This window comes from Grampus griseus (assembly GCF_964374135.1).
Source record: "Grampus griseus genome assembly, chromosome: 18".
Lineage (NCBI taxonomy): Eukaryota > Metazoa > Chordata > Mammalia > Artiodactyla > Delphinidae > Grampus > Grampus griseus.
In genome coordinates this window covers 61,408,968-61,481,056 of record NC_139012.1, presented here as the reverse complement: position 1 = coordinate 61,481,056, position 72,089 = coordinate 61,408,968, and the positions used below count along the sequence as shown (strand labels likewise).

The following is a 72,089-nucleotide window of genomic DNA, read 5'->3' as shown; positions in this document are numbered from 1 at the left end:
AATATTATAGCTTATATTTATAGAGGGCTTACTTTGTACCAAGCACTTCAAAGTTCATTGTTCATTTCATCTTTGCAACATTCTTCTAATGCTAAGTGACAAACAACCACAAAATCCCCGTAGCACTCATCAATAAGCATTTATTTAGCCAGTGTGTGTCTGTGAGTAGGAGAGAGAGGTCAGCTAAGGCACAGCTGAGGAAGTTAGGCTCTGCCTCACCTGTCTCTCATCCTCCTCTTGGGACCAGCAGGTGAAACAGACCTCTTTTACCAGATAACAACACTTATTGCAAAGATGTACCTAAACTAAGATAGTGTGATATTGGCTTAGGGACAGATAAATAAAGCAAGGGAATTTTTCCCAAAAAAGGGTTGGTAAGGGCATGAAGAAATGGAAACTTTGTTATTGTGATTGGCACTGTAAATCAATACAGCCATTTTAGAGAATGATTTGGCAATATCTAGTAAAGTTAAAGGTGTCTATAACCTATGACCCACCAATTCCAATTATTCTTACAATTCGGTAGTTAGAGTGAAAGAGCTAGTCCTACACGTATCAATATTTTAAAATCTCAAAAATAATATTATTGAGCGAAGAAAGCAATTTACAGAATGATCAGTGTCATAGTATATCATTTTTATACTGCCAAAATAGTTCAAAACAGCACTAAGCCTTGATTATGGGTTCATACATATGTAGTCAATGTTTAAGAATACTGAAGATGATAAACATAAAAATTCAAGATAGTGAAGAGAGAGAGGAATGAGATTGTGGAGCCCCTGCCCCCAAGGAATCTTCAACCATATCTGTAATTTACTTCTTAAGAAAAATGATTTGGGAACAATATAGCAAAATGTTAACATGTGACAAAGCCGGGTGACAGAGGACAGACGTTTGTTATATTAGTCCCTCTACTTTCCCGTAAGCGTAAAATAGTCACAGTGTATTTTTGAGATCTTTGGCAAGACAGGACCGGGAAATATGCATTTTATTCTGCCCTCATAGCAGGCACGCCAGAAACTTGCTCTAAACTCAGGAGATGGAGCTTTCAGGAGAGGTGATTTCAGAAGGTATTTCTCGCGAGACAGCAAGCTCGCTGCGGTGCTTTTGTCCCCAGGGAGAGCACTAAATTGACACTCTGAGCAGTGAGTTGACACTGCATCTCTATAGTTTAAAAATGCACACAACTAAATCTGCAAGGGATTTAGGACAGTGGGTGAGGGCTCCAGCCCTGTAGTGCCACACGCCTAAAGGAAGACAAATGGCCTGAAGTTAATTGTGAGAAAAACCAACTTGGTGACAGCTGGGTTCCTCCCTGGAGGAACCCCCAGCTCTCATTGAGAACCAGAGGGCGCATCAAGATGGGGGCCAGAGGGACTGCCCCCCACTCCTTGCTACAAATGAGGGTCTTCTGTCAAGTACCCACAGGCTCCTGAAGAAGCCCCGTGGGGGACATTGCAAATGTCCCTTTAACAGCTTCAGCGATCTCCAGGGCGTCCCAGACTTGCGTTCCGTCTTGGAACGTAGCTGAGACTGGGGGCCAAGAACTGGGATTGCATAGAGCCCGCTCCTGCCCTTAAATATGGGCCAGCTGTATGGTTTAAGGCAGGCGTCCCCACTCCCGGGGCTACAGACCCCTACCGTCCGGGGCCTGTTAGGAGCTGGGCCACACAGCAGGAGGTGAGCAGCGGGCGAGCAAGTGAAGCTTCATCTGCCGCTCCCCATCGCTCGCATTACCGCCTGCACCATCCCCTCCCCACCTTACCTGAAAAATTGTCTTCCACGAAACTGGTCCCTGGTGCTGAAAAGGCTGGGGACCGCTGGAAACTTTAAGGTATTCCACTCTCCATCCTGAGAACAAACAGGATATTTAAGATTTCATTCATTCAGTAAAATTTGGAATGGTGAGCATCTCTTTTGTGCCAGGCACTGGGCTAGACTGCACAGCCAAGGATGAGCAAGTTGGGCCCTCAGGGAGCTCATCGTCCAGTGCGGGAGGCAAACAAACGGGTAAAATGCAGTAAGAGAAATGATCCGGTGGTAGCTGTGACAGAGTCCCCTGGGAGCAGAGCGTAAGAGCGCATGGAACACGGATGGTGGCCATTGGGGTTCCGCAGAGGAAGCACCGTCTGAGATGATGACAAGTGGCTGGCAGGGCATGAGCAAAACATGGGCACGTGAGAGAGCAAGGTGAGCTGGGACCCTGCTGCCCTTGAAAGAAGAAAGATAGACAAGAGGGATTCCCAAAGCTGACAAGAGGGATTCCCAAAGCTTTCGTGGCAAGCAGTACTGTACTCTAACAACCACGAGCTGAAGCCTGTTTGGGCTGGAGAGTTCTAACTGTGGAGGCTTCCATCTTGGAACAGTGAATGCCTTGGTTTGTACTCAGTCGTGGAGGGCCAGCGGCCAACACCTGTTTGATGGAATTGTTTATCCTTTAGTCCCTCTCCCTTCAGTGTAACCTCAGGAGACGCCTTAGCTCCCGGAATGTCCAGCCAGGCAGTTTGTTCACCAAGCGGTCTGGATGTGCCTGGGAGGAGAAGAGGCAGGAGAGAACCTTCCAGAGCATTCAGGAGTCCTGCTGGCCACCTCAGACTTCCTGTGCGCTGTGGAGTTAGAATGCTGAGATCTGAATGCTGTCTCTGGCTTCTAGCTGTGTGCCTGGAGACAAATTATTTAACCTCTCTGAGCCTTAGTTCTCTTTTTGTCAAGTGGGACTATTAATAATTGGGTGGCTGTAAGGACTAAACGAAATAAAGCAGAGAAAAAGGCAGAGAGCACTGTGCATATTAAATACTTAATAAATGTTCATTATCATTATTGTTGTTAATATTGGGTCCATGCTTCTGATACCTTTTTTAAAAATTCCATGCCTTTTCAATGCTTTTTCACTCTGTCTTCTGCATACAGCCACTAGACAGAACCCATCCAGCTTTGCTTCCTGTGTTGGTATTATGAAAAAAGTAGGCATATTGGATATTCTTTCTCAAACCAGGTCTGCTCCCCTGGAGATCCTGATGCCAGTCTCCCACCTTCACCCCCACCACTGGTTGAGAAACCCCGATGGGGTCACTGTAGGCTTTTAAGCAGGGGAGACACACAACTAGATGAGGCTGCTTGCAGTATCACTTAATTATCTTGGGATCAGTATTGTAACATGTGTCTGAAATAGTTTATATGCTCTTGTGTCTTCATTGGTCAACTGCCTGAATTTTTTATTTCTGGGGAGATTACACTCAAGATTCCCGTGTCTGTTGTACTACTTTGGGTCCAGGGACGTTATATTTTACACGCTGTTGAAAGAAGCCCTTGTCGTTTTCTGGGCTAACACTCCCTGGATGAGTCAGATATTTGCTTCCAAGCACCGCGGCCTCTGCAAGCCCTCTAAGGGTCAGGCTGCTCTTCTCTCCGAGGGTCCCCGGCTCGGCTGCCACCTAATGGTGAGTTTTGGGAGTAAAAAATGGCTCTTGAGAAACACTTCAAGTGCGCCCTTGGAAATAGACCCTCTGTGGCTGTGAGTCATTCCGGATGACGGCTCAAAAGATATTTACTCATCTTTTAAAAGATGACTAACCGGCTTCTGGCCGACTGGAGGCTGTCTTTGAAAAACAATCCGATTTTGTTTTCTTCAAATATGAATTTCAGGATTTTCTAAACAATTAATGATTTTTCTCTTCAAAATCCACCCTGGCAGAGAAAGGACTAGGCCAGCATTGGGGGAGGGGAGGGTGTATTGCTAATGTTTGTCAAGCCTTTAGAAAGTGCTGAGTTCTGTTGTAAGCACTAAGAACATCTCACTTAATCCTTATTTCAATCCTGAGGTAAGTACTGTAATAAAAACAAAGCTAATAATTATTACTGTCATTGTTGTGGTTGTTATTTTATAAATGAGGGAGTTAAGCTTTAGGGAGGTCTAACATCACTTAGCTAGTAAGTGGCAGGACTGGGATACTAACACAGGCCCATCAGGCACCAGTAGCTGCGTTCTTGACCATTCTACTCCTTAATGATGTCTTCACTTCTCTGCACCTGCCGGCTTCCAACATCAGCTCATCCTGCAAATATTTGTCAAGGCCCTAAATGTGCATTCTATTGAATATTGGTTATCAGCTATGATCCAGACACAGACTGTTCCCTCATGGAGAAAAGAGAAAATGTGATATAGATTGATAAATGCTGTAGTGAGGTAAGTACAGGGTGCTGGGAGCCAATATATATGAGTAGCTTGTGGTATAACCTGGGGGCAATCAGGATAGACTTCCTGGAGGAAGTGACCAAGTTAATTCCTATTGGATGAATGGGAATTAGGCAGGCACAAAGAAGGAGGGAATTAGAGAAGGACGTTTCAGACAAAATAAGCAGAAAACATGAGTGACCAGAGGTCCCATGTGCTGAGCACTGGGGAAACACTCTTATAATTAGAGAGTTTCAGGGAGGGACCAAGGAGTTGGCTCATTTGGGGGCTGACTTTTGTTTTCTGTGTCTGGCAGGATGCTGGCAGCCTCATTCTGAAAGGAACACCGCTTTGCAGAGGAAAAGCTCTGAGAGAGAGGTAAGAAGAAAGCCTTTTCTTCCCCCTTGTGGACTGAAATGGATGTGTAAATGCTGTCCTGGCCCTCACCAGAAGCTCTGAGAAGCCTGATAAAGATGCTCTGTGATAAAGCTCCAGGGTCAGCCACCGTGAACCTGGTGGACTGGCCCACTTTGTGTGGTCAAGATCCCATGTTACACCCTGGTGCAACCTCAAAGCCAAAGTTGGGGAGGATGAATCTTGTTTTCCTATTAAACATAACTGCAGAGAAGAAGGAAACCACTGTGATGGAATGGACGGAAGAGAGGGCTCCCTGTTGTTGCTGCTAGTATCTGCCACGGATGCTGAGAAAGAACTACAGGCCCTTCTCTAAAAGGTGAGACCTTGGGAAGACCACCTTTCCCGCTGTTTCTCCATGGTACTGCTCCCCACCCCACGTGGTCTTGAGCACAACTCTGTTAGTTGGATGCTTATTGGGCAAAGCCACATTGCCAAATTACGAGTAAACCATAAAGAAGGTAATTTACAGGTATGCAGTGTATTTTAGTCAACCAGATTTGGCTTCACACAATGATTGGGCTGTTGCCTGGTCAATTTGTCTCTCTTCTGTTTACTACCTGCCTAGTTGGGTCACTTCACCTTGGTGACACTTTGGACCTTCTTGTTAGACATTCCAGACTTAACCCTTTGATTCAGGTTTAAATGGTTGTTCAATGGCCTCCTGAATCCCAGCCTCCTGTTTTTTCCGTATTTTGCTGTGTCTCTTAACCAAATCTCCCCTCCCAGGCCCTTTCTCTTCTCATGAAGAATTTCTCTCTCAGTGATTGCATTTCCTTTAAGTCTCTGTAGCAGCAATGGGAACCATCCGGTCTTAATGGCAGTGACGGGGCCATAGTTGTAAGTCCAAAACAGGGGAATCTGCTATGGCAACTTGCTCTGAAATGGGAGGACTTGGCACCAATTTTTCTATTTGTGAATCATATTTAGCATCCTGTTAAACCACTTTCATAGTGCAGTGGTTAGGAACATTGAATAATCTTGGACAGTTTACTTAACCTCTTCATGCCTTACTTTCTTCATCTGTAAACTGTGCTGTGAACAGTGCCTGGCCCAGAGTAAGCACTACTGAGCCTTTTTTTTTGCGGGGTGGGAGTGGGGCCCACGCCTCACAGCATGTGGGATCTTAGTTCCCTGACCAGGGATCGAACCCATGCCCCCTGCAGTGGAAGCACGGAGACCACTGAGCCTTTGCCACTGGTCCCTTTTCTGATTACTTCCTGTGGTCCCTCCAACTCTGATCAAATCATCATTTAATTCCCCTGTGTCGTATTTAGACAACATTTGCCTACAGAAACGAGTAGCTGAGGAGTTCACAATGTTCATTCTGGAGTGACATTCCTCACAGTGACTCCCCCCAGCTCAAGAAAGCCCATATCACAGAAGGAAAGACTCTGTTCACACCAGCTCCCAGCTCACTCCTCCTACCCCTCAAAATCATGCTCTAGCTTCCTCCAGGGCCCCCTTCCAAATGCCCAGCTGTGGACTGTTCTACTCACTGTGCCCGTTTTCTCTTCTAGTATTAGTTCTGAACTCTCTCAAGTAATCTTGAGTAGCAGGTGTCACTAATTTCTATTAGATAGCTTTATATTAAAATTTGTAACATGCTCGTGGAGACCAATGTTCTATTGTGTGCTATTTTACACTTTTTGGTCTTGGAGTCTGCTCCATTCCTCTGTGGGTTTCTGTGTGGAGTTTGGATAGATGTCTACCTTGGTGTTTTCAATATATTCCATAAGCCTGAAGAAAAACCTGACAAGACACTGCACACTCATCATTTCCTTCTCTTCAGGAATTGCTCTGTGCAATAATAAAATGCTATTCCTTTTAGTGATTTGTTTGTGACAAAAGAGCCAAAAATTATATCCTGCTGGAGAAAGATCGTACTTGCCTTTAAAAACAAAATTCTATTTCTTTCAGATATAATATAATTTGATTTGTCATTTTCTTCATGGATTTACATTTTCTTTGTTTTTCTGAATTCTATCATGTTTTATCATGGAGGAGATGAGACTTCAAGGCAAAAACTCTCAATACTTGAGGTCAGTTTTACTTTTATCTTTGCAAAGGTGTAAGGGAAAAAATGACCTTTCCTGGTGCTAGCTCCTCTGCCCTGTGGTAGAGACCACAATAGACTTAACTGGAAGCTGTGTCTTAGTGGCTTTGCAGTTGGGAAATGTTAAGGGTGAGTTTACTGCCACCACTGTTGGCAATAAGAAGAAATACTGAGCTATTAAGAAGAGTACATTAGCACAGTGGATGTGACATCTGAGCAAGTTGCCATAGTGTACTTTCTAGGACTGAGTCCCCTGGTCATTGAGCAATTTCAAATTCATATACACTACCTTACCATAGTTGGATGGGAAACTGGGAATCTCATATAGGGCTTCCTCAGTAAAAAGGCTCATGTGTCTCCTGCTTGTGAGATCCCAGGCCTCCATGTCTCACTCTGAGCTGGTAGTGGCCCTGGGTACTCCTTGATAACACTATGAAGTAGGGTAGAGGCCATCTGGGGTACCTCTGCACATTCCTCTCAGGGACGCTTTGCCCCATTCTGGGCTTGCTTCTCCTGCGGTATCTCTAACTGCCTGGAGCCCTTTGCTGTTGGGTCTTGCCCTTGGCAGCTCTTACTTCTTTCCCTTCTTTCTTGCTGCTGTGGAGAGAAAAGATAAATACATAACATTTGCTTTTGACACCTAATTCCATTTCAAAACCCTGTGTCTCTGTACTTATCATCTGTATCAATGATTTTAAAATTACTTTATTGGATTTTTTCCAATAAAATTAAACATCTATATGGCTTGTATGCTGAAAACTACAAAATACTGATGAAAGAAATGAAGGAAGATCTAAATAAATGGAGAGACATACCATGTTCATGGATTGGAAGACTTGGTATAATTAAAATGTCAGTTCTCCTCACGCTGATTTATAGGTTTAATGCAATTCCTATCAAAATCCCAGCAAGATTTTTCTTGTAGATATAGGCAAGTTGATTTTAAAATTGATATGGAAAGACAAAAGAATTAGAATAGCTAAAACAGTTTTGAAAAAGAATAAAGTGACTATATACTCAACTTCAGCTATCTCTTCCACACAAATGCCACCCAAATCATGTTTGCAGCCTGGAATTCATTCTCAGTCACTTTCTCAAATCTCCAGTGTCTTGCTGGCCATTTCACCTCTCACTTGGGGTGTCTCACCAGACCTCAAATCTAACTTGTTTAAGCTAACAATACAAACAAGCTCCAGATTTTCCACCTTCACCGTATGATGTCATTGCTTCTCCTGCTGTTTCTTTAAGCACACTATCTGCTTGCTCTCCAACTTGTATTTATTTGTTGCTTATTCTTCTTTCCCTCTGGGGTCATCCTAGTTTGGGTTCTTATGATTTCATATCAGCTCTTTGTAATAGTCCCCAAACTACTCTCCCACCTTGTATCTCTTCTTTTCCTCCTTAATGACAACCCCCTCCAAACACCACCATCAATATAACTCTTAAAACACCACTTTCACTATGCCATTTGCCTGCTCAAAAATTTTCAGTGACTTCACTATCAAAAGGAATAAGCCCAAACTCCTCAACTTAGAACACATAACTTGTATAGACGTGTAATAATAAGTTGAACGATGCTATCCATTTGATTATGCATCACAGAAATCCAGCAATAATTTGTCCTTTTCTTTACTTTTCTTTTTTCTTTCTTTTTTTTTTTTTTGCGGCACGCAGGCTTCTCACTGTTGTGGCGTCTCCCGTTGCGGAGCACAGGCTCCGGACGCACAGGCTCAGCGGCCATGGCTCACGGGCACAGCCGCTCCGCGCGGCATGTGGGATCTTCCCGGACCGGGGCACGAACCCGTGTCCCCTGCATTGGCAGGTGGACTCTCAACCACTGCGCCACCACAGAAGCCCTGTCCTTTTCTTTTGAAGCACTTTCTAGCACCACCCTCAGGCCTGTCTGGGAATAAGTGCTGCTATACATGTTGACTCACAAAAATAAAACATGACACTGCAAGCTGGGCCACCAGACACCCAGGTGGAGCCCTGAGGACATAGTCGGCTCTGAAGGCAGTGCGTCCCTGAGCAGGAGATCTGAAATGGCCAGCATGGGCGTGAAAGCATTCGCAGACCTGGGCTTCCTCTGAGGCAACCGGAAGCCAAATCTGAAAAAGCCCTTGGAAAGCTTCCCCAGACAAGGAAGGTCAGGAATAGGCTGCACGGAATGGGAAGTGCCTCTGAAGCTGTATGCGGGTAGATGCTGGGGGCCACCGCTTCTGCTCTAGTCCCCCAGCTCCACCTTCCGGATCCTCATGGAGGCGAAAGGAAAAGCACTGTCTCTCTTCTACCCTCTCCCATCCACTAAAGCAACGCTCTTAGTGTTCATCTGTTTGCCACATATTCTTGAGCTGCGTTCTACTAGCGGATCCTCTTCCCTCCAGAGAATTTGCCAGTCTGGCTTGGCATCCCGAGCAGTTTTACGAGAAGTATGCATAGCCTTTTAGGATGCAAACAAGTGCAGGAGGGAAAAACACAGATTGCTTTATGGAGTGATTGGCCAAGTGGATATAGTTAGCAGCTATCAAGCCCTTGAAATATGAAAATTAATTAAATTCGGCTTTATGAATGAGAATAATCACTTCAACAGGCTAATGTGATAAATAACCCCTTACATAAGGAAAACAGACATTTCAGTGCTGTGGGTGCCATATTTTGAGAATTGCTGAAATGCAAAAAAATCCAAGTTTTGAAGTGAGTGGCACTGATGATAATGAAGTGAGCCCTGAAGTTCCCACCAGCAGTGGGAGTACTCTGATCCCCAGAGGTATGTACTTCTCCCAGTATTCATTTCCTCTTGCTGCTGAAACAAATTACCATGAACCTAGTGGCTTCAAGAGATACACATCTTGTTGTCTTTCAGGTCTGTAGATCAGAAGTCGGATATGGGTCTCATTGGGCTAAAATCAAGGTGTTGACAGGGCGGTGTTCCTTTTGGAGATTCGAGGAGAGAATCCATTCCCTTGCCTTTTCCAGCTTCTAGAAGCCACCTACATTCCGTGGCGAATGGCCCCCTCCTCCATCTTCAGAGCCAGCATCGGAATAGCTTCAAATCTCTCTCTTCCTCTGACCCTTGCTTTCAGTTTAGCACACATGCATTTCTCTTACATACATTTGTCAAAACCCATAGAACATGCAGCACCAAGAGTGAACCCTCAGGTAAACTATGGACTTGGGATGGTAATGATGTGTTGATGTAGATTCATCGATTGTAACAAGTGTACCATCTGGTGGGAGGTGTTGATGGTGGGAAGGCTGTGGATATCTGGGGAAAGGGAGTATATAGGATATTTCTGTACTTTCTGCTCAGTATTGCTCTGAACCCCACAACAGCCAAAACAAAAATAAAATCTTGGGCATTCCCTGGTCGTCCAGTGTTTAGGACTCCGAGCTTCCACTGCAGGCCTCAATCCCTGCTCGGGGAACTAAGATCTCACAAGCCATGCGGCACGGCTAAAAATATGCATATATATATAATTATATATATATAATTTATATATATATATACATATATATAATTTTTTAAAAAGTCTTTTAAGGGAAGAATGAGCTGTGTAATGTTTGTGAAAAGGTTAGGAACTACTGCATTAAACCTACCTTATTTCAACCTTACATCCTGAGAGCTGCACACATTCCTGCCCCTGATGGGAGGAAACCAGGGTGTGGTGACATTTCATGCAGCTCAGTGTCACCTTCAGCGTCAGCGTAGAGCAGAAGTGGGCAACCAGAAACCAGCACTGTTTAGCCCTGTGCCAATTACTTCTGCACTGTGCCACTTCAAGCTCACAGTAACCCTACAAGAGAAATATTAACATTTCCATTTTTAAAGTGAGAAAAGTGGGGCTCAGAAAGGTTAAGTAATTTGCCAAGCTACAGGTTGAAGGGCCTGGATTCAAAGCTAGGTTTGTGTGGGCTCAAAGCTCATGCCAGGCTTCCTCCTCAAGTCACAAGAGAGGAAAAGGTGGTTCTTTGCGTGTGTTCTGAGCTCTGGATGTGGAAAACAGGCAGAAAAATGGACCTGCAAACCAGGAGTGGTCCCAAGGGCTGGTTCACCGGTGAAGGTAGCTTCTCATATTCATATAAAAGCCTGGTTGCCACTGGAGGAATTCCCAACCCTTGGAAGATGCCACTGGTCCCCGTGGGCTCTCACAGGAAAGAGGAACCTGGTCTAAGGCCACCAGACCTGACCAAGCCATGCTGGAGCGGAGAGGGGCCGGCAGAGGGCGCTGTGCAGACATGGTGGGCTCACGTCTTACCATAGAACTCTGCCTGGCGAAGGCCGAGCAAGTGCTGAGGGCCAGGGATGGAGAGGTCATTTTGAGCTAAATTTGTTTCTTTCCCTTGAGACAAAGTAACACAGCATACTTTTCAGAAAGCTTTGGAGAGTGAATTTTGCCTCTTGCAAAATCACTAATTGTTGTGGGTTTCTTTCTCTTACATAAGACTTCCTTTTGCCGCAATGGATGTCGAGGAGACACTGTAGAAAAGCGGGTAGAATAAAGTGGGCATGCCCCATCCCAGATCTGCCTCTTGTTAGAGGTGTGGGTTTTCTCTGAAACTCGTTTGTGTTTTTGAATGCTGGAGATCGAAGGCTTTATCTTACAGGTTTGTTCTGAAGACTAAAGAAAAGACACAGTAAAGGTAAGTACACAGTCTCACTCAGCTTGCAATCATTTTGGTCTTATGATCTATTTACAGTCTTAAAAATTATTGAAGACTCAAAGAGCTTTTTTTTTTTTTTGGCCATGCAGCTTGCAGGGATCTTAGTTCCCTGACCAGGGGCTGAAACCAGGCCCACAGCAATGAAAGTGCCGAGTTCTAACGACTGGACCGCCAGGGAATTCCCTCAAAGAGCTTTTGTTTAAGTGGGTTCTATCATATTTACTACATTAAAAACTAAGATTTACTTTTCAATTAAATTTCTCATTAAAATATCTATTTCGTTAGGAAAAAAATATTAATTAGCAAGAAAAGTTGTAAAGCAACTATACTGCAATTTAAAAAAGAGTAACCAAAAATATGTATCAATTAGCCCATCACAGGCTAACTTAAAAACATGTTTTTATGAAAAATAACTGTATTGTCAAAATAAAAAGTATTTAGTTAGAAGAGTGACAGTGCATTTTTGCAAACCTCTTTAATGTCTGACATTCGCGCATATGTTCTACATGCAAACTGTTGTGATATCACACATCAGTAGCCTCTAGAAAACTCTATTGTACACCATGGAAGAATGGGAGTGAAAAATGCAAATAACATCCTTGCGTTCTATGGAAATAGTTTTGATCCAGGCATTCAATAAGTGAGAGTGATTACACTGTTCCCCAAGAGAGTTCATACCAATTTTGGGTGGCTACTCCAGCCTGTAACATAGGACGCTCTGTGTGCACAGGAGGTAAGCTGGTCCTTGGAGAAACCCGTGAGGGTTATGAGAGGTTTTACTCAGCATGCAAAGAGTCTGATGAGGAATCAAGTCATTGACGAGATGACTCAGACCTTGCACAGTTAGAACAAGTCTGAGCTCATGGTGTTTCCAGTGAGTGCCGAGTTGATACCTATTTTGAACATACAAAATCCAGAAGTCATAAAAAAGAATGAAATTCTGCCGTTTGCAGCAATGTGTTTGGACCTAGAGAATATTAAATTTAGTGAAATAAGTCAGAAAAAGACAAATACTAAAAACAGAACTACCATATGATTCAGCAATTCTACTCCTGGGTATATATCTGGGAAAAAATGAGAACACTAATTTCAAAAGATACACCTCAGGGCTTCCCTGGTGGCGCAGTGGTTGAGAGTCTGCCTGCCGATGCAGGGGACACGGGTTCGTGCCCCGGTCCGGGAGGATCCCACATGCTGCGGGGCGGCTGGGCCCGTGAGCCATGGCCACTGAGCCTGCGCGTCCGGAGCCTGTGCTCCGCAACGGGAGAGGCCACAACAGTGAGAGGCCCGCGTACCACACACACACACACAAAATACACCTCAATGTTCATAGCAGCACTATTTACAATAGCCAAGACATGGAAGCAACACAAGTGCCCATCAACAGATGATTGGATTAAGAAGATGTGTGTGTGTGTGTGTGTGTGTGTGTGTGTACATATATATACACACACAATGAAATATTACTCAGCCATTAAAAAAGAATGAAATACTACCATTTGCAGCAATGTGGATGGATCTACAGAATATTATACTTAGTGAAATAAGTCAGACAGTGTTTACTATATGATATCACTTACATGTGGAATCTAAAAAATATTACAAAAGAATATATATATGCAAAACAGAAACAGACTCAGATATAGAAAACTAACTAGTGGTTACCAAAGGAGAGAGGAAGAGTGGAAGGGAAAAATTAGGGGTATGGAATTAAGAGATACAAAACTACTACATATAAAGTAGATAAGCAACAAGGATACATTGTACAGCACAAGGAATTATAGCCATTATCGTGTCATGGTTTTGAATGGAGCATAATCCGTAAAAATACTGAATCGCTAGGCTGTATACCTGAAATTAATATAGTATTGTGAACCAACTCCACTTCAACTAAAAACAAAAGTCATGGAAGCCACTCAGAGAGCAACTGGTTAACCAAACATTTTATTTCAAATGAACATAAAATCTGCCTTTCAATGACTTCTAAAATGTCTCATTTCCTTCCTGCTTGGGATGATGAGATGCATTTACTGCGCTTCTGTCTCCTCCCCAGCAGGCATCTGAGCCTGATGAGTCCTGCGTTAATGAGCCTCTGCCTCCTGCTGAGACTTGTGTGACTTCCTTGGGCCCTAACTGCCCTGCATCTGCCCAGGCGGGCATGAAGTCCCCCAGGCTGCCTTCAGCAGAGGGAGAACCAGAGCCAGTGCTTCAGCGGCTGTGCGGGTCGCGGTGTCCCTGGGTCTCTGTCAAAGTCTCGGTTACCTCAGTCACCAGATTCCTCTTCCTTCCCTCCTCCCCGTCCCCTGTTCCTCCTCACTCCTGTCCATCCCATTACAAAGCTCCCTCGCCTTGATCCTTTGGACTCTCTTAGTCCTCTCTGCAACCCTCATTTCTCCCCCTAGGTTCCTCTGTCAGCCTGAATCCTCTTCACTGACTCACGGCTCTCTCCCTGTCCTGTCCCACCTCTCCATTTGGGCCCTTCTTCCTCCCTCTTCTCTCTTCCGTGCCTTTGAGTAGAACTCCCTTCACGTGCCAGGGCCATGCTGGGCTCTTGTACATAATTAAGATGCAGTTGGGAATTCCCTGGCAGTCCAGTGGTTAGGACTTGTTGCTTTCACTGCTGTGGGCCTGGGCTCAACCCCTGGTCGGGGAATGAAGATCCCACAAGCCCTGCAGAGCAGCCAAAAAAACCCCCAAAACATGCAGTCTACAAAGTAAGTAGCATTTGTACCCATTTTCCGGACCAGAAAACTAAGGCACAAAGGAATTAAGTAACTTGCCCCTGAGACCAGCCTGTGACCCTTCCTCTCCAGACTCTCCATCTCATCACTGTTGCCTCTTTAAGTAGCTTCTTCATTTGGACACTGTCCATCTTCACTGTCTTTCCCATGTGCTACCTTTGATAGGTCTCACCACACACACCCCTACCACGTGCCCTCTAAGTGCATCTTCCAAAAGACTGCAAATTGATGGAGTCCCTGTGATGTGCCAGGAACTGCTCTAGGGCCTGGGAGAGAGCAGTGAGCAGGGTTCTCTCACGGAGCTTCCAGTCTCTTCCTTTTTTGCACTGACATTCAGACTCGTTCGGGCCCTTTTGCTTCATCGGCTGGCTTCTGCCTTTGTTCCAGAAACACTTTTATCTTGGGCAGATATGGACTGGACAATGCTTTGCTTTGTGTTGTGTCTTTAGCAAACCTCTTCCAGCCTCTCCTCTCTCCAGGTTACTCTGCTGGCCATTCCCGGGTTTGTCCCCAGCGTTTAAGGTGTCAGCTGGCTCTGAGCCCTCAGCTTTTCCATATCCGCACCCCACCCCCATCCGGCCCTACCCCGTACCGCTTCATGAGAAAGCCGCCATTTCAGGGAAGCTGGCCTTTCTGGAACCTCACACACACTCCCGGCAGCCCATCCCCCACTGCTTGCTGAAAGCAGGAAGCTGGCGCAGCTGTAGAAGCTGAAGGGCGATGGCAGGTCAGGGCCTGCCTGGGATGCTAGAGCTTAGTGAGGCCAAGGGCAAGCCAGAGGCCCCTGAGAGCTAGACCTAAGTGAGGAAGAGCCAGGTTAGAGAAGAGGAAACAGGTTAAGTGCTTCATTCATTCATTCATTCATTCATTCAGAATATGTATTCAGTACCTTTTTTGTTTCAGGCATTATTCTAGGCCTGGGCTACAGCTATGAACAGAACCAACGAATCTGCCCTTGTGAAGTTTGCAATATATTGGGAAAGACAAACCATAAACAAATAAATATATACAAGTGTCAGATGGTGATAAATATTATAAGGAGAAATAAAGCAGCGTCTGGGGACAGAGCTGATGGAAGTGGGGAAAGGGTGCTCTTTTAGATAGTGTCGTCAGAGAAGAGCTCTTCTAGGAGGGGTGGCATTTAAGTGAAGTAATAAAATGAGGTAAGAGAATGGTCCAAGTGAATGCCAGATAGAGAGTACTGCGGGCAGAGGAAATAGCTGTTGCAAAACCCCTGAGGTGGGAGTGTGCTTGTTGGCTTTGAGTGGAAGGAAGCAGGAGGACAGCATTGCTGGAGGGAATAAGAGAGAAGGGGGGTCAGGGGTGAGGGTGGGGAGGGGCAGGGGAGCCTGAGCCCCAGTCACTAGGGCGCTAGGTCCCAGATACAGTGCTGTTTATACTGCACCATGCTGCCTCTTTAAGGAGTTATCATGAGAGGGAGTCTGGTTTTGAAGATCAGCAAAAATGATGCTTTGGGCTCTCTTGACATTTTCTTTCCTTCAGTTCATTTGCAAACCAACCAACAATCAGAGTGAAGGTTATACACGAGATCAAGAATACAAAGAACAAAGCTTCCTAATACCTCCCTTATTCTTTGCAGAGGCGTACCCCAAGTTCTGAGTTCACGTAGCCCATGTGGAGAGTGGAATCTGCCAGCAAGAGGAGCCCAGAACCCTTGGGCTGAGGAGGGTCATGTTGCCTTCGGGGGCTCTGCCTCTAATTTATTGGTACATTCTCCTATAGACTGAACTGTGTCAGCCCCCAAATTCATATGTTCAAGCCCTAACCACAATGTGACTATATTTGGAGATAGGACCTTAAGGAGGTAATTAAGATCATAAGGGTGGGGCCCTAAAGTGATATGACTGGTGTCCTTATAAGAAGAGGAAGAGATACAAGAGGCTCTCTCCCTCTCTGTGCAAACAGAGAAAAGGCCATGTGAGGACATAGTGAGAAGGTAGTGGTCTACAAGTCAGAAGGTGAGGCCTCACCAGAGTGAAAGGTGAAATAAGATGGGGTCGCTCATGTCAAGGGGTTTTCAATGGAGCTGGGGGGACATATAGGAGGTGGGCCTTATGCAGGCCCTCACTCCGGTGGAACTGTGAACTTTTGAACTGGGCCAAGTAGCAAATATTCGGAGAACTCTGCAAGAACACCTGCAACTTGCTCCAGCAATGGGCTTCTGCCTAGTGACAGCCTTAGCAACCAAAGCATGTGTAGCCAAGGCAAGCTTTCGGCTGTCGACACCAATCAAAATTCTTTGTAAACAGCTTACGCAAGCATTTCCTTTTGTCTTTAAAACCTCCCGACTTTCACTCCCTAAAGGGACACTATTTTGGTTGCTACTCAAATCTGTGTACCCTGAATTGCAGTTCTTCGATCCTGAATAAACACTTTGATTGATTGCCTACTGAGAACTTAAAGTTGACACCGGGAACCAACCCGGATGGCACCTTGATCTTGGGTTTCTAGCCTCCGAAACTGTAAGAAAATGTCTGTAGTTTAAGCCACCCAGTCTGTGGAATTTTGTTATAGCAGCCTGAGCTCACTAAAACACATTCCAATGAGTTACTTCTGTATTCTGTTTATTATGCATCACGGGACCTCTGGCAGGCCTGGCGATGGCCTACCTCACCATCAAATCAGAAAGGAAGGCTCCCTCTGACTTCTAGGAAGGGCAGTTTTGCTCGCAGGAGGGGTGAGCAAGAGGTAATTTGGAATCCGAGATGCACTTGTTTATGCCTCTATTTCTTCACCTATAAAGTGGGGAAGATAATACCAGTGCTTTGGGGGAAGTTCTAAATATAAAATTCAGTTGAATAAACAGCTGTTGACATCATTTATGCATAAGGCGTTGTACTGGGAAGGATGTAAGGGTAAATATGTATGCTTCCCTTATGGGAAAATTTTTTCAATCATAAGGTTTATGTGTTTAATAACTGTGAAAGTATTTTGCGACATTTTTAAATGAGGGTTTTTTTCATAATGTTAACAATCTTGTTACTTGTTTAATGTAAACCTACTGATTTTGTAATCATTATAATAGTCTAAGTACTGTCTCTTAAGGTGTTAAAACATTTACAAGACTAATAGATTTGTGAATTGAATTTAACATTTGGAAGTATTGGATTAGGTTTGCAATGTTTAAATATTTGGGACAATTCACTCTTAAATTTATATATTTTGATTTACTAGTTATGTAAGTAGTCTGAGAGTATTTAGAGGATTGTTGATTATTTAATGTTCAAAGAAATGCTAATCATTTAATAAAAGTGTGTGTAAGATTACTACATTATGCATCACCCCTAGGTAACAAAAAGTTGGGGAGAAGTGGAGGGTATTAAGAATGCAGCGTAAGGACTTGCCTGGTGGTCCATTGTTAAGACTCTGTGCTTCTACTGCAGGGGGCACGGGTTCGATCCCTGGTGGGGGAACTAAGGTCCCACATGCCGAGCTGCGCAGCCAGAAAAAAAAAAAAAAAAGAACGCATGGGGGGGTGTAGAGGGACTCTAGAGCAGCTGCCTGATGTTTGAGAGATAATGACAGAGAGGAAAGTGGAGGAAAACTGCTATATGCTAAGAAAACAAATCCTCTTGGGCATTTTCTGGAAGGGTTATAATAAAGATTCTAAGTGCTTAATTACTCTTCGGTTGCCAGGCTGTGTTTCTTTAAATACGACCCCATGCTATGATTGGACCAAAAAAAATACCTGGCTTTACACAAGTCACAGGAGTAAATGTGCAAGGTTAATGCACAGAATGATTTAAATGAAGCAGCTTTCTCTGCAGTATCATCCAAATGGACCCAAAGACTTTCCTTCAGAAAACTACAAATGGACTAAACTTAAAATGCCTGCAAAATGACTGTGTCCAAGTTGGTGTATAGATAGAGGATGATGTTATTTAGATCAGAGTATCTCAGAAAACCCACAAGGCTGGAACTTACATCCAATGCTTGAAATGTTTCCCTTTTGACCTACAAATGACCTCACAGACAGATGCGCGTACGCACACACACACACACACACACACACACACACACACACTGAGCCGGGATTCTGTTTTGGTTCTCTCTTTCATGACTATTTCGCACGACTGTAATAGTTCAAATTTTCTGACCCTGTGGTGTGGTGGAATTCAGGACACACCATCTCAAAATATGGCACCTTGGCGTATTGAATATTTGGGGCTGAGGGAATTTGAAAGAACAGCAGAAGCAGGAAGGTCACTCTGACCCTTCCCACCACCCCTCTTCCCAGAAAACAGGTCATAAAACCTTCATGTGAGGCATGCCCTCCCTATACCCAGAGGAAGAGAGTATCCTTGTCTCAGAAGACCAAGGGACTCCAAGCAGAATCTGAACAGGCCTTGCCAGGTTTTCCCCAGTTTACTCCACTCACCTTATATTCCTTAAGCTGTCATATTTCTACCTGACTGCCCACTCTTCATCAAGCCTAGCATAAAAACACTCAGGTCTAACTCTTTCTTCCAGGTCTTCATTTCCTTATTAAGGCTCCTGTGTCATGTAAAATTTATATTCAATAAATGTGTATGTTCCTTTCTTGTTCATCTGTTCCAGTGCGTGTTTTTCCAACGCCACCAAGCAGTTAACTCAGTTCTGACACTATCTACCTGGAGAGAGCATCAGATTTCACAGGTTAAGTGTCCAGTCCCGTCGACTGCCCACCCGCTCCTTCACGTTAGATGCCAATTGCAACTCCAGGTTGTTACCTGTGCTTCTGACCAACTGGCTATACATTGGAAGGTCCCCTGACCTCCTCCTTGGGTGTGGTTAATTTGCTAGAGTGGCTCACAGGACGGAGAAAAACATTTACTTACGTTTACCAGTTTATTATAAAGGATATTAGGGAATCCCCTGGCGCTCCAGTGGTTAGGATTCGGTGCTCTCACTTCTGGGGCCCGGGTTTGGTCACGAACTAAGATCCCACAAGCCATGAGGAGCAGACAAAAAAGAAAAAGTAATGAACAGATTTTTGATCATTAAAAAAAATATAGTAAAGGCTATGATGAACAGCCAGATGAAGAGGTACATAAGGGGTCCGGAAGGGTCCCAAGGGCAGAGCTTCTGTCCCCTTGGAACTGTGTGCACTACCATCCCAGCATGTGGCTGCTTCATCAACCCAGAATCTCATGAACTCTTGAAGCTCAAGGGTTTTACAGAGCTTCATCTGTAGCCCCCGCCTCCCCTTCCCAGAGTTCAGTGGATGGTGCTGAAAGTTCCAACCCTCTAATCACTTGGTCTTTCTAATGACCCACCCCACCCTGAGGCTATCGAGGGGTCCCACCCTAAGGCACCTCATTAGATAAACTCGGTGTTCTTGAAGGGGAAATCTTCTGAGAAACGAGAGAGACACTCTTATCACTCAGGAAACGCCAACGGTTTTAGGAGCTCTAAGATAGGATCCGGGGACAAAGCCCGAACAGATTTCTTATTTGACTACATCTATATTTGTCAGTTTCATTTTCAGACACTGCCAGGGACCCTAAAAAAAAAGCATCTCCTTCCTCTCCTACAGGTTCTCCCTACAAAATAAGCAAGATTTATTGAGTGCCTACTCTGTACCCAGTACTTTCCTGGCTGCCGTTACATACTTTACCCTGTATTATCTTCACAACACTGTGAGATAGATTTCACTACCTTCATCTTTACAGATTAGAAAATCAGAGCTTCTGGAGATTGCCTTCCTTGCCTGAGAATTCAGAGCCAGAGTTCAGATGCTGGTCTCCCAGACTGTGAGTCCACGACCTCCCCACTGCACTCAACTGCTTTCTAGAAACTTAGCCTCGAGTCTTGTATGTGACCTGTAACCTAGTCCTCACTGTTCCGTGGCTTTCTCTTTTTTGCAGCCTTGTGGCAACATGGAAACAAACCAACACAAAATAAACCCCATAACCTCTGGTTTAAGGTCGTGCATTTCAAGATTCCCTAGAGAACAGATGGTCAGGACTGAATTCAACCATGTTTGGATTACTCTTGATTTCTAGCACACAGCTTTGAGAGTCTAACCTTTCTTGTTTGAGGTGATGGCTTTATTCCTGTATTTCTGGAAGTGACTATGTGACCGAGTCCGAGCTCGCTCTGCTTGCCGCATGACAGACCAACGAATCAGAGACGAGGTGTTCTGGCAAGGAACGTGAGTTTATTCAGAAAGCCGGCAGATCGAGAAGATGGCAGACTAGTGTCTCTGAAAAACCATCTTATTGGGGTTTGGATGCCAGTTTCTTTTAGAGGGGGAGGAGATGAGGAAGTTAAGTAAAAAGGCCATAAGTTTTGCAAATGTCCCCTGGAATGGCCAGCCTCGGGGAGGGGATGTGTTTATTTCCTCTTTCTTGCAGCCATCCGTAGGCGGACAGGATCAGAGTATCTCAGAAAACCCACAAGGCTGGACTTTGTACAAAGGGACTTTGGTTTAACATTCAGGCAGAGGGGCAGGGTGCCCTGAGACAGGCCATTATGTATGATTATAATAACAAAAGCAACGAAGGTTAAAGTCAAAGAAACAGATGATCGTGGAACCTGATTTAGCTCTTCCCTGTTGCAACTATATTTAGGAAAGAAGTTGTTTATAGATGTCAGCATTTGAGAGGCAGTTAAGGAGACCCAGAGTGCCTTTGAGTCATAATAAATTAGGCTTCTGTGACATCAGTTCTTATGTAAAGAAGACTGAAGTCATTTGTTCCGGGAGCCCTTGGGGGGCATGTGGAGGTATTCCAGGAGGCTTGCTTCTCCCTCATCACATGAGCGAATGCCAGCATCTGAACTCCCTCTGTCCAGTGCTGCATTCTGCTCAGCATAACCATTGCAATCTTTCAAGTAAGGACACAAGTACACCCTATTTTCAGAACAGTCAAAATAGCAAAATTCAAATACAAAGAATGGACAAATAAGGGACCAACTCATCCCCAAATACTTATTTGCTTTAAGTAAACATTCACTGCATGATTTCATTTGCAGGGCAGACCCCCCAAAGGCATTTAACTCGTAAGGTGATTAATATGAACTCTATTTATGCAAAAATCTAGTAGCATAGAATAGCTGGCATTTCTGTGGGGTTTCATCGATTTCAAAAGGATTTGACGTATGTTTTCATATTTTATTTTGTCCTCAGGACCGCTTTGCAAGATGGGGTGAGTATTGTCATTCCCGTGTTACAGATGAGAAAACTAAGGCAAAGACAGCTAAGTCCTTGGCCAGAGGTCACATAGCTGGAAAGTATCTGAGCTGAGGCAAGATCCCAGCTCATGTGACTCTTTGTTAAAACACTCCCCTTTATAAGCATACTTCTTTTTTAGATTTATTTTTTCCTTTGAAGCAGGACTCAGATACTTAGGAGTTATTTTGGAGTATATTCAAATTTGAAATGGAGGACTGTTTGTAAAAAATGACTTTTCTTCCAAAGAGGGTAGCTGGGTATCTGTATGATTCTGAAAAGAGGATCTAAAAATATACCTCATCAGGATCACCAGTGAAGCTTTAAAAAAAACACAGATGATCACGCTGGACTACAAATATACTCAGTAAGACTTTCCAGGTGTGGGTTTATTTGTTTTTCTTTAAAGCTAAAGAGTCGACTCAGCCAAAGCTAAAAAGCACAAGTTCAAATGTGGCCAGAGTGAGGCAATCTGAGGACTGCTAGTGAGGATCATAGATTTTCAGAGTGAATGGCTCCTATGCTCAAAGATTTATCCCATTTCCTTGCAGGCAAACCTAATAAAATTAATTTGTACTTAACTCCTCTAGCAGAGAAGAGAGAATGAATCATTTGTAATTGAAGGTAATCAAGAATAAGTTCTGTTTAGCTTTAGAACATGTTTCTATATTTATGTTGAAGATCTAGCCTATAAGCTCTTTCTAGAGTAACGTTCTTCATACAAGGATGATTCTACTCATTATATTACTCTGCTCAGAAGTCTTCCATGGTCTCCCACTGCCGCCCCCCTGAATACCTGTAAGTCCACCAGTCCACATCAGAGTGCTTACAATTTTCAAAAAGCACTAGATTTTGCTTGGGTCTTTATCCATGTCCCTCAACTTGAAATTCCCTTTACTTTTCTCTTCCACAGTGTCTGCCTGCTAAATTCTGTCCATGGTTTGACTGGGTTCAGCTAGGAAGTTCTCACTTGGGGAGTTTCCTGGGGTGGGAGCTAGAGGGAAGCTGGGGCTGGAGTCGTCTGAAACCCTAGCTGTCCACCCAGGAGGGCTCACTCACATGGCTGGCTGTTGATGCTGGCTGTCGGCTAGGAACTTGGCTGTTAACCAAAACACCTTCACGTTATCTCTCCAGGTAGCTTGGTCTTCTCATAGAACAGCAGTCACATTCTAAGAGGGAGCATCTCAAGAGCAAAGGTCCAAAACTCTCAGGCAGAAGCCTCAAGGCCTGTTGTAATTGAAAGTCCCAGAATGTCCCTTCTGCTGTATCCTGTTGTCCAAACAGGTTATTAAGCCCAGCCCAGATTCAAGAGGAGGGGAATTACATTCTTTTTTTTTTTTTTTTTTTTTTTGCGGTACGCAGGCCTCTCACTGTTGTGGCCTCTCCCTCCCGTCGCGGAGCACAGGCTCCGGACACGCAGACTCAGCGGCCATGGCTCACGGGCCCAGCCGCCCCGCAGCATGTGGGATCCTCCCGGACTGGGGCACGAACCCGTGTCCCCTGCATCGGCAGGCGGACTCCCAACCACTGCGCCACCAGGGAAGTCCTGTTTTTCTTTTTGCTGTCCTGATTGGGTGATTTATATTATTCTATCTTCTAGCTGACCTATACATTCCTTCTTCTGTATCACCTAGTCTGCTCTTAATTCCTTCTAGTGTGTTTTTCATTTCAATTATTGTATTCTTCAGTTCTGACTGGTTCTGTTTTATATTTCCTGTTTCCTTGTTAAAATTCTCACTGGTTTCATCTATTCTCTTCCCTAATTCAGTTAGCATTCTTATTACTAACGCTTTGAACCCTTTATCTGGTAAATTGTTTATTTCTGTTTCATTAGTTGTTTTCTTCAGGGGTTTTCACTTGCTCTTTCAATTGAAACAAATTCCTCTCTCTTTTCATTTTGCTTAACTTTCTCTGTCTCTATGAAATTAGATGGAACAGTTACCTATTGTGGTCTTAAGGGGGTGTCCTTGTGTTGGAGCATCCCTGTACATACTGCATGTACCAGTGGCTTTGGTGGGAGAGCTGGATCTGAACACAAGTCCCATCTTTCCTCAGGTTATGCTGGCAGCTATCATCTTGGAAGGAGGTGGAGCTGGAGATGGAGCGGGGGAGAGCCGGAGCCAGGTGTGAGCAGGGGCTTCTTCTCTGCTCAGTGGCTGTCACTGCCCTATTGGGGGTGGGGGTGGGTCCCAAGTTGCTGGAGCAGAAGACCTGAGGGTCGGATCCAAGCGGGCTCTCTTCCCTGTAAGGGTGTGCTCTCCCCCTTCCCAGCACCAGCACCCCGCCCCAGCGGGAAGCAGTGCTGGAGCAAGAGGAGTGGTGTGAGCATTCAGAATGGCTTGCAGCGTAGGCTGTGGCATCTGGCTGGGGTCAGAAACCCAGACTGCTTCTGATGGGCTGTCTGTGTAAGCCCCAGTAGTAGCTGCCTCCCCACACTGCTCAGATACCGCTTGGGGTCTCAGCCTCCTTTGTCCCTCACAGCTGAGCTCTCCCTTGGCCTTTGCCACCCTTACCCTGGTGTGGAGCTGTACTGCAGGTCAGGTGGGATCAGTGTGGGTGCTTTGCATGGGTCAGGGCATGGACTGTGGAGGTCCAGACCCAGACAGAGATCAGGACTGCTTCTGACATGCTGCCTGTACATGCACCAGTAATGATTGCCCCAGCGTTACTCAGACGCCATCTTCGGTTTGAGCTCCTTTTGTGTCTCATAGCCGAGCTTTCTCCTTGGCCGCAGCAGCCCTTGCCCCAAAGTGGAGTTGCGTCTTGAAGCAAGAGGGGCTGGAGCAGTTGCTTGGTTCAGGCTGGGACACGTGCTGGGGCGGTCGCGGAAAACCGGCCACTCTCTCCACCTTGTTTTGGAAGTAAGTAACTGTGTCCATGCTCCCCACGAGTGGAGTCCCGGCTCCCCATAGCCCTCCTTTTAGTCCCAATGGCCCTCCAACCAGCCAAGGGGACTCGTCTTCCTGGTGTCAAACCCCAGGTAAGGGTGCCCAATGTGTGGCTTTAACTGCTCACTCCCCAGGGAGGGTCTCTACCTATGTCATCTCCCTTCTCTGCTGAGTCCCTTCCCAGGGGCACAGGTCCTGACCCAATAGCTTCTCTTCCCTTCCTACCTGATTCCATGTGGATCTTTCTTACAGCCTTGGTCGTGCAGGAGTCTTCCTGCCACTCCACTTTGTTTTCAACAAGAATTGTTCCACACGTAGATGTATTTTTGATGTGTTTGTGGGGGGAAGTGAGTTTTGCGTCTTCCCACCCGCCATTTTGATCTTCTACCCACAGCTCCCACTTTAGGTGTAGACTCTGACCATCCTCATTCAGTCAGAGTAATCTCTTCTTCCTTGGTTTCTTAGGAGCTGGTATGCAATCTGAGTAGGTCTGATCAAAAGGAACCCTGTGACTTTTGTTAGATGACTTGGGCAGGAGATACCCTGTTTCTTCTCCTGGATTCAAGTAAGGAAACATATAGCCTCAGGCTGCTTGCAATCAGCTTGTTTCCATGAGGTGATTCAGCCAGGGGACCAAGACAACACTTGGAGAGAAAGGCTTGCAGAAATCCTGGTTGAATAGGGCCTGAAGTCCAACTTCCCTTTGTATGGTTCAGTTATGCAGTATAGTGGTTGTTTAAGCCCCTTGGAGTTGGGTATTCTGTTACTTACAGCTAAAAAATCCTGACATACCAAATCACCCCTCACCTCAGAAAGTGACTCCCCTCACCCCAGAAGGAAGCTCCCTTTCCATGGCAGGGCTGGGTGGGCTTCCCTCACGGGCCCAAATCCAAATGTAGTCCTTTTCTGCTTTCCTTTCTTCTCTCAGTGCACAATTTCCATTTCTGGTCTCCTTTCTTTTCTTCCTCGTCTTTTTTTTTTTTTTTTAAGGCAGAATTAATTTGAATTTTCAACTTTATTTTTATTTTATTTCAGCAATACATATTCACAAGTTAGACAGTTAAATACTTATTAAGAGGAAAAAAGAAATCCCCACCTTATCCTCCCACACCCAACTTCTCTCCAAAGGCAATCCCTGTCAATGTTTTTCACTGTTTCTTCTGGGCTTTATCCTCTATTGTTAAATAACATTTTTATACAGATATTTGTCATTCTTTAGCTTTAGTTATTACAAATTTTCTGTGATAAAATATAGGAACATATATTTATTATACCCCTCCCCCCTCATACACATCCTCTCCCCCTCATTTCCTGAAAAAAGTTATATCACCGTATTTTGCTATTTACACTCTCTATGTAAATATTGTTCACAGCTGAGCCATGTAGTGTACCATGGTTATATTTCCTTGCTTAAACAACAATTTCTTTTTCCTTAGCATTTAATAATTGCATTGTCTTTTCACTTGTTTATTTTCATATGTATTTTTACTAGTTCATCCCACGCTATCCAAGAAAAATATAAATCCCTCCAACGTATGCAGATCAGTTAGTTTCTTGTTTTTCTGCTATGCACAAACGTGCTGGGAGTTTTCTTCATCTTACTCCTTGTTTGCTAGATGTCAGGTTTTCCTTTATCCTGGTTAATCTCTTATTTTAGAGAAGCAAATTCTCCAGTAGGTTTCTAATAAAAAGTGTGAGGGTGATAAAAACGTTGAGACTTTTCATACTGAAAACGTCTCTATCTACCCTCTCATTTATTGTTGGTTTCTCATGTTCAGGCCCTTTCCTCTGATGTGTGGTCGTCATTGACTGCTCATAATAAGAGTGAGGCTCTAACAGGTTGATTAGATGCTCTTGATGAGTAGAAGGGATTAGTTGCAGTGTGGGCTTCCTGTCCGGTAAGTAATAGGGCCAGCAGCAGCTTTTGTGTTGGGAGAATCCCCAAAAGTCTGTGTCTGTTGGTCTTTTTCCTTGAGTCGGGCAGTTTCTCCATAGGAGGAGCCTCCAGGCTTCTGTCTTGACAAGGTATGAGTCTGTCGGCATTCTTGCAGCTGAGTGAGGGAATGGCTCCGGGGCTCTTGTTCTCTAAAAGACTTTCCTTCAGTCCTTTGCTAGCTTCAGACCACCACCCTCCCACCCTCCACTCTGTCTTGGGGTCAACAACTCCAAAGAGAAAACTTCAGCCTCCAGTCTTCTCATGAGAGTGAGAAGCGGTAGGTACCTGATGGGGGCGGAGAACTCTAACTCAGACTTTCAACTAATCCTTATGGAGGTTTGCAAGGGGAATGGGAGGGAAAGCACCCAGCCAACCTCTCTGCACAGAGGTTTTTAAAACTCTTACGAAGTTGTGTGAACTTGAACAAGTTCCTTGATTTCATCTGTAAAATGAAGATGAAGGGCTTTGGTATGAGGGTTAAATGGAATTAACGGATGGGAAGTGCCTTGTGCAGTCTGCCCAGTACAGAGAGGGTACTCAATTGTTGGCAGTACAATGGTCATGGTGGTAGCAGTAGGTAGTCTCCTTAGCCTTGTTTCACTGCACAGAAAGGATCTCCCTCTGACAATCCAGTGCTTTGCTACACTCTCTCAGAAGAAAGCCACCCTACTCATGTTCTGCCAAAATGTTAATAGAATTTCAGGGGTACCACAATCTTTGCAACTTGCCTTCTACCCCACCCTCTCTCTGAGTGCCCAGCCAAACCCTTAGCACCACCTCCTCTGCTCTGGCTCCCATCCAAGTGGATTAACCTGCAGGATGGGAACTGCAGTGAACAGCCCGGGCCCAAATCTCAGGAGTCAAATGGATCCCCTTCTCTCCTATTCCACACATAATCCCTCCACCTGCTAGGGCAATGCCCCGGGTCTTCCTCCTACTCTTCTTGTTTTCCTCACCCCCTGACAAGAGAGAGGCATGCCCTTTGCCTTCAGTGTGCTAGAGACCCTCTCCTAGTACAAAATGAAATTCTTTTTTCCCCTTTCTCTCTTCTCCCTGTTTCTGTCCCTCTGTGCTTGTTGGGGACCTTGACTCTGCTTTTTTAGAGGACAGCCTTCCTCTTCACAGTCTTAAGTCTTTCTCCTGAGTTCTAAGGATGCTTTTCTTATCTGCTCTGGGGCCTCCAGTAGCTTTGTTAACTGGTTATGTCTCAGGGGATTGAAGAGGGAAGAGGAGAAGCTAGGAATGTTGGGGTGGCCTTAAAATTAAGAATTTAGAATGCCTAGTGGGCCAGAGATCTGGTACAGGATCCGATGAGAAGCAGCAGTCACCGTGCTCAGCATTTTTTCCCAGTCTGACATTTCAAGTTGCAAGACTCTGATAGGGATTTTTCCTGCTATACTCTCTATTTAGACTCAAACACTGAAGATACACTGAATGAAAATTCTGAAGTAGGTCTTATGAACAAAAGTCATGGTCAGTTCAATCTTGGGAATCGACCTTTGTTGGAAATGGTATAAATACACAGTCATTTGCAGACTACGTGTGAATGAAGGTGGACACAAGGACATAGGGACAGCCTCACCTAATAACCCCTCACACTCTTGTTTCCTTTTTTAACCACACACACACACAGGAAAGCTGCACTTTCTTTGCTGTGAATGACATTTCCTGAGTGTAGACTTTAGTCTGTCCTTAAAATTCTCGCCAGCAAAGTAATAGAGCAAAGGGTTGAAGCAGCTGTTGGCCGCTGCCAAAGCCAGTGTGACGGCCACAGCTTTATGCAGACTCTCTTTGCATTTATCCACTCTCCACTCGACTAAGTGGAGGGTTCTCAGTATATGATAGGGCAGGAAGCACAGGAGGAAGATGATCAAGGCAATGATGATGGTGGTTAGCGCTTTCCTGTGAGAAGGACGCAGCCCTAATTCTGGGACCTCCACCTTTAACAAAGCTCGAATGATCAGCAGGTAACAGATGCTGAGCGTGCAGAATGGCAGCAGAAAGCCCACCACCAAGGCAATGTGGTTCATGGTCTTCAGCTTAGTGGCTTTATTGGGATTCAGCTCCAAGCACGAGGTGACATTGCCCTTCAGCTCAGAGCCATTTTTCAGCAGCAGTGTTGAGGAGGCCGTGATAAAGATCCATATGGCCCCACATAAAATCCAGGCATTCCTGACGCTAGTGGCATGAAGGAGCCGCAGCGGGTGAACCGTTGCCAGGAAACGCACAACACTCAACACAGTCAGGAAATAAATGCTGCTGTACATGTTGACATACATAGAAAAAGACATAATTCTGCAGGTTAGGTCCCCGAATATCCAATTGGAGCCTCTGAGATAATAGTCAACCCTGAAGGGCAGTGTGGCTGTGAACAAGAGATCGGAAATGGCCAGATTTAGCATGAAAACGTTCACAGATGTGGACTTCTTATGAGGTTGCAGGAAAACATATATAGAAAAGCCATTCCCCAAGGCTCCCCAGATAAATATTGCCAGGTACACGATGGGGTAAAATTCTCTCTTGAAGGTTTCAATCGTACAGTTCCTGTTGCTATTGTGATTGCTGAAGTTGCCGTTGGGTTCCATTTCTGATATGGAGATGGACGGAGCTAAGGACACAGGTTTTCTCTCCATGCTGAATTAAAAAGAAACAGATACAGAAAGTTACTTCCTGCTGACATTTTCCCAGGTTTTAATGAAACAGAGAGAAATACTAGCTTCTCTTTGAAACGTGAGTCAAAAAATATTGGCTATATTTTACTATATGCTCACCCTTTTACTGTATGCTTATACTTTTACTATATGTCTTTACTGTATGCTTCATTACATTTCATGATAAATTTCTGGAATGCAGAATAAACATTAATTTATTTGGTTGAAGCTGAATCCTCAAACTGGGGGGACTTTTGCCCAGTGCCCAAATGAGAATCCTCCAAAGCTTGTCTCTGACCCTGGAGAAGGTCATCAATTACACAGCTTCTGCTCTGGAAGCTGACAAAGATTCTCTTCTTGATCAAACTCTAGCCAAGCTCTTCTGAGTCCTCTTCTCAACCAGGTGTCAACCTTGGCCTACATAGACTTGAATAACAGCTAACATAAAAGTGCTAATATGGTTTTTAACAGCTCAAGGCTGCATCTCTAGGATGACCATACCCTCCCATTCTTACATAGCCTGAGAAAACTCAAGCCTGATGAAAGAATTTTCTGTTTGTTCCAGCCCATACCTGGACACAGGGCCTCTGCCTCCAGCCTCTGTGGAAAGAGGTTAGAGCCTAACTTCTATAAGCTCCAGTTAGCAAACCCAGATGCTTTTCACTTGGATCAACCTTCCCTTCCTACTTTCTGTAATTTTTTTAAAAATTTATTTATTCTATTAATTTATTTTTGGCTGCGTTGGGTCTTGGTTGCTGTGCGCGGGCTTTCTCTAGTTGCGGCGAGCAGGGGCTACTCTTCATTGTGGCGCGTGGGCTTCTCATTGCGGTGGCTTCTCTTGTTGCGGAGCATGGGCTCTAGAGCGCAGGCTCAGTAGTTGTGGCACGTGGGCTTAGTTGCTCTGCAGCATGTGGGATTTTCCTGGACCCAGGCTCGAACCCGTGCCCCTGCACTGGCAGGCGGATTCTTAACCACTGCACCACCAAGCTCTACTTTCCGTAATTTTTTAATTCCCTGGCTCTACTGAGCCCCTGCTCACTCCCCTCTCCTTTCCTTCATTCTCTCCCTTTAAAACATCCAGTTAGCTCTGAGTTCAGTTCATGTTGGACTCTTTTCCCTATTGCAATAGTATATCACTGAATAAAACCTGTCTTACCACTTTAAGTAGTGTGCAGCTTTGTGTATCTTTGACCAAGCCTTGGTTTAAATGTAAATTCATTAGGCAGAGTTGTCATGGATAATCACATGGCTCTTAATTTCTTCTTTGCTGGCCAAAGAGAAATTTATACTCAACATTTCTTGCCTCACCTAGATAAACACTACAGAACAGCCCATGACTGCAGAGGTAGGGGGAACCTTCTGGATGTCTAGGAAAAAACAGGTAGATTGTGTGGGGGGGCGTATTTTCTTTGTCTGGGTATGATAGTCTGGACCCCTGTTTTTCAGAGTCTAAGAACTAATAACCATTTTCATTGCTTCAAAATCCTGCCTTTTTGAATCTAAGCCCCAAATTACACAAGCACAGATCCTATAATAATTCCTTCCTAACACTCTCTTTCTGAGATGTCCTAATTTCCCATGGTGTGCATTCTGCATTGATACCACAAATCAATAAACCCAACTGTGTTCAACTACAGGTTTGTTCCTATAGGCCTTTGACTAGAAGACACTGACTCTGAGAATTCACATAATGATCTAAAAACTAAAAGAAGTATGGTAAAACATTAGTTAAATTAACCTACCCAAAATATATGGTTTGTAAATACACTTCTGATGCAGTAAGTATGTTTTTCAATTCTCCTTCAGGGACCCGTGTGGAGGTGCAACTCAGAAAACACGGTTGGCATGTAAATAATGTAAAAAAAAAAAGTTTTTTCTTTAACTCAGCACTTCCCAAATTATCTTCCATAAACTACAAATTCCATGAGATGCTTTGTGTAAGAAAAGGCTTCTGTGTTCAGATCAGCCTGAGAAACACAGCAAGCTTTAGTGTCCCTCTCTTGGAGATTCATAACTCATGTTAAAGGCTCTAAGAGGTCCTAAAAGAAAAAAAAAGTCTTCTTAATAACAGAGTATGCCTCCTTTTTCTGACTCTGAAAACTTTTTTGCACACTAACACAATCTAATATCCCACAAATGTTCTACAAAATCTTCCCTGTGAAATGCTGATGTTATTATGTAATTTATCTAGAAAATGGTTTTGACAGAAAAAGAAGAGGATCCCTACTTAATGGGCCAGATCAGTCAACAAGGGTTCAAGTATCTGAAGTCAAGGGGTTCTAAGCATTTCCTACTGGGGAAATGAGCATTTCTGGGCAACCATTATGTTGTTTGTAAAAAATGGAGATTGTATTAGTTTTCTAGGGCTGCCTTAACAAAGTACCACACACTGGGGGGCATAAAGCAACATAAATGTATTTTCTCAAGTTCTGGAGGCCATAAGTCTGAAATCAAGGTGTCAGCAGGGCCATGCTTCTTTTGAAGGCTCTAGGGAAGAATTCTTTGCCTCTTCCAGCCTCTGGCGGTTACCCCCAGTCCATGGTATTCCTTGGCTTGTAGACGCATACGCCACGTGACTCTGTCACATGGTATTTTCCTTCTGTATCTTTCCATCATCTTCCTACTGTGTGTCCGTGTCTGTATCTTCTCCTCTTCTTATAAGAACACAGTCATGCTGGGCCTAGGACCTACCTTAATCCAATATGACCTCATCTTAACTAATCATACCTGCAAAGATCCTATTTCCAAATAAGACGACAGTGCTTATTTGGAACCTGGGGTGAGAACTTGCACGTATCTTTCAGGGGACATAGTTCAACCCACAGTAGGGATATGTAACGTATGTTTCATAGAGCTGCTGTCAGGATTACATGAGAGATAGAGAGAGTCTTACAGGGCACTTGGCACCGAGTAAGTGCTCCCTAGCTGCTCCACTCACATGAATCAGCGCAGGAATGATCTAGCTTCAACGTTTGTTATCCCACTGACCGCAGGGAAGAGTTGATGACCTCAATTCTCACATTCATATGGAAAGTAAAAAGTACACTCCTCTTGGTGTTTACTACAAAGGTATACTCTACAGAAACACTGATTACTCTCAGATTATTCTGACCTTTTTATTGTGAAACTATCTGAAGCCTTCTCCACTCCTTTGCTCTCAGTCTACCAGAGAACCTTCTGATGACCCCTCAGCTTAGTCAGGCCTCTCCGGAAGTGTGGACTGTGGCTCGTGAATGGAAGATTCCAGTAAAGTGAAATCGCCCATTGTAAATATACAAATCAGAATTCTGGGTAAAGGACTTCCCTGGTGGCGCAGTGGTTAAGAATCCACCTGCCAATGCAGGGGACACAGGTTCGAGCCCTGGTCCAGGAAGATCCCACATGCCGCGGAGCAACTAAGCCCATGTACCACAACTACTGAGCCTGTGCTCTACAGCCCACGAGCTACAACTATTGAGCCCGCGTGCCACAACTATTGAAGCCTACGTGCCTGGAGTCCATGCTCCACAACAAAAGAGAAGCCACCGCACTGAGAAGCCTGCACACCACGATGCAGAATAGCCCCCACTCACCGCAACTAGAGAAAGCCCAAGCGCAGCAACGAAGACCCAACTCAGCCAAAAATAAATAAATTAAAAAAAAAAAAAGAATTGTGGGTGAAAATTTAGACCCCTGTGAGTCTGGTTTGCGTAAATTGATTTTTTTGAGGCCTAGGAGTAGACTGACCGGATGCAATTTCTCCTATGCGAAGCTGATATGTCACATCCTATTTCTGAGATGACTCCAGGGCCTTAGCTCTGATTGCACAGATGATGGCTCTCCCTCCCCTTCTGATCTGTCTCACCAGCAAGTCTGAAGTTTCTAGCTTGGGTTGCAGGGAGAATGGTGAGGCCATTAGCTGGGCTTGGAGATACAGTTCAGAGAAATCATCACATAGAGGCTGGAAGTCTGTAGGCCTGACTTGGGAAAGGGAATACAGCAAAAACAGAAGCTTGGAGATTTTGTCTTAACATTAGAGAGAATTAGAGATTCTGTTGGTTGGCGGGGCCGAGACAGAAGGATCAAACCCCAAATCAGGTAGTACAGAGTTGAAATGCTAGAAATAGTACAGGCAGCATGCACAGACCATGAAGCCAACGTGGAGTTGGATTAGGTGTCACAGTTATGTGTCAGCTCTGGATGGGCAGAGCACTGGAACCAGGGTTAACACAGAGCTCAGAGGACAAAGAGGCAGGCAAGGGAGCTAAGCCTGAGGAATTCTCATGATGTGTTCCATTACAAATGGCCTTTTTTGAAAAGGACAGAGTCTTGTCCACACAGCCCTGACCTCGAAGCCAGGATTCAGATATAATCTTAGGAAAAGCTTATATCAGGAAAGGATCTGAAAAAGTAGAAATAGAGTTGAAAGCAATCAAATCCTTAAACTTTTCGACCATGAAGACCTTAAAACCACTTCTCCCATCTCAAGACCGACAGGGCCTGTAAATTGCAATGAGATGGGCAACCTGGGACCCCGCCCTGCACTCCTCCTTCACTGGGGGTGGCAAGTGTGCAAGGACAGCTACAGATGCTGGGGAAAGTCCCTTATCACAGGCAGAGCATGGGATCCAGCAGGTATGAGCACAGACAAGAGATCATAAAAACGATGGTAACAGTTGCTCCACAAGGGAATTGAGGGATATGGGGGGACCAACAACAGACCCTAGCAACAGGGACTTCTTGAGCAATTGGGGAGGAAGGCATAACTCATGAGGGAAGGTCAGTCTGCAAGCAGCAAGGCCCTTGTACTTCCAGGCCATGATGGAAGAAGAGGACTTTGGATCTGAGAGGAGGGTCGGCCATTGCAGGCAGGCCCTGAGTCATGGAGAACCTCAGTGCTGGACAATACTTTGGGCACAGAGATGCAGGCCAGGGACGCCAAGACAGAGGCCCTTTTCCCCTGTTGAGGTGGGGACCAAATCTTGGGAAAAAGAGAGATGCCCAATTTTAGAATCGAGGCACCAGATCAGGATCAGATCTACCCCAAGGGTAACACTGAGTCCCAGAGTTACTTCAATTCCTCTGCCTCAGATTGCGATTGGTTCTGGGCCCTGGAGGGGCTGGAGGGGGACGGGAGCGGGAGTGGTCCAAGGCTATCAAACAGCCCCACTTGTAGGAAGAGGATAACTACAGAAGCTGGGACTTTGGTTCCAAGAGCATCTTAATCTTTGCAAAGCTAAAGAAAGAAAATACACAAACACCCTTCCTAGAAGGCTCATTTAGCCAACCGCCACAGGCTAAAAGCAGGGCCAGCTCAGATCCAAAACTCCATTAAGCTCGCCACTTTCTCTTGAGAAATCTTTAAACCACTTTGATTGTTCTTTTCCGCCCATAAAAAATACACTTCACTACACCACACTGCAAACTTTCACTAGACTGTTTAAAAAAAAAAAAGAAAGAAAAGAAAAAGAAATGGCCTGTTAGAAGTGTCTGTAAAAATCAGCCAGACCAATTAAGTATGTGACAGGAAGCTGAGAAATAGATGAAGAGGTAAATTCAAGGAAAATTAGGACATAAATTGACAGTGTAATTTGCACTGCCTTAGAGGGAGAGCACAGCTTCCGGGACTGAAAGCGGTCTTGAGACAAAGAAAGAATTGAGGCTTTGTCTCTTGCAGCCTTACTGATAATAAAACAACAAAGAAGAAACAATGCAAAGCAGCAGCAGATGGAGATTCCAGATTTCAGGTATGAAGAAAACTAAACATGCTGCGTGACCAAAGGCTAATGAGGACGAAGAGCTTATGTGGATGATTAGAATGTTTTCATGGTCCCTGCAAAGCTGCAACTGTTCAAAACCTCACAGAAGTTATTTTTATTTATACTTAGAAAAAATATATATATTTTGATGCCTTGCCAGGATAGACCCTGTCACACATCCTGCCCCCATTATCAGCACTGACCAGGACTGTAAGTCCACAGGTGTGCTTACCTGCGGTTCTCAGGTAACAAGCCTGTGACCTGGCAGCAGAGCCCAAAGACCGAGGTCCTAAGATGCAGGGACACAGTTTGAGGAAGTGCAAATATGAGAGTCTAGGTGAGGCATGAAAGGAAGGACGAGGTGGGCAGAGGGTAGTTTGAGAATGACTTACATCCACACTGGGGAATTTGGGGTTTATCTTGACGGCAATGAGAGCCCTTGAATTGTGGGGAGCAGATCTGCATTTTAAAGGTGTGATTCTGGCAGCGGATGGAGGACCTTTTGGAAGAAGGCAAGCCTAGGTCCTGAGAGACACGTGGGGATGCTCTTGTGATGGTCCAGGAAAGAGGGGGTGAACATATCTGGATGAGATTGAGAGTAGAAAGGAAGGAGAGTTGACTGGAGTTGGGGATGGACTAATTATGGAAGGTCAGGGGCAGTTGGAGGTGGGGATGGTCAAGGATCCTCTCATGTATTTTGAGGGGGAGAAAGGTACATTACATTGATAAAAAGAACAGAAGAAGCATAAGAGGAAGTTGCTGTTTGGGGTGGTAAAATGAGTTCAAGTTGGGGCATTTTGAATTTGAAGCATTTATGAAACGGTCAACTACAAATTAGCACTTGCCATCTACCTCTACAAGGATTAAATCAGGTGCCACTGCAGCTGCTGACCTTCAACACCCCCTGAAAGGAGTTCAGGCTGGAGATCAGGAATGAGGCACTCGGTGCTCTGAGAAAAATTGGCAGAACAGGTCTTCAGATAGTTAGATATTTTCAGTAGCTGATTTTATGAGCCCAATTCTTGCATCTCCTCGTATCCAGAAAAGCACTAAATTCCTTCATGGTGACGTCTGCTCCTCGTGACTAGCAGAAACCCTGATGAGAACTTCTGCAAAAATATGTGCTTGATTGCATGTATTCCCCCTTCACCAAAATCACATATATATTGACCTCTTCCCCCCACCACCTCTTTGGAGCAGTTTCTCAGAGCTATCTGAAGTGCTGTCTCCCGGGCTGCAGTCCACATTTTGCCCCAACTAAAACTTAACTTGCAACTCTTGCATTGTACTTTTTTTTTTTTTTAAGTCGACAAAACACATGCAAGAACTGTCCCATTACAGTCTACAGCCTGATGAATTTAGGGGCCATCAGCACTTGGTACCTGAAGCCAGAAGAGTGGAGGAGCTCCTGCAGGGGTTTAAGAGCAGAGAAGGAAAGAGGGTCAAGAACAGAATCTCGGGGAACGTCAACAATTAAGGGACAGGCAGAGAGAATGGGAGCCTGGAAAGACGATTCGGAAAGACTGGCCGAATGATAAGACACGAATCAAGAAGGCAACTTCTGGGAATTCCCTGGTGGTCCAGTGGTTAGGGCTCCACGCTTTCACTGCTGAGGGCCCAGGTTAAAAAAAAAAAAAAAAAGAATGCAACTTCAAGGAGGGGGGAGTGGTCAGTGGGGTTAAAAAGTGTCAAGTGTCAGGAGATTTAGCAATAAGCTTATCAGCGTTCAGAGGGGGTGGGGCGGGACCCAAGGCCAGGAAGCTGATAAAGGAGCAGGGGTTGAGAAAGTGAACACTTTCTCAGAGGAGAGAGAGAACATCTCAGCTCAGCTTCTGTGAAGGGCTTGTTTTTGGAGGAAGTCAGGGAGGGAAGATGCATTCTCTTCTCTTGAGACACCTTCTTACTCTCAGCCCGTCTCCTGCAAATGACTTCAATGCCGTCTTCTGTTCATTTCTTGTCCTATCTTTTCAACATCAGACACCTGAACAGGGCTAGAGTAGAATGTACACCGAACCTGAAGTCCAGTAGATGTGATTTGACTCCCAACCGTCCCACTTTCTAGCTCTAAGACTTTGCACCCCTTGTCCCAGCAATACCTGTATTTTCGTAAATGAGATTCAGCTAGTGGAGCCTGCCACAAAGTGACAGATGGTGGGAAAAGCACAGAAGTCGGTCCTGGTCTGCCAGTTTCTAGGTACACATGGCCTTGACTAACACATCACTTAGCTTCTTTGGGGAACTGTGTCTGTAAAATGAGGGTAATGCTGCCCCTGGACTCCATATCAGAAAAGAGCTCTGAGAGGAGCAAATGCAATAATGGATGTAAAAGCACTTTGAAAACCGTAAAGCTGACATTATTGCTATTATTTTGCTGCTTCTTAACGTCGGGCAGCAGAAACCTGGATTTGCACTTCTTCAGGCACGTACCTGTGCCATTCACTCTGCTCTCTTTTATCTCTGCCTTTCCCCTCCTCTCTATCCCCCTCGTCCCCGATCTGCAGGGTGCCCAACTCTAGTCAAGCCAAATCCTCTTCTTCAACACCTGTATCACCTTCTGCATGTCACCTTACCCAACTGACACTTCTCACGGGTCTCTCTCTTTTTTATCACTCCTGCAGCACTTGTAAATCAACTACAGCAGCCTGAAATTAATTCTTCATGTGCTTTGATAGATACATCTCAGGCAGACATTACACTGGCCTTTCCAGATTATGAGACTTGCAAGAGGAAGAGACAGTCCTCTACTGATTTTGCATACCTTATTATGCCAAACACATATTTGAGGGAACTTGGTAAACTCCTAATCACTAGACAAATGAGTTGCCATAGCAGGCTCATAAAGTGCATGTGTTAGACACAGATTACAGAATCTGATGGTCCAGGTGAATTCACAGCCCCATTAGTCTTCTTCTCCTCCTCACTTACGTCTACGTCCAACCGCCATGTCCTTGTGGGTTTGAAGTTCTCCACAGTGGGAAGCTTCTGTTTTAATAACCCAACCTGCAAATCACAACTCTCTCCACAATAATGCTCTGTATCTTCCCTAATAACTTTAGAGCATAACTTGGATTTTAGCTCCCAGAGCTACTGCATACTGTGCAATGGCAAATAGAACATTCTTTTTGAAGTTCATAGAAATGTTGGTGTAAGGTCATAGAGCCAAAGCTGCCACTTTCAAGCTTGGGAATCTTGCACAAATAACTTATCTTCTCAGAGTCTCAGTTTCCTTATCTGTAAACAGCATAAAGAACGTGAAGTATTTTGCACAGGGTGAGCACACAATGACGTTTACTACTATGATTCAATCTCAAAGTGTGGGCTTAGGCATATGATTAAAGAGGCGAAAAGGATCTCAGAGCATTTGTAAAAATATAAAAGCAAAGGCTGAGAGATGATTTAATGATTAAAATGGAGAAAGGAATGACAAGGTTTCCTCTCTGCTGCAGGGAAGAAGTAGTAGAGCGGAAGGTAAGAACACAAACTCTGGTTTGAATCCTGGTTCTTTCACTCACCAGCCCTCTGTGACCTTGGACAGCCACCTTTATCTCCCGGCCTCAGATCCTTATCAGTAAAATAGAGATAATGAAGACAATAGTCCTTACTTCTCTGAGTTGTTGTGAGGATTAAGCAAGAAAACATGTGAGTGGCACTGAGGTCAGAGCCTGAACCAGAGGAGAAAGCAGCATATGTTAGTGAAACCTGGCACAGAAGCCTTTCTGTCCCCCTTTTCTTATAGGGAACAGACTCCAACCTCCATGACCTTCCCTGAGATCCAAAGGGCAGATTCAAACAGTTGCTAATCCGGGAAAGTGAGGGATGCAGAGACAAGGGAGGGGCAGCCAAGAAACAAGAGTGCAGCCTTGGGACAGGGTCCTGGTTCTGCCTCAAGGGATACACATAACAATGCCTTTAAGCTCTTCATAGAATTAAAACCCAACAAATGGAAGATGTCAGCATTCTTCATACTAGAGAAGACCACCTGAGGCCAGATTAAAGAAACCAGAGAAGCTCATTGAGAAGATTACCTGAGAGACCTGCCTGGAAGTCCAGTGGTTAAGACTCCGTGCTCCCAACGCAGGGGGCACGGTTTGATCCCCGGTCGGGGGAATCTAAGAGACCACATGCCACATTGGTATGGCCAAAAAAAAAGAAGCAGCAGATCACCTGAGACCAGATTAGGAGTGTAGGTGCTGCACACACGCTAATGTTGTTCAGCAGCCCCATCCTTGAATCATTTGCTCTAAAACTCATCCAATCCTCCTGGGTTGGGACACACAGTTTCAATGGCAGGAGTCCACTGTGTCCCCCACTGCCTGGCAAAGCAATAAAGCTATTCTTTTCTACTTCACCCAAAACTCTGTCTCCGAGATGTGATGCAGCACCAGTGCACAGAGGCTGAGCTTTCAGCATCATTAGCTGTTATTACTGCAAAGGCTCACAGACTTAGCTCCCTGAAGTTGTGCAGAGAGGATTCGACCCTCTGGATTGGAAGATTCTACAACCTCAAAATCCCAGAGGCCCTGGAGTACAAAACTAATATGCCCCACAAAACAGAGAAGTATCAGTGAGTGCCTCGTTTTTGAAATCCAACACTGCTGGCTCAGCCCTCAGTTGTAACTGGCTCCAAATGTCCTGGTGGAAGCGTAAAGCTTCGGAGACTTCTTTAGCCTCCCAGGAACAGTCTTGCACTTTTAGAATTTTTTCAAGGGATAAAGTGAATTAAATGCTTGGAGACCAAAACAGAAATACAAATGAAAAGATCTGAGATTACAACATCTTTTGAATGAGGAACTGAGCTGGTCTCCAGGCCTCCAGAATAAATAGGGAGCAGGGGTGTGAACAACCTGGGGCCCCGTTTCCATGCAGTCAGCACCTCAGAGCATTCTGCTACTGATCCCCCACCCTGTCTCTCCCCAAAATGCCTCAAAGTGCAAGTCAAGTCTCACACCACCAGCCTGATGCCCCTTTGCCTTCTGAATGCCGTTTACTTCCCCACACCTCATAGCTGTGAAGTCAGCCCATCGTTGAAAGGGGTGCTTGCAGATCTGCTGTAAACCAGTAGGTGTTAAATAGCATTTATGACTTTGGAAGTCCCCCAGGAGCAAATTCCCTAATTTACTTTCTCTGTGCTGCAAAGATCTCTTTAACAGCTCTGGGCCCCAGAGGGACTCCTCAGCCAGGGTCCTGGGCCTGATAATTCTCCCTGCAGGATGACCATGAAGTTTCCCCTCCAGGGCCTATGGCCTAAGTAGAGTTTCATTGTCTCATATCTGTCCTCTGGCTAGGAGTCCACATTTGGAAGATGCAAAGCTCGTAGGGCCCAACCTCTCCTCCCAGATCCCAACCAAACTGTGGCAGACTTGCCCCAGAGCTCGGCAGACAGAAAAGTCAATGTGTTCTTCCCAAGATTTCTGGGGGTTCCTGGAGAGCTTGAAGCCCTGAGGAGCAGTCTTTGGACCTGATCTGTTTTCCGTCAAGGGGAAGAGCTGAGTGAGTCTTTGCAGCAAGGGTGGGAATAGTCCCACCAGGCAGAGGATCCTTTGGGGGACCGAGTGCTCTGAGCAGTTTCCCGCTTGTAATCGCCTCCTCTCACTGGCTTCTATTACAAGGAAACTGTCCAGCCCCCCTTCACCATTCCTCCCCAGATTCCTCAGGAACCCACCAGGATTGGGCCAGTAGGAAGGGGGATATTGGTGATTAATCAGTCTTTCAGCCCGGTTTCCTGACTAAATTCTAGAAAGTTCAGATGAAGTTCAGAACCCTCCCAAATAACTTCTGAATTTCATTATCTTGGTTTTCTATTTTATTTCTAAAGACCAGACACACTCTATGGTATTAAGTTTCCTAATTAGAATCTTGTCTTGAAATCACAGGTATTGGGTTGTCAGCTTCTTAGCGATTCCTAACTGCTGCCGATCTACATGGGCCCTTTAGCTGACACCTGCCTCTCTCTCCTTCTAGCACTTTCCCTGATGCCTGAGAACCCACCAAAGCCTTCCTTGCCTGGACTCTGCCTCAGGCTGCTGGGCCCTCTTGAAATACTGCCTGTCAGGCCCCGTTTGGGGGGAGGCTGGACATGCAGTGCACAGTAGCTGTGGCCTTCTCCCACTAAAAGGAGAACTTTTGCTCAGACCACAGAGTGTGGGGTGAAATGACATCCATCACCCCAAATGCACATGGGCAGATGGAGGAAGAAGCACCTCAAGAAGAAGTGTATTGCCAGAGCTGCCATCAGGACAAAGACAGCATGGGTGAACACTGATAATCTGGAGAGTGCTGGTATGGTCAAGATATCAGATCTTTTAAGTAGCAGCGTCTTGCTGACGGTTTAGCAACAGCTGCCTTTTTTCTCTCTTTTGCTGACAAGCTTTTCCCCTCTATTTATCTGATCGGTCAGTTTGCATGTTCTCTTCTGAAATTCCGTTCTTGAGAATTTCCCTGTGCAAAAAGGTGCCTGTGGTCATGTTCATCCGAACCACTAACACTCAGGCCCCACAGTAACCAAACAACCACAAATTCAACACAGAGAAAACTTACCATGTAAGGAGAGCTCTGGGCTCCTTGGAGATATGGCTTCATTTTTTTTTTTTTAAAGCATCATTTTGACTTAGTGCTGTCTTCTCTCTGGCTCTCATAACTTCTCGGTTCTTCTACGTTAATAGAATATATAAGCCTATAAAGCTGATTGTGGATTTAATTTTATAAAAATACCTGAGCTTTTTAAAAAATTATTTATTTAGGCTGCTGCGGGTCTTTGTTGCAGCACGCGGGATCACCACTGTGGCACGCGGACTCTTAGTTGCAGCACGCATGTGGGATCTAGTTCCCTGACCAGGGATCGAACCTGGGCTCCCTGCGTTGGGAGCACAGAGTCCTAACCACTGGACCACAAGGGAAGTCCCAAACATTTTAAAAATCATTTTCGAATGCACTTCATCAGTGTATCAAGGAAGATGGGAGGTATCTGTTATTAACCCAATTTCTGATCCAAGAAAGGCCACAGAATCATTCTGCAGCTGAGTCTCTGATTTCCAAGTCTTCTGATTCCAAAGATAGAAAATCAGCAAGTATTATCTCAGAGGCCACTGCCCTACTCATTCCAATAATTTCCAAGGGATTGTGTCAGCATTAGGACTCTCCCCGTCCACAATCAAAGTGACTAAGTGACATGACTCAGGGGCTCCCCTAAAGCCCACTCACCCAAATGAAAACTCCCTCTCTGCCTTTCCCCTTAGCATTTCATATCCCATCATTAAATTCACTTCTTGGAGCAAAGGAATTATTTACCAAGGTAGTTAGTTAAACAGCACAGGATTCCTGGAAGGATTCAGAGGCGTTAAGAAGTCATAGGAAAATTTGGGGAGTAGATCCCAACAGGCTCCAAATCCTAGCTCTAGCCCTTACTGGTGGTGTGGGCATTAGCAAGTACTCAGCCTTTCGGTGTATTGGGGGGACCAGGCAGGCAGCACACTGAAATCCACGCCCCCCCAGCTGCACCGAGCCTGGCACATGGTACACTTTCAATACATTAGCAAGCCTACGTGAGCCTGACAGCTGCCAGGGGAAAAAAAGCCTAAGCACTTTTCAGTATGCCAGGTGCAGGATGCCTGTAAAGGACAGTAAGAAACTGATGAGAAGAAAATGTTTTCCTATGTCTCCAAAAATTGAAAACTAGGGGAATTGCCCAGGAAAGAGCCCTAGCCAGCTGCCAGTAGCCTGGGGACAGTGGGCTTTTGTGACCTAAAAAGGAGAGAGCAAGGGGCAAAGCTCACTGCCGGCTCCCCACTCCCCCAGACCACCCTGCCGCCCAGTGTCTCCTCTGAGGCAGACATGCCCTTATTACCGAAGGTTTTCACCAGCCCCTCCTTCCGTCACAGGGGCCAGCTCAGGGCCCTCCAATACGGACTGTCACCTCGCCACCACTCTCCTCAGTAAAATCCACTCCAGCTTCGTGGAACTTATTTCACTGCTCCGAACATAGCAGGTTCTGTTCGCCATTAATAAAATTTAATGGCAGTGGCCAGCTATTAAATGCCCACCTTGTCATTCATTGATCCTTGAAGAGTTTGCAAATGAAAGGAAGGCTGGCACCTTGGCGGAACACTAACAGACGCTGGACTTAATTCTGATACTTTTAGAACATTCTGGAGCCTCCACCTCTCTAACTTCTAACCACCAGTGCACTGGAAACAGACCCATCTCTTTAAAGCATTAGTAAATTGGAACTCTCAAGTAGATTCTCGTCTCAAGGGTTTATGGGATTGAGGTGGAGAACAGAAATTGCTAGAAGTTTGACGTTTCACCCAAATTACTTTTGCATTATTTATACAGTATTGAAAGGAAGATTTGGGCGGCTTGCCTGATAGTGTATCTCCCTTTCCCTTAAAGTGTATTACTCTCAGGTATGGATCAGAGACAGGAAAATATTTCAAATAACCTAGGTCGGCTGTTATCACGCTTGCCACCCATTAGAACCACCTGAGAAATTTTTGAAAGTTAAAAACAAACAAACAAAAACCAAACCAAACCAAACTAAAAAAACCTACAGATGACTGGCTCATCACCAGAGGTTAATTTTCAATTATTCTAAAGGTAATTTTCTAATCTCCCCAGGTGATTAGAATCAGGTGATTCTGACGGAATGTACAGCCAGAGTTGAGAACCACCGACTATGGTCCCAAAGGTTATAAGCAGATTATAAACACACACACAAACTCTTTCCCTCTCATTGTGCCTCTCAGTAAAACTGCTAAAATCTACATTCTCAAATCTAACTTCCTCTCCTCAAAAACCAAGACTCTGAATGGAAAAAATATATATCTGACGTAATCAAATGACCCACTCTATAAAAATAGGAAAAATGCTTTATGGCCCCAAATAGGGGAATGCTTGGGTAAAGTAGAGTAAATCTCCTCAATGCAATACTATGTAGCAATTTTAAATTATGATTATGAAGTATTTACAGCAATGTGGGAAAATGTATGCTCTAATGGATAAAAGGAATATAAATGTATCCATTGTGTACAAACACAACTATGAAAATCAACTAAAATCATAAGCAGACACCCAAAAAAGAATGGAAAGAAATGCCCTGAATATATCAATAGAAGCTGTGGTTTTTGCTTCCTTCTACTTCTTTGTACTTTCCCAATATTTTTTAAAATATCATGTATCTGGTAGAAAAAAGTTTATAGTAGAACAAAATAAACTTACTTTTTAAAAATTATTCTTCTTACTATGAAGCGATAAGCAAAGCATAATTCTTAAAAATGAGTTAACAAAGCAAAGATTAAAATGCTCACGAGTTTTCTTTCTTTCAGCTGCGTTGGCTCTGTCTCCTCTACCTTGTCTTCCTCCTCCAAGTAATTCAGCTTGCTCATTTCAAAGAAAAGTGAAACAGCAAACTGTATTTTATGAACAGTGTCAGCCAATAGCAAGAGAATAAGGAACTCTGGTCAGAAAGTCATCTGTGCTCTATAGAACTTTGGTGTGAGTGTGAAGAGGGTAAGATTTCCACTTAGGGACTACATCTAAAGGGAGAAACCTGCATTAGCCCTGCCCCTCTAATGACTGTTTTTATCAGCATCTTTCACAACAGATCAAGGGGATGTGATGGGCTAGACTCAGGGGTTTTAAGTGGCTTTTAGTTCTCCTAAATGTTTTTGTTTGCACACAGCAGTAACATCAGCACCACCTTATAAGTACAGCACTTCTGAGCTATTTAGAGCAATTTCCATCTCCCTCTTGCTTTTTCAACTTACTTGCATATGGGTGGAGGCCTTACCCATTCTGCTGAAAATGCTGTCAAAAGTTATCAATGGCATCCTCATTGCTCACATTAAAGGTCCTTTCTCAGTCCTCATCTTCCTTCCTCAATTTGTTCTGCGCAGTTAACCACTGCCAGTTCTCCTCGTCTCTCCAGCTCTCTCGGTTCTTATTCTATCCCTTGGATTGTTTCCTCTTTGCTTCCCTTTCTTTTTTTCTCTCTTTTTTTTCCCTTCCCTTTCTGATTCTCTTCTATCCTTTCTCTAAATGTGAGCTTGCCCCAAAAGTCTGTCTTCTGACCTCTTCTCATCATATTTTCTTGTTTTAACTATATTATCCACATCTATGGCCAAAATACAGCTTTTCTAGTCCCCATCCAAGTGCATGCTCTCCCATTTACCCCATCTAATCAAAAAGCACTACAATGATTCAGCCAGTTGATCTGACCATAAACCTAGAGATCATCCTTAACTTCTCTCTCTCTCCCACAGCCAACATCCAAGCCAACAATTTCATTGGTTCTACCTGCAAAATATGTTCTAAGCCTAACCATTTCTCACCCTCACAATTTCATTACAATCCTCAGCATGTCTTGAATGTTGCAGTAACATTAGGCAAGAAATAAAAGGTATCCAAATTGGAAACAAAGAAGTAAAATTACGTCTGTTCACAGATGATATAATCCTATATGTAGAAAACGCTAAAGATTACACACGTGCACACGCATGTGCGTGCACACACACAGAGACCTGCTAGAACTAATAAACAAATTTGGCAAAATGGCAGGATACACAAAAATCAATTGCATTTCTATACACTAACAATGAACAATCCAAAAAGGAAATTTCATTTATAATAGCATCAAAAACAATAAAATACTTAGGAATTAACTTAACCAGGGAGGTAAAAGACTCGTACACTGAAAATAAAACATGGTTGAAAGATATGAAAGACATAAATAAATGGAAAGATATCTCATGTTCATGAATTGGAAGACAATATTGTTAATATACTACCCAAACTGATTCAGCACAATCTCTATCAAATTTTCCACGATGTTTTTACAGAAATAGAAAAAACTCCATCCTAAAATTCATGTTGTGAAAATAAAAAACAAACAGGGACTAGCCTTGAAAATTCCAAGAGCAAACAAAACCAGTTTAGTCACACAACTAAAGCTAAACTAAAATAAATTAAATTAAGCTTAATTTATTTTGCAAGACTAACTTGACCTGGGTCAAATTGTTTTGACATTTTTGACAAACTTCTCAAAATCAAATTCTAAATTGGAGTCTTTCTGACCTGGAAGCAAGTTGGGATTTTCTAGAAGGCCCCTGGAACATCTCAAAAGATTTGTTTTCTCACCTTTTAAAGGAGATAAGTTAAACTGATTAGGCTTATTTGGTATGTTAAATTATATAAGAATCATTGTCAGTTAAGTGATACTAAGCTTTCTTTATGTTGTATTTGTATAGATACAAAAGTGTTCTAGAAATGGTATGAAATTCCTAACATTCTGATATAATGTTATCAGTCATAATTTTCAAATGTATGTCACAGAAATAACTAAATTTATTTGTCAGTTGCGTTAGTTGTGTGTGTCTGTATGCGAACTTTCACCAGATCTTTAACCATGGCTGTTTTTGTCTTTTGACATTTGTCGATGGTTATTGCTTTACCCTGATGCTTTTGCAAAAGTGTTCTTGCAAAAAAATGCTTTCTTCAAAGAAATTCATGGAGAAGACCCTGACAAGTACTTCAGAATGCAGGTTTCTGATAACTTTAAGATCATAACACTGAACTGAATAAGAATTTCTAAAACTCTGATGGAAAACTGATGAATTCAGAAAACTGCTAACAAAAGATCAAGATAAACAAGAATTGATTACAGGATACTAAATGAACTGATGAGGATGATTATAATTTTTATGACTTCATTTAAAACACTGCTGCTTCTTTAATGTTTTGCTTTTGAGATTCAAAGAACCCCTTTTCTCCTCTCTTTAAAGCTATCTATCTGTAACTAACAACAGTTTGGTAAAGTATATCTTGGCAGCAAAGGTTAACACATCTGTCTTTTTCTCTCTGCCTGATCCCTCCAGAATTTCTGAATTTCTTAGTAAATATTCTTATTTTTCATGACAATGTACGTATTTGTCTATGTTCAATAAAAATCTAATCTCTTTATAATAGGACACAGTTAGACAGGTCCTTGTCTTGGCTTCCTGGCCTTGAGAGGCTTTTGAAAGTTCAAGCTGAGATTCCTTATGAAAAGTTCCAGCAGAGATTTAAAATAGTCAATATAGTCAGTCACTAGACTTCCCTGGTGGTGCAGTGGTTAAGAATCTGCCTGCCAATGCAGGGGACACAGGTTCGAGCCCTGGTCCGGGAAGATCCCACATGCTGCAGAGCAACTAAGCACGTGTGCCACAACTACTGAGCCTGCGTTCTAAAGCCCGCAAGCCACAACTACGGAGCCCACATGCCACAACTACTGAAGCCTGCCTGCCTAGAGCCCGTGCTCCGCAACAAGAGAAGCCACTGCAGTGAGAAGCCCGTGCGCCTCAACGAAGAGTAGCGCCCGCTCGCAGCAACTAGAGAAAGCCCATGCACAGCAATGAAGACCCAACGGAGCCAAAAATAAATTAATTAATTTTAAAAAAAGACAGTTAAAAAAATATATATATGTATATATAGTCAGTCACTATTCTTGCTGCACTTATATAAATAATGAGGCCAAGTTCATTGAAACTAGACTTAATTTTCAAACAAATTAATCTTGTGATTAGCTTTGATTAAAAAAGGGGGATGATTATAGAGAGAAAAATTGTATTTTAGTAATACACCTTTGTGGATATCAGATTCTAGTGCTATTAATCGTCTTTCAGGTTTTGTTTTCTACCTGTTGACTGGAATGGAAACTGAATTTTTCTAGTTTCCTCCAATATTTGGCTTGAACTTTCCAAACAAATATTTCTGATTTTTTCCCACTATTTTGGCTTGGAAATTAAAACTGTCCTTTTCCAAAGTCATGCAAGCTAAAGCTGGACGAGTTAAAGTAAACTTCAGAGAAATCGTCACAACAGCTCACGTGGGGTCAATTTCATGCCTGTTGGCTATGTGACCACTCAGAAAAATCACCTGAGACTTTCACACTGCAGACCACGAAAATCTATCTGATTGCCACTGCTTGCCCCCCTGTACCTGAAGATGCTCAAACTTGACATCTGGAAATTTTCCCAACTGGCTGCTCTCCAAACTCAGAGACTGAATTTTTTTTTTTAACATCTTTATTGGAGTATAATTGCTTTACAATGGTGTGTTAGTTTCTGCTTTATAACAAAGTGAATCAGCTATACATATACATACATCCCCATATCCCCTCCCTCTTGCATCTCCCTCCCACCCTCCCTGTCCCACCTCTCAGAGACTGAATTTTTAATTTGCTCAGAAACGGAATTTATAATTTGCTATTAACCTCTGTTTTTCTTTTGTTTCCATGGAAATGCCTCATTAAATTACCTGATTGCTCACACCATATAGAAGCGTAACTTAGGTGGAAGCTCACCTGCAATAACATCTCCTGACTTAAAACATCCTCGTGTTCATCTTGTAACCATGAGGATATAAGGATATGTTTGCTAATACATCATGTTTTGTCTATGTAAATAATTTTTAAAAACTGAAACCCAATTACACATTATCCAAAAAAGATTGTAGATTGATTTAGAGGTAAAACCTGAATCTGATTATAACCCATTTGAGTTATTTAATTGTTTAAATCTTGTCTCCTGGGGATCTCTGCACCAGGGAATTTTCCAATCCTTGGGTTGGCCAAAAAGTTCATTTGGATTTTTCCGTAGCATCATACAGAAAACCCTCAACAAACTTCTTGGCCACCCCCAAATTTTCCTTATAGTCATCATATTAACCTCTCTAGGGCACTGTATACTCTCAAGGGTTTTTATTGCCTGTCAGCAGCCACTCTCACACCAAGTGGTATCCACTGTGATCAGATTACTGGGTGAAATCAACAATAACCGCATAAACAATGAAGATGGTGACTACATGGCCCTCTGGCCTGATGACTCAACTAATGGACACAGTGAATATGCCATTCTTTGGCCTGACTATCCATCAGCGAGCGGTAAATGAGAATGACCCTGTACTGGCTGGTGATACTCTCAGGCTGCTGGAAGAATGAGCAAAAAGAGGAATCAGTAAAATCGAAAACAAATGGAGATCAGCCTTGAAAATTCCCTGGGCAGACAAAACCAGTTTAGTTACACAAATAAAGCTTAATTTAGTTTACTTGCAAGGCTAACACTACCTGGGTCGTTTCTTGCTCAGGCCTCTGAAAATCATAAGCAAAACTTCAACTATTTCCGAAGGTTGACATGAGGTAATCACTGAAAATTCTAATATTATAACCAACTGCTGTGAAGAATAAACAGTCACTGCTTTCTCCCTATATAAGCTGCTTTATAGCAATATACTTCTGAGCCTCATTCCATGTTTTGGTTTGAATGCTCCCAGTTTGCAAAGTATCTTTTCAGTATGTGCACAATAAACTTTTACTTCAGGGATTCACTGGTTTTGCTTCAGCTATTTCTGAACTTTTGACAATGTGGACTCTAAAGGGACCCCCAAATAGCCAAAACAATGTTGAAAAATAAGAACAAAACTGGAGAATGAACACTTCCTGATTTCAAAACTTACTACAAAATTACAGTAATAAAAAAAAGTTTAGGCTTAGCATAAAGACAGATATATAGCTTAATGATGTACAATAGAGAGCTCAGAAACAAATCCTCACATATATGGTCCAATAATTTTTGACAAGAGTGCCAAGATGATTTATTGGCAAGGACAATCTTTTCAACAAATGGTGCTGGGAAAACTGGATATCCACATATAAAAAATTAAGCTGGACCCTTCCCTAATATCATATACAAAAATTATCTCAAAATGGATCAAAGACCTAAATGTAAGAGCTACAACTATAAAACTTTTAGAAGAAGACAAGGGAAAATCTTCAGGGATTTGGCAATGATTTCTTGGATATGACCCCAAAGGCACAGGCTTTGGACTTCATTCAAATTTAAAACTTTTGTGCATCAAAGGACTCTCTCAACAGAGTAAAAGGGCAATCGACAGAATGGGAAAAAAATATTTGCAAGTCACACATCTGATAACGGATTAATATCCAGAATATATATAGAACTCCTTTAACTCAAAAGCAAAAAAAAAAAAAAAAATTCAATTTAAAAATAGGCATAGGGGGCTTCCCTGGTGGCACAGTGGTTGAGAGTCTGCCTGCCGATGCAGGGGACACGGGTTTCTGCCCCGGTCCGGGAAGATCCCACATGCCGCGGAGCGGCTGGGCCCGTGAGTCATGGCTGCTGAGCCTGCGCGTCCGGAGCCTGTGCTCTGCAATGGGAGAGGTCACAACAGTGAGAGGCCCGCGAACCGCAAAAAAATAAATAAATAAAAATAGGCATACTTTTATGCCATATTAGGACTTGAATAGACATTTCTCCAAAAAAGATATACAAAGAGTCAATTAGCACTTGACAAGATGCTATACATCACTAATCATTAGGGGAATGCAAATCAAAACAAAAATGAGACACCACTTCAAATCCATTAGGATGAACAAACAACCTAATCCAAAAATAGGCAGAAGACCTAAACAGACATTTCTCCAAAGAAGATGTACAGATTGCCAACAAACACATGAAAGGATGCTCAACACCACTAATCATTACAGAAATGCAAATCAAAACCACATTGAGGTATCACCTCATACCAGTCAGAATGGCCATCATCAAAAAATCTACAAACAATAAATGCTGGAGAGGGTGTGGAGAAAAGGGAACCTTCTTGCACTGTTGGTCGGAATGCAAATTGATACGGACACTATGGAGAACTGTATGGAGGTTCCTTAAAAAACTAAAAATAGGACTATCATATGACCCAGCAATCCCACTACTGAGCATATACCCTGAGAAAACCATAATTCAAAAAGAGTCATGTACCACAATGTTCATTGCAGCACTATTTACAATAGCCAGGACATGGAAGCAACCAAAGTGTCCATCGACAGATGAAAGGATAAAAAAGATGTGGCACATAGGTACAATGGAATATTACTCAGCCATAAAAAGAAACGAAATTGAGTTATTTGTAGTGAGGTGGATGGACCTAGAGTCTGTCATACAGAGTGAAATAAGTCAGAAAGAGAAAAACAAATACCATATGCTAACACATATATACGGAATCAAAGGAAAAAAATAGTTCTGATGAACCTAGGGACAGGGCAGGAATAAAGACGCAGACGTAGAGAAAGGACTTGAGGACACGGGGGTGGGGGAAGGGTAAGCTGGGACGAAGTGAGAGAGTAGCATGGACATATATACACTACCAAACGTAAAACAGATAGCTAGTGGGAAGCAGCTGCATAGCACAGGGAGATCAGCTCGGTGCTTTGTGACCACCGAGAGGGGTGGGATAGGGAGGGTGGGAGTGAGATACAAGAGGGAGGGGATATGGGGATATATGTATACATATAGCTGATTCACTTTGTTATACAGCAGAAACCAACACAACATTGTAAAGCAATTATACTCCAATAAAGATGTTAAAAAAAAATCCATCAGGATGGCTATTATAAAAGCAAAAACAAAAACAAAAAACAAGTGTTGGCAAGGATGTGGAGAAATTGAACCCTTGTGCACTGCTGACCAGAATGTAAAATGGTGCAGCCACTATGAAAAACAATATGGCAGTTTCTTGGCAATTAAAAATAGAATTATCAGGGACTTCCCTGGTGGCGCAGTGGTTGAGAACCCACCTGCCAGTGCTGGGGACCCGGGTTCGATCCTTGGTCTGGGAAGAACCCACAAGCCGTGGAGCAACTGAGCCCATGCACCACGACTACTGAAGCCTTTGTGTCTAGAGCCCGTGCTCCACAATAAGAGAAGCCACTGCAGTGGGAAGCCCGTGCACCGCAACGAAGAGTAACCCCCTCTCGCCGCAACTAGAGAAAGCCTGCAAGCAGCAACAAAGACCCAAAGCAGCCAAAAATAAATAAATTTCTTTTTAAAAAGTAGAATTATCATATGATCCAGCAATTCTACTTCTAAGTATATACCCCAGAGAACTGAAAGCAGGGTCTTGAAGAGATATTTCCATACTAGTGTTCACAGTAGCCAAAAGGTGGAAGCAACCCAGTGTCCATTGATGGATGAATGGATAAACAAAATGTGATATATACATACAGTGTAATATTATTCAGCCTTTAGAAGGAAGGAAATTCTGACACATGCTACAACACAGATGAACTTTGAGGACGTTATGCTAAGTGAAATACGCCAGTCATACGAAGATAGGTACTGTATGATTCCACTTACATCTAATATCTAAAGAGACAGAAAGTAGAATGGTGGTTGCCTGGGGCTGAAGGGAGGTAGAAATGAGGAGTTGTTATTTAATGGGTACAGAGTTTCAGTCTGGTAAGATGGAAAAAGTTCTAGAGACAGTGGTGTTGGGTGCACAACAATATGAATATACTTAATGCCACTGAGCTGCACTCTCAAAAATGGTTAATATGGTAAAGTTTGTGTTATGTATATGTTACCACAATTTTTTAAAGTAAAAATATTTTTGTAAAAAATTGGACGTATAAAAAAAAAAGAATGCAGTAGTAGCAGCCTATCTAGCTGTCTACCTGTTTCCACTCTTGCTGTTCTACAATCGAGTTTTTAAAGAGTCAATCAGATCATGTTACTCCCCTGCTCAAAACTCCAGAATGATTCCCAACATTCTCAGAACAAAAATCCTGACCATGGTCTACAAAGGCCAGACCTGATCAGCCCCTCCTCTGTTCTATACGACCTCATCTTCTGCCACGAGGACTTGCCTGCTGCTCTGTGTGTGTACACGTGCTGCAATGCCCCAGCACCCCTCACTCCCTCACTTCGTTCTGGTCTCTGCTTAAATGCCACCACCTCAGAGATGACTTCCTGAACTCTCTTCCTAAGAGACCTCCCCACACACTCTCTACCCGCTTAATGCTGCTTTATTTTGCTTTATAGTGTTCATCACCGTTACTACTTCTGATAATATTACATATTTATTTGTAAATTGTTAAACTCCTAGGCTATTTGTCTGTACAGACTTCTCAGACTCCTTGGGGTTCTGGCTGGAATGTGGCCAACCTCCAAAGAGCTGGCAAAGCCCTTGCTCTCTTCCCACACTTAGGCCTGTGGACACTCCAGCCTTCATGTCCATTTCCCCGCCCCTGCAAACAGCCACCCTTGGCCATTCCTAGGACATAGAGGCACACAAGATGTATGCTCCAACATACCTGGGGAAGAGGCCACACAGCCCCTGGGGACACTGGGCTGGGGAATTCTCAGGAAGTGGGCCTGGGAGATGGGCACAGCCTTTGGCCCCACAGTCTCCCAGCCCCCTTGGGACAGGAGGGGCTGGAAGGCTGTAAGAGGACTAGAGGGGGCTTCTCCAAAGCAGGGCAGCAACTCCCCATGCCTGAGTCTACAAATGGTTCTACATTCAAGGTCCCACCCCAGCCTCCCTTTCTGGTCATGTTTCCTGTTAGTGCCCTTCTTGCTCCTTACCCACACTCCAGTCCAACTGAATTATTTGTTCATCTCCAAAAACAAAAAGCACCATTTTAGGGCTTCCCTGGTGGCTCAGTGGTTGAGAGTCCGCCTGCCGATGCAGGGGACGCGGGTTCGTGCCCCGGTCTGGGAGGATCCCGCATGCCGGGGAGCGGCTGGGCCCGTGAGCCATGGCCGCTGAGCCTGCGCGTCCGCAGCCTGTGCTCCGCAACGGGAGAGGCCACAACAGTGAGAGGCCCTCGTACCGCAAAAAAAAAAAAAAGTGAAAAAAATTCAACCCTCTAATGCCAGAGCTAACTCTGCACGTCAGGTTTTCAAGGAGCAGAACAAGACTCTTTTTCAAGAGTGTTAGAAAGATAAGGAGAGAAAAGCTTTTTTTTTTTTTTTTTTTTTCTCCCTACCTCTCAGCAGGTAAACCTCAGGGAAAGGAGGCATCTCTTTAAGATTTTATTTTTAGAACATCCTGGGATTTGTAAGCCCTATATAGACAGGAACTTCACTGAAAAGTACCCATTATAAACTCTTTCTTTGTACAACTTGATCTGATGATGTAAAGAGATGAAATCCCATTTTAATCAGATTTGCCAGGATGAAGAATGAAATCAGTTTTTTGGAGTATATAGGGAAAGAGTCCATGGCTTTAAAGAGAAGATAATCCTAAGAGAGCAGAGAAATGAATCAACACATTTTCCAACCTGTTGCTCCTGATGACCTTGAGGAAAAAAACAAAACAAAAAAATGGCAGCATGTTTAATGCATAAAGTGCAAGGAGAAATTCTCTGGAACTCTCAAGGGCCTGCGGAAGTCCTCAAAAGATGAGAATCAACTCTAATTTTGAAGGAGATCTCAAAGTTTGTTCCCGGATGACAAGGTGAGTTAAGGAGAATCAGGGCCAATTCCTTGCTGATTACACTAATGCACTAGTCACAGAGCTGTTTACTTAGACTTTTAGAGAGGTGAGCTTGAATCTAGCAGGTATGTTCTTGTAAACACAAATCTGGGATTTTTAAACAATCAGGACCACTGTTAAGTCATTAGGGCACCAGAGCGAGTAGCTTATTTTCAGAACACAAGGAAGAAGTCCATGGAAATCATGTTTCTATTTAGGTCATTAACCAAGGGAAAGAATGAAAGTAAAACTTGAAAATTCATGCACTTTAGAAAACAACAAATTTTATGGGCAGTTGGGCTCATTCTGGGATAAGACAAACGAGAAAAGAATTACCCAGTGTAGTGAGCTGAACGGTGGCACCAAAGGTATCCTAGCCTCGAAATCTGTACATTTTTTTGGAGATGTTATAAATTTATTCTGAATCAGATTAAATTGTGTTCAGTATGGCTCAATTCTTTACAAATCGAATTCTTGGATATATGTTAAAACACTTAAATGGTTTTAATGTTTATTCCTTAGTTATACCGGATACACATCAGTTTAACTATGCAAAAGGCAATGCTGACGTGGTTACTGGGACCCAAAGCATGGTTAGGGGACCCTGCCCCAGCGGACTGGCAAGTGAGGAATCCACCAAAACTCTTTAGGACCTCCTTCCTACCAGGCCACCTCTTGAGTGCTCACTCCTCAGGCATCCCTTGATGTTGAGTGGAACAAAATCTACCACTGGAGTTTCATACCGCAGTTACTGGGCTTCTCCTAGCATTCATGCTTAAGGAAAAAAAAAAAAGTCAGCAAAAAGAAAGCATATTTGGGCTTCCCCGGTGGCGCAGTGGTTGAGAGTCCGCCTGCCGATGCAGGGGACGCGGGTTCGTGCCCCAGTCCGGGAGGATCCCACGTGCCGCGGAGCAGCTGGGCCCGTGAGCCATGGCTGCTGGGCCTGCGCGTCCGGGGCCTGTGCTCTGCAACGGGAGAGGCCACAACAGTGAGAGGCCCGTGTACCTCAAAAAAAAAAAAAAAAAAAAAAAGAAAGCATATTTGACAGTTAAAATACTTTACCCTCTCCAGTGTGGCTTCTCTGACGTTTGGAAAGATGGCCTAATATTGCCTTTTATGACAAAAGCTGTCACTAATTTAAGGATCCACTCAGGTGGGCTCAACATGCAATCACAGGGATCACTATAAGAGAGGCTGAGGGACTTTTGACAGAGTCCCACAGAGAAGGCCGCCTTAAGTGGACAGAGTGGGGTAGCCATAAGCCAAGGAGTACCTGGCACCACCAGAAGCTGGAAAAAGCAAGGAAGGGTTCCCCGAGAGCCTCCAGATGCTGCTCTCTCAGCACGCTGATTTCAGAAATCTGGCTTCCAGAACTGTGAGAGAAGGAATTTCTGTTGTTGTAAGCCATCAAGTTTAGGGCAACTTGTACGGCAGTCCTAGGGAACCCACACACCTACCTTCACCAACCGTGAGGACCTAAAATTTAAGGAGAAAGTGATTCGGTTGCCATTAACCATCCAGTGGGTTTAAACCACAGAGGACTTATTTTATTTTTATTAAAATAAAAACTCTTTTGTTTTAATATTTTGATTTTCAATCTCCCATGTTTAATTCTTCCTCCAGAGGAACAACGTAGCTTCCCATTTATTTATTTGGGTGTGTTGGGTCTTTGTTGCTGCAGGCAGGCTTTCTCAAGTTGCCGCAAGCAGGGCTTACTCTTCGTTGCAGTGCGTAGGCTTCTCATTGCAGTGGCTTCTCCTGTTGCAGGGCACGGGCTCTAGGCATGTGGGCTTCAGTAGTTGTGGCACGTGGGCTCAGCAGTTGTGGCTCACAGGCTCTAGAGTGCAGGTTCAGTAGTTGTGGCACATGGGCTTAGTTGCTCTGCAGCATGTGGGATCTTCCTGGACCAGGGCCCGAACCCGTGTCCCCTGCGTTGGCAGGCGGATTCTTAACCACTGTGCCACCAGGGAAGTCCCAGAAGTGCTCTTTTAATACGTGGAGCAAATTGGTGATGGGTTGCCAAGTTGAGAATTCTAACAGGCGGTGAATTTCTCTTGCAGAATATTGCATGAGAATCAGAGTCAGGAGACTCCAGGTCTAGACCTTAAGGGGACCAGCTGACAGCCTTGGGGAAGGAGCAGGTCCATTTCCCTTTGTATGATTTGTACAATGGAGTTACCCAGAGCTTGCTTTGTGGAGAGTGTAAACATGGAGAATCTCTCCCACTCTTCATTCCCTTATCAGAACTCTTGCCCTCCTTTTCAGGCTCCTCTGCTTCAGACCCCGAAAATCTCTTGCTGCCCATCCTAGGCCTTTTAGAGGAAACAAATAGCCAAGTCACTTAGGATAAATTAGTGCCTAAGAACAGCGGTCCCCAACGCCCCTGGCCACAGACCAGCACCGGGCCTCGTCCTCTTGGGAACTGGGTGGCACAGCAGGAGGTGAGCGGCAGGCAAGGGAGCGAAGCTTCATCTGCCGCTCCCCAGTGCTCCCCATCACTCACATTACCGCCAGAACCATCCCCCCCACCCCCAGTCCATGGAAAAATTGTCTGCCACAAAACCAGTCCCTTGTGCCAAAAAGGTTGGGGACCGCTGCCTTAGAACATAGTATTCTGGAAAAGGTCCACCGAATTAGAGCGTGAACAAAATGCAGGTATGTAAGAGAATCTGAACTTGCTTGTTTAGTTTTAAATCTGTAATTGCTCATCATTCCCTTCTGGTTTCTTCCAAATCCCAACGATGGTATCATGCTCCCAGCTTGCAGCTCTCAAGGCTCTCTCCCTGTCCTCTGCGGCTTCAGTCCCCGGCAGCTGAGTGCCTTCTTCATTATTATCTTTGCCTGAGGTGGCAGGTGGCCAGGTAGGAACCTCGAACAGAGTCAAGAGATAGTCTGGTCTGATGCCTGCAGGCTGATTGTCTGGTCTTAGAAACACAGTGGGACCCCTCCATGGGGGAAGGGGGAGGAAGGAGAATACAAAGATAAGTGCAAGCAGTTACTGAACACAACGAATTTCTAAACTAAACTTAGTTTCTTTCCACAAAAGTCAATCATGCTACCAATTGCCAAAACACAGCATTTTAGTGCACTCCCTTCTAGATGTTTTTCTATGCTGTTTGCTCATTTGTTGCTTCCTTTGTTTGCCATAAATTTGCATCCTGATTTTTTCCACATATACTTTAACAGATTTTCCCATGTCAGCATAAACATTTTATTTTATTTTACTTTATATTTATTTATTTATTTTGGCTGCGCCAGGTCTTAGTTGCGGCATGTGGGATCTTTAGTTGCGGCATGCGAACTCTTATTTGCAGCATGCATGTGGGATCTAGTTCCCTGACAAGGGATTGAACCCCTGGTCCCCTGCATTGAGAGCTCGGAGTCTTAGCCACTGGACCTCCAGGGAAGTCCCAGCATAAACCTTTTAATGATTGAATTCTACTCCATCAACAGGATGCACTGTAGTTGGGAGAATAAACTGCATTCAGTGTGATTTTTTTCCCCCTGATGCATGAAGCTTTTCCCAAATTTGGGGTGACAGACCGCTGTGGATGGCTCTGGGTTAGTTTCAAAAATAGAATGTAAGGAGAGAGCTTGTAAACATGAAGTTCAACATGGCAGATAATGGGCGGGCTCTTGAGATAAATGACAAATGAGCCACCAGAAAATCCTAAAGAATGTTCTGTTCTCCACCTTCCCTGGCTTGAGTCTGAGTTTGAGGCCAGGGCTTTAAGAACTAATATAGGTGTCTCCCCTGATATCACACCCTGAGACCAGGCTCAGGGCCAGAGCACCTGGGGATCCGAAAGAGCCCACTTCCTCCCAGCTCTGGGCAGAGCGCGTGAGCAGCAGGGGCGCAGGGATGCCCGACCTCCCTCTGTGCTTGGCTGGCTCAGGGGCTGCACGTGCAGGCATTTAAACAGCAGGTGCTGGCCTGATGGTGCTGTGGCCTTGCTGTCTCTCCTCCTTTCCCATCTGTAGACAGAAGAATGACCCAGCTTGAGCAGAATACCTCAGGGACATTTGGGAAATAGAGGCATGAGAATGACTGGGGACAAGGACAAGAGAGGAGGAGATAGGTTGGAAACAAACTGTCACCCCAGGTGAAGACCTAGGAGCCAGACCATTTCACTTGGTCCCTCTATCGCTCTGTTCCTGCCTCTCCCCTGTTCTTGCTGTCAGTGGTGTGGGTGGGGAGGGCCCTCCGTTAAAAGCTGCACAGCTCAGACTCCCAGGCCCACCAAGCTTCTGGCTTGATTTGGCACTAGTGAAAGGGAGAATTTCTTCCCATCTGATCCTCCGGTGGCATTTCCGATGGCAGCTGTGTCTCCTCTGTGGCTCCAGCTCCTGCTCCCAACTTACCATGTGCCCAACTTCTGCTAAGTGAACCCCGAGTTTGGGGAAGGCCATGTTCTCCCTCTGTCCATGAAGCTTATGGTGGCCATAGCCTCTCGCTGTACTAATCTCTGTTACCTTAGTCCCTCTTTTGGTCTCTCAGCTCTTCCATCACCTGTGCAAACCTTCCCTGTTTCTTTTTTTCTCATGTAGTGATTGCAGTGACACTCTGATATGGTCCCATCTGATAATACCTAAATGATGAGGATGCTACATTTCAGAGATGTTGAGTAATTATGCATCCTCCTACCATTAGCAAAAGCCAGGGATACCAACCATAGTTCCTTTGGCTAGTATAAACCCCTCCTGCCCATATGAGGGAATTTCTACTTACTAACAGAACCAATAGCTCCCCTTAGCCTTGCCAAGCATTTACCTGACACATATTCATTTGGCACCAATGTTTCCTCAGTTTATCAGGCTTCTCTCCATCTTAACAGCTTGAGGATGGGGGCAGCAAGGGCCTCTTGGGTATGCCAAACTAAAAGGAAACTGGGCATGCTCAGCAGAATAGATGGCCCAAGAAAATAAAAACACAAAATGCATCAGGCATTTAAGTACTGAAAGGGTACTTTGCAGTTGCTCTAATAGCTGGAGACTTCAGAATTCTGCAGAGCCCAGGAAATTGTATTATTTCATCCAAGTCATTAGGGAGGTCCAAGTACCAAGTCCTTGGAACTGCCCAGACGAGCCAATTCACTTTGCTTCTTGTAGATGAGCCATAAGACTCCTGTTGATGACAGCCCAGGGTACAATTAGCACTACCCTCTGCACTGATGGGGAGGGGGCAATGCTGTGGAAGGAAAGGAGCCTGGGCTCCATCCTGGTGGCGTGGAGAGAGGCGGGTTTGGTAAAGGAGTGGGTCTGCAGATAAACAGATGAGAAATGTGCAGTGGAGAAGGCATTCTGAAATCTGATTTTCTCACACTCCAGGGATGTCAGTGTTTATAAATTCCTTCCTCTGGTGCTCATAGAAAGACTCTTCTGCTTTGACTCTTCTGTTAAGTAATTAGGAGCCTGGAAAGATGAGACCCCAGGAACCTAGTAGGGTGCATCAAGGAAATTGATGTAAGGCTGCTGTTTTTCCTGGTCCTCACAGGGGCAGACCCAAGAGCTCCAAGGAAGCCTCAGGACCAGACTCCTGTGGGTGGACCACACACAGACTCCTGTGGGTGGACCACACACAGACGTGGGGATAAAACAAAAGCTGAACCCCAGGGACGGAGTGACTAAGGAACAAGATCGAAACTCTTTCCATCATCTTTACAGGCTGCAGATTATATCCCCATGATCAGCTAGGTAGACCCTGTGTCTATGGAATATCTGAGCAGACAATGAGTGTTCCCACAAACGAAAATGGTCTAGCTCTGGCAGCTGTGGACTTTGGGGGCAGCACACACAGGAATTGGGCTAGATCAGAGTCTGAGTGGTCCCCCAGCCCACAGCAGGTCCAGAGACCAGCCCAGAGGCAGAGGAGAGCCTCTTGGGGAGGTGGAGGTGGGCAGTGGCTCACGGCGTGTGCAAGGACACTTACAGCAGAGACCCCAGGGAAACAAAATTATTACTACTAATTTTATTATGTTTTGATTCATTCTATTGTTTGTTCTAGCTTTTTTTTCTGGTTTCATTTTCTTTTTTTTGTTTGTTTTTATTGTTGTTGTTTTAGGTTTTTTTTTTTAATTTAGTCTTTTGGGATCTCTGTGTTTTATAACATTTTCATTTTTTATTTTTTTATACTTTCTATTTTTACTGTTTTTCTCTTGGTCTGTGTTCTTTTCCCTTTTTTGTCCTCTTTTTCTTTTATATATACATTTATATATATTTATATTTTCATTTCTACTTTGTTTCTCTGTTGTTCTGTTTTTTCCCTTTTTATTTTGTTTTATTTTTTTTAAATCATTTTTATCAGTTTGGTCTGTTCCCTTGCTTTACTCTTCAGTTGGCACACTACTTTGGTTTTGCTTTTAGGTTACGTGTTTTTGTTAGTTTTAATCCTAATTGTTTGATTTCATTTTTGAGTTCTTCTATTTGTCTGGTTATTCTCTTGCTTTTTATTTGGTTCTGTTTTTGTTTCTTTTACGTGTGTGTGTGTTTCCTTGTTTTTGTTTGATTTTGTTTTTACCATTTTTCCTGAGTTTTGTCTTTTTTTAAAAATATATTTTCTATTTTATTTTTTTAATATTTGTTTCTATGTTGCTTTTCTGTTTTTCTGTCTTCTTTCCCCTTTCTCTTTCTCTTTCTTTTTTTAAAAATGACTTTTGTCCGTTTGTTTTGTTTCTTTGCTTCATTCTTCAGTTGGCACTCTGCTTTGGTTTTGTTTTTTGGTTTTGAGTTTTTGTCAGGTTTCTGCTTAATTGTTTGATTTCGTTCTTGGGTTCTTTTGTTTGTCTGGCTGTTCTCTTGCTATTTGATTTATTTTGTTCTGTTTCGGTTTCTTTTGTGTGTGTGCGTGTTTCCTTGGTTCTGTTTGTTTGATTTTACTTTTTATCATTTGTCTGGGGTTTTGTTAGTCTTTTTTTGTTTTTAATCCCCTTTATGGCCAGGATGAGAGACTTGTGGGGTCTTGGTGCCTTGACCAGAAGTCGGGCCTGAGGCTCTGGAGTGGGAGCACCGAGTCCAGGATGCTGGACCACTAGAGAATTCCTGGCCGCAGGGAAGATTAATCACTGAGAGCTCTCACCGAGGCCTCTATCTGAATCCAAGACCCAACTCTACCCAACTGCCAGCAGCTCCCAGCACTGAATGCCTCACGCCAAACAACAAACGAGACAGGAACACAAACCCACCCATCAGCACACAGACTACCTAAAGTCATACTAAGCTCGCAGACACCCCAAAACACACCACCTGACACGGCCCTGCTCATCAGAGGGAAAAGACTCAGCCCCACCCACCAGGACGCAGGCACCATTCCCTCCCATCAGGAAGCCTTCACAAGATGCTGGACCAACCCCACCACCGGGGGCAGAGAACAGAAGCAAGAGGAACTGCGACCCTGCAGCCTAGGGAAAGGAGACCTCAGATACTGTAAATAAGACAAAATGAGAAGACAGAGAAATAGCTTACAGGTAAAGGAGAAAGATAAAAACCCACAAGACCAACTAAATGAAGAGGAAATAGGCAAACTACCTGAAAAAGAATTCAGAGTAATGATACTAAAGATGATCCAATATCTTGGAAACAGAATAGAGAAAACACATTTAACAAGGACCTAGAAGAACTAAAGAGCAAACAAACAGTAATGAACAACACATAACTAAGAAACTAAGAAATTAAAAATACTCTAGAAGGAATCAATAGCAGAATAACTGAGGCAGAAGAACGGAGAAGTGAGCGGGAAGACAGAATGGTGGAAATAACTGCCACGGAGCAGAATAAAGAAAAAAGAATGAAAAGAAATGAGGACAGTCTCAGAGACCTCTGGGACAACATAAAATGCTCCAACATTCAAATCATAGGCATCCCAGAAGAAGAAAAAACAAAAGGGTCTGAGAAAATATTTGAAGAGTTCATAGTTGAAGACTTTCCCAACATGGGAAAGGAAATAGTCAGTCAACTCCAGGAAGCACAGAGCATCCCATACAGGATAAACCCAAGGAGAAACATGGCGAGACACATAATAATCAAACTAACAAAAATTAAACACAAAGAAAAAATATTAAAAGTAGCAAGTGAAAAGGAGCAAATAACATAGAAGGGAATCCCCATAAGGTTAACAGCTGATCTTTCAGCAGAAACTCTACAGGTCAGAAGGGAGTGACAAGATATTAAAAGTGATGAAAGGGGAAAAACCTACAACCAAGATGACTCTACCCAGCAAGGATCTCATTCAGATTTGACGGAGAAATCAAAAGCTTTACAGACAAGCAAAAGTTAAGAGAATTCAGCACCACCAAACCAGCTTTACAACAAATGCTAAAGGAACTTCTCTAGGCAGGAAACACAAGAGAAGGAAAAGACTTATGAAAACAAACCCAAAACAATTAAGAAAATGGTAACAGGAACATACTTATTAATAATTACCTTAAATGTAAATGGATTAAATGCCCCAACCAAAAGACACAGACTGGCTGAATGGATACAAAAACAAGAGCCATATATATGCTGTCTACAAGAGACCCACTTCAGACCTAGGGACATATACAGACTGAAAGTGAGAGGATGGAAAAAGATATTCCATGCAAATTGAAATCAAAATAAAGCTAGAGTAGCAATACTCATATCAGACAAAATATACTTTAAAATAAAGACTGTTACAAGAGACAAGGAAGGACACTATATAATGATCAAAGGATCAATCCAAGAAGAAGATACAACAATGGTAAATATATATGCATCCAACATAGGAGCAACTCAATACATAAGGCAAACGCTAACAGCCATAAAAGGGGAAATCAACAGTAACACAATAATAGTAGGGGACTTTAACACCCCACTAACACCAATGGACAGATCATCCAAACAGAAAATAAATAAGGAAACACAAGCTTTAAATGATACATTAGACCAGATGGACTTAATTGATATTTATAGGACATTCCATCCAAAAACAACAGAATACACTTTCTTCTCAAGTGCTCATGGAACATTCTCCAGGATAGATCACATCTTGGGTCACAAATCAAGCCTCAGTAAATTTAAGAAAATTGAAATCATATCAAGCATCTTTTCCAACCACAACCCTATGAGAGTAGATATCAATTACAGGAAAAAAACTGTAAAAAATACAAACACATGGAGGCTAAACAATACGCTACAAAACAACCAAGCGATCACTGAAGAAATCAAAGAGGATCACAAAAAATGCCTGGAAACAAATGACAATGAAAATATGACGACCCAAAACATATGGGCTGCAGCAAAAGCAGTTCTAAGAGGAAGTTTATAGCAATACAATCCTACCTCAAGAAACAAGAAAAATCTCAAATAAACAACCTAAACTTACACCTAAAGCAATTAGAGAAAGAATAACAAAACCGCCCTCAAAGTTAGCAGAAGGAAAGAAATCATAAAGATCAGATCAGAAATAAATGAAAAAGAAATGAAGGAAACAATAGCAAAGATCAATAAAACTAAAAGCTGGTTGTTTGAGAAGGTAAACAAAATTGATACCATTAGCCAGACTTATCAGGAAAAAGAGGAAAAAGACTCAAATCAACAGAATTAGAAATGAAAAAGGAGAAGTAACAACTGACACCATAGCAATGCAAAGGATCATGAGAGACTACTACAAGCAACTATACGCCAATAAAGTGGACAACCTGGAGGAAATGGACAAATTCTGAGAGAGTACAACCTCTCAAGACTAAACCAGGAAGAAATAGAAAACATGAACAGACCAATCACATTGAGGTATCACCTCACACCGGTCAGAATGGCCATCATCAAAAAATCTACAAACAATAAATGCTGGAGAGGATGTGGAGAAAAGGGAACCCTCTTGCACTGTTGGTGGGAATGTAAATTGATAGAGCCACTATGGAGAACAGTATGGAGGTTCCTTAAAAAACTAAAAATAGAACTACCATATGACCCAGCAATCCCACTACTGGGCATATACCCTGAGAAAACCATAATTCAAAAAGATACATGCACCACAATGTTCATTGCAGCTCTATTTACAATAGCCAGGACATGGAAGCCCCTAAATGTCCATCGACAGATGAATGGATAAAGAGGATGTGGCACATATATACAATGGAATATTACTCAGCCATAAAAAGAAACAAGATTGAGTTATTTGTAGTGAGGTGGATGGACCTAGAGACTGTCATACAGAGTGAAGTAAGTCAGAAAGAGAAAAACAAATACCATATGTTAACATATATATATGGAATCCAAAAAAAAAAAAAGGTTCTGAAGAACCTAGGGGCAGGATAGGAATAAAGACGCAGACATAGAGAATGGACTTGAGGACACGGGGAGGGGGAAGGGTAAGCTGGGACGAAGTGAGAGAGTAGCATTGACATATATACACTACCAAATGTAAAACAGATAGCTAGTGGGAAGCAGCCGCATAGCACAGGGAGATCAGCTCCGTGCTTTGTGACCACCTAGAGGGGTGGGATAGGGAGGGTGGGAGTGAGACCCAAGAGGGAGGGGATATGGGGTTATATGTATACGTATAGCTGATTCACCTTGTTGTACAGCAGCAACTAACACAACAATGTAAAGCAATTATACTCCAATAAGGATATTAAGAAAAAAAAACTGTTCTCTCTGAGGAATACAGATTCAGAGCATTTTTGAAGGGGGCGTTGTGGATAATTACCAAGCAAACGATCCAACTCTCTCAGTTTGCAAGTTTCTGATTTGTGGCCCCTTCCACCTCCATCCCACACTGCATTAAAGCAGGCCTTCCAGAGACTCTACAATTTCAAACAAACCTCTCAAGGAATTTACTTCACTGTCTACAGTAGGTAAGGCTATTTATTTACAGTTTTGCACTTACCAGAAGCTGCCTGACATTTAATGCATGGTTTATACCCTCTCTCTAACTGGAGTATAAGCTTCCCTAGGCATTCTCAGTGTAGAGCCTGCCATTCTCAACACAGTAGGTGCCTAGTTAAGTTGGTCACATTGAATCGAGTTAAATATGTCTTCCCGCGGACCTCAGATTGCTCCATTAGAGGCTATTAAACTCCCACAAATGGCAGCATTCTAGACAGACCCAAGGAGACAGGAGATGATTTAGAAACTGCTCTTCCGTCTCTTACTTCCCTTCTCCACCCTCTCCACACTCATTACTAAACCCATCCTTGCTCCCACTTCCCCTCTGTACCTGGCCTCTGGCCCAACATTTAGTCAACAGTTCCCAAGGTCTGATGGGATGTAGAGCCATCTGCTTGATGCCTGGTGGGAGAGGAAAGGACCAGAACTACAGCCTCTTGGCTTCTTGGCTCCAGTGGTCACTTTCTCCAGCCCATCTCAGCCATCCCAGGGGCGCAGCCTCAGCTCCGTCTACACCATTAACCACACGTTCTCCAAATCCTGTATTTCAACCAACCTGCTCATGCTTGGCCACCACCTCCTCACCTCCTGGCTCACTCGAGTTCCCCCTTTCCAGCTACACTTCAAAATCACAAGGCGCTCAGACACCCAGTACACAGGTGCACACACACGCGCGCACACGTACGCACACATCATACAAAGAGCTACCCTCTCCGTTCCCTCCTTCCCCAGCTCAGAGTCCAGCATTCTAGCCCCTCTCCTACAAACACCCTTGGTCTCCTATCTCTCTCCTGCCGCTGAAGTCACCTGGCAAAACTCTAGCCCTAGTGCAGCTCAGCTGTCTGCCTACTTCATGTCTGCACTCCAGCGGCCGAAACTAAATAAAGGAAATCAAACATCCTACTGCTTTTTTGAAAATTGATGACAGCTCTTAACCGGACCCTACATTTCCCTGGTAAATCCAGTCCGCTCTCTGGAGCATATTATTTGGCATCTTCTCCTCCCTCTTCAAACCTCCAAGAAACTTCTTCCCTCACTTTCAGCTTGTGACCTCATCTGATACTCTACTGAGTAAATCTGTACAATTAGATGAGAACTACCTCATCTTCCCACCACCAAACCCACACCTGTATTGGGACCCACACATTTTGCTTTCTTGACTGATACAAAGGAGTGAAGATTACCACTCCTCTCCAAAGCCAACCTCTCTCCTGTGCTCTCCATGCAGCCATCTCTCCCTACTCAAGCTCTTGCTCCTACAGCATCACTTTCTTCATTGTTCCAATCACCATAGTGATAGGTCTTAATATGACCTTTAAACGAATTCTGTGACCCCACGCCTTTCTGGCTATTCCTTCATTTCTCTGTTCTCCTTTAGAGCAAAGCCATTGTCTTTTTATTATTCTACTCCTCCATCCTCCATTCTCTTGCACAACCCCCCTTCCAGCCAGGCTGTTGTGCTCATCAATCCTCTGAATCACTCTTAACAAGATCAGCAGCGACAGCTGTCTTATCCAATCCAGTGGTCAGCTCTCTGTCTGCATCTTCCTTGCCCTCAGCGGCACTGCCCATTGACCACTGCCTCCTTCACGGACACATTCTCACTAGGTTTCAGGACACCACAATATTCTTTTTTTTTTTTCTTAAATTTTATTTATTTATTTTTGGCTGCGTTGGGTCTTCGTTCCTGCATGCGGGCTTTCTCTAGTTGCGGCGAGCGGGGGTTACTCTTTGTCGCGGTGCACAGGCTTCTCGTTGCGAAGACACCACAATATTCTTATCATGGTTGTCATCTTACTTGTGTGGTTGCTTCCCACCCACCCACCCACCCACCCCCTTTTTTTTTTTTTTTTTTACTTTTTTATTATAGAAAGTTTTAAATATGTACAAAAGTAGACAGAAGAGTGTAATGAACTCCCATGGTCTTACCGCTCAGCTTCGATTCATGACCGGTTTTGTCTCATCTATCTCCTACCCCCTTCCTCCTTCCAAATTATTTGCAAGTCCCAGACATATTATGTCATTTATAAATATTTCAGTATGTTTCTCTAAATAAGGACTTTTGGTAAGAAACATAACCACACCATCGTTATCACACCTAAAAAAAGAATGAACAACCCTTAATATCATCAAATATCAATGGCTACTCCCTCTTAGCTGCCTCTGCTGTCTCCCCTTGTCTACTAAACCTCTAAATGTTGGAGCATCCGGCTGTGTACTCTATTCACATCTCCTTTTATACTCATTCCCTAGGCAATCCCATCCAATCGTAGAGCTTTAAATGCCATCTATATGCTAAGACTCCCCTGAGTTCCAGTTTTTTGTGGTCAATGGCTTAACTTGAACTTTTAAAGAGAATATTAACTTTGACATGGCACAACAGGATCTTTGATTCTTTCTCCATCCATCCTTACCCCCACCTGCTGGACTCCCAGTCTTGCCCATCCCTATAAATGGCACCACCATCTATATTTTTTGCTCAGGCAATTAGCCTTGATTCCTTGATTTCACTTCTAACTCATGTAGTAGGGACTGCTGTTTGTCTCCAGCATTCAATTCCACTTTCTTCCATAGGAATGGAATTTTTTCTGGGCACCTGTGCAACCACGGTAAAAACTACATTTCTCAGTTTCCCTTGCAGCTAACTGTGGCCTTGTGACTTAGTTCTGGCCAATTAGATGTGAATAGAAGTGTCAAGGGACCACTTTTTGTCTCTTCTTTATCATTTCTTCTGTTTTGATGTCTTGAATGGAGATGCTGCCTTGGACCACAAGGATGAGGATCACATCCTATGATGTCCTAACAGTGAGCTATTAGGATGTGTATCATTCAGTGTCCAGTCTGGAGACAGAATTTGAACAGGCAAAGTTTAATATAAAGAATTACTATTTAAGGGAGAAGGGGAGCTCAGAGCCTCTTATGTTACCATCTTGGACAACTCTGATTTCCCTTAAGGGCTTTCTGTGACTTTTCAGTAAAGTAGGAGGCTAGGTATCTTGTTTGCTGATGAAGATGGGTGAGCAAAATCTTCACTTTAATTTTTTTAATTGAATTACGTATTGAGGAACAAGACAAGAAAAAGTATTGGATGGGGCTAAGAATAAAGAAATAATCTCTGCCCACTTCCACCAGGCTCTGAAATTAATTGGAATACTACATCTTGTCAAAAGATCTTGAACCTGCCCCTTCCAATCTCCTTTTCCTTTCCAACCCTTGTTACTCCAATACTGCTGTCAAATACCCTGGATATTTTATCAACAGTGGGCAGTGCACATAGATTTCTCTTATAGGAGGCTGAACATCTTAAACCACAGATTTGGCTCAATTTGAGGACCAAAGCCTTGAGTATGTTTGTACAGAGGGGTTTATCTAAACACGAAGGCAACAAAAATTACCATGATTATAGAGAGTTGAGATCGAAGGAAAATTACAGGTTGAAAATTACAGGTTATCTCACCTTTCTCAGCAGCACTATTTCTTTTAATACACCCTCATGTTTGCTGATCAATCTAGTGGTAAATGCTTCACACGTGGCATTTCAGTCTTTCCCAGGAGTCCGAGAATAGCACCTGTAGCCCACAAATATTTTTCCAACATTCAATGTTATTTCCTTTTCTCAACCCTATGTCTCTAACCCAGAAGTTTTTAGGCCATTTTATTTATCCCAACGTCTCCTAAGGCCTCTGGGGTCTTTGGCTATACCACCAAGCAAACAAATAGATCTTTTCAAAAGTTACTTGGCCAGGCTCACTGCCCATCACACATGGGTTTGGCGTTCCCCAGGAGTCACTGGTTGGCTGCAGCACAGGACATGGGGGACGATGCTTTACCCCACTGACATCCTTCATGATCTCTGACCTGAATGACCTTCTCCCCCAGGAGTCCATTAAGGTAAAAACAAGAGTCCTAGAGCCAAGCCTGTCCTACCAGGTTTCCAAATATACTCAACATTTTCTGACCCCTAGTGGTGAATGGAACTTAGGATCCTGCTAAATTCAAATCACCCTGTAAAGTTGGTCTCGTTACTCTCTAATGAAACAGGCTTTGGGGAGATTAAGAGATTCGTTCAAAGTTCTGGAGCAGTGTCTTGATTAATTTTAAAAATAAATCAGTTAATTAATTAATATTGTTTGGTAGTAGAAGTTCTGATTTCAAAACTGGTGACTAAGGGGCATTGGAGTAGGAAGTGGGATTTAACGAAAGAGATCTGGCTTTGGGGACTTCCCTGGTGGTCCAGTGGTTGGGACTTCGCCTTCCAGTGCAGGGAGTGCGGGTTCGATCCCTGGTTGGGGAGCTGGGATCCCAACTGCCTGGCAGCCGGGAAACCAAAGCATGAAACAGGGGCAATGTTGTAGCGAATTCAATAAAGACTTTAGAAATGGTCAACATGAAAAAAAAATTCTTAAAATAAAAAGAGAGATCTGGCTGTTTGATGTCACTGGGTGATCTGCTCAACTCCAGTATTCCTACAATCGCACGAGATGCTTCTACAGCGACCTGGGGTGTAAGCCTCTGCTGTGCTCGAAGACACAGAGCTCTGTGTGAACTCCACGGGAAGAAACCTTGTTCGTTTTTCTCTTCATTTTCAGTACAAACACATTGCTCTAAGGAACAGTTGTGAGACATCTGATTTAAGGCTGAAGATTAGGATGCAGACTTGGCTCCCATCCATAGCTCCCCAGACCCTGGCTTGAATGAGGAGAGCGATTACTCTCAGGCAGCCTGTGAGGACCGAGGCGATCCACAGTTCCAGAGTCTGTTGAGATGGAAAACAGAGAAAACCTCATCACTCTGCTTCTGATGGGAGGGCCATAGAAGATGGGTAAGTAAAAGGAATTCCAGATGAAGAATGTTTAAGCCAGAAAGCGAGGCCAATTATTCAAAATCTTTATGACTATACCAGTCAAAATGCCTCGACTGCAAAAAAGAGAAACCAGCTTTAGCAGCTTAAGCAGAAGGGAAATCTATCAGAATTCCAGCTCCACTGAGGAGCTGGGAGAATTGTTAGGATGGCTGGAGAACCAGGCTTGGAAGAAGGACGAGGAACAAAGGGCGCCTCGCCACTGACCCTGTCTGGGTCATGGCTCAGGACAGCCTGGGTGGGGACCTGCTGCTGCCCCTGAATGTTCCACACCACCCTGGGTCCCCACCACTGCCAGACCCTGGCCTCGCCCACTACTGCCAGGGCAGCTGGGCCCCTGGACAAAGGGGGATACTACCTCCACCCGAGCAGATTCCAAGCTGCCGTTGCATGTTCGCACACCTTACTCCACAATGGGTCAAACCTGGGCCATGTACCACCCCCGCCCCGGTAGCTGCTGAAGACGCAGGAGAAGCGCCCACCTGTCTTTTCAGCTTGCTTACTGGGAGGTGGAACCCTGATTCTCAGCAGCTAATTCCTCTGACACGGGAGGGGAGTTCAGATCATTGGTACCCACAGTACTTGTTTCCTACGGTTGCTATAACAGAATAACACAAATGATGGCTTAAACGGCAAACATTTATTTTCTCATAGTTTTGGAGGCTGGAAGTCCAAGATCAAGGTGTTGACTGGCTTGGTTTGTCCTGAGGCCTCTCTGCTTCTCACTGTGGACTCACGTGGTCCTTCCTCTATGTGAGTGCCACTGTGCTGTCTCTCTGTGCACCCAAATTTCCTCTTCTGATAGGGACAAAAGCCAGATTCCCTTCTTATCCCCACCCTCTCCACTGTGTGCTCTGGCTAGGGCACTTCCTATCGCTGACGTCTGCTCCATGGTACCTTGTCTGTAAAGGCAGCTGAGGACACACTGAGTAGGAGGGACTCTCCTGGGCACCGCGGCAACCCACAGATGAAGCCATCAGCACCTCGCAACCCAGTGTCACCCCTCCACTCTTGGGGAGACTCTGGTGCAGAGAGAGAGAGATTACTCTGAAGAGGATGCACTAGACCACATCTCACGCCCACACAGAAGATGTGAAGCCACTTGGGGTGTCTGCTTCTTTTATTGAGATTTCAGAAGAAAGAAAAGGAAACATTATGACTGGCTCTCATGGCCCAGAACTCTGTGTGAGTTCAGTAGAGCACCTCAGAGTCCCTCCCTCACCTAGGAAAGCCAAGTGCACAGAAGCCAGTGTTGGGAAAATCCCTTCTCAAGAGGAGCAGGGGATAGTCTCGGAAGACTGTAGCTGACTTCCAAGCACATGTGTATAAAGTCCATTTTTGACAGATCTAGACGAAGGGACCTGATCAGAAGGACAGCGTGTGCTTTAGAAATGAAAAAATCAGCCAATCAACTCTGACTGTGACTTCTCCCTTCCTAAAAATGAAAGGTGGGCACTAAAATCCCGTTTTGAACGTTATTCGGGAACCATCCCCAGAAGCCTGGAGTTTAGCAGGTGAACTACTCTTGGGTCATCTTCTGAACCCTGAGCAGGGCTGTGGGGCACCAGGAATAGTGAGTGGGAGATGGGAGGACCGTCCATATTTGCAGAAAGTTCTCCCCAAAATTAAACGAGTAGAAATAGATCTGGTTTTATTAGCTGAGTCTCGAGCATCTGCCCTCCATTCCGCGCTGATGACCAGCTTGCTGAGTTAGGGGGTGGGGAGGAGAGAAATGACCTCCAAGGCAGTCAGCACAGAGGCATGACTGGCAAATCCTAAGTGTGGTCAGAAGCAGAGGCAAGGCGCCGTGAGTCAGTAAAGCTCATGTTAGAAAGCAAATTCTCTGCCAGGAATCGGCCTCGTCCTTGGGTGTGTCCTGATGGGAAGTGCTGAGCAGTGGGAAGCTGAACCTCACCACCAAGGAACATCAGCCAGACTCAGATCGAGGGACTGTCTGCAAACTCCCTGCCCTGTTACCCTTAAGAAACGTTGATGTCGGGACTTCCCTGGCAGTCCAGTGGTTAAGACTTCCACTGCAGGGGACACAGGTGCGACCCCTGGTCAGGGAACTAAGATCCCACATGCCGTGGGGTGCAGTCAAAAAAGGAAAAAGAAAAAAAAGAAACGTCGATGTCACGAAATCCAAAGACAAACTAAAGAGATGTGGCAACAGAATGCAGCATGGGATCTAGGATTTTATTTTGCTGTAAAGTATACTATTGGGCCAACTGACAAAATATGTATAACGTTTGTAGATGAGAGAATAATATTTTATCAATGTCCATTTCTGGGTTTTGATGATTATACTGTGGTTATGTAAGAAAATCCCTTGTGTTTAGAAAATATACAATGAAATATAAGGAGTACAGGGCTACCATGTCTGTGTCTTATTCTTAAAAGATCCAGAAAAAGAATGGGGGAGAGAGAGAGAGAAAAAGAGGAGGACTTCTTCATGAATAAAATCCCAATTCTGCTGGCAGGGAGGAAGGGAAGAATGGATGCCAGCCTTCATAACAATCACACGGATCGTAATAAGTTTGTCCTTTATTGCTGAAAAATAACTTGGGTAAATTCCACACTAAACTATTTAAATGTGCAATTACATGTAATAGGACATCAAGTGAGATTTTTCCTGTGGTCCTGGAATTAGCCAGAA

At 44.0% G+C, this 72,089-nt stretch overlaps 1 protein-coding gene and 1 long non-coding RNA gene across 3 annotated transcripts; one reads left to right on the top strand and one right to left on the bottom strand.

Moving 5' to 3' along the window:
* The first annotated feature begins 23,955 nt into the window (after nucleotides 1-23,955).
* Nucleotides 23,956-31,912, top strand: LOC309836090. The gene is made up of 3 exons (XR_014298094.1): nucleotides 23,956-24,079; nucleotides 29,259-29,305; nucleotides 31,855-31,912. It is a non-coding gene; the product is annotated as an uncharacterized lncRNA (long non-coding RNA).
* On the bottom strand, nucleotides 27,521-43,786 carry CYSLTR2 (cysteinyl leukotriene receptor 2). Of its 2 annotated transcripts, none has more exons than XM_082675890.1 (2): nucleotides 43,734-43,786; nucleotides 27,521-28,676 (listed from the first exon to the last, which is right to left on the bottom strand). In XM_082675890.1, the coding sequence occupies exon 2, from the start codon at nucleotides 28,673-28,675 to the stop codon at nucleotides 27,656-27,658; it is 1,020 nt and encodes a 339-aa protein (XP_082532016.1). In that variant the 5' UTR covers nucleotide 28,676; nucleotides 43,734-43,786; the 3' UTR covers nucleotides 27,521-27,655. The 2 variants fall into 2 exon arrangements, with proteins under 2 accessions (XP_082532016.1, XP_082532017.1); XM_082675891.1 differs by lacking the exon at nucleotides 43,734-43,786 and adding an exon at nucleotides 40,969-40,974.
* Between the last annotated feature and the right edge of the window lie 28,303 nt (nucleotides 43,787-72,089).

Excerpts from the sequence above, each read along its gene's own strand:
- CYSLTR2 (XM_082675890.1), bottom strand. The coding sequence starts at position 28,675 with ATGGAGAGAAAACCTGTGTCCTTAGCTCCGTCCATCTCCATATCAGAA.